Source organism: Patiria miniata, unplaced genomic scaffold (assembly GCF_015706575.1).
Source record: "Patiria miniata isolate m_02_andy unplaced genomic scaffold, ASM1570657v1 HiC_scaffold_22, whole genome shotgun sequence".
Lineage (NCBI taxonomy): Eukaryota > Metazoa > Echinodermata > Asteroidea > Valvatida > Asterinidae > Patiria > Patiria miniata.
Window position 1 is genome coordinate 4696474 of NW_024037061.1, and position 68738 is coordinate 4765211.

Here is a 68738-nt window from a genome sequence, read left to right on the forward strand (position 1 = left end):
AAAACCCAAGGTAGGCTTTACGTCTTGTGAGAAGTGTTCCTTCCTCACTTAAATGTAAACTGAGAAGAAGTGAAAAACGCTCACTGGGGTTCGAACTCGGATCACCTAATTAGAAGTCAGGACTACTTCAAACCAGTCCACGAATCATCTGTCAATGGTTGGTGATTTGAACACCATTATTCCTTGTTATATAACGTTTCTTTAAAGCCCTCGACATCACGAATATAACGCAGAGAGAGAGAGAGAGCGCCCTCTTGTGATATTAGCGGATGTCGTCTGGGAAAAAAAATAATTCGCAGCAGAGACGGGGCTTAACCCTGCCACAACTACCGTGGTGTGAATTGTCTCTTGTTAGATAATAGCTTATATCTTGTTAAAGGTAGGGTAGATCATTTTCAGCTATCCAAAAAGTAACTGACGAAATTATTGTTGTAACGCTTACTTCGGGTTAAAGATGGTAATGGCATTAAACTTTCTGGGAAATTATTCTTTCAGGTATGCTGTCATTTTGAATAAAATAATACAAGAAGGCCATTTCCAAAGATGCGTCAAGTGAAGCATTTTGTGGACAAATGAATTCCTTGACCAGTTGGTTTGTCATTCCGTATTAAGGCGACATATAACTGTCGCCCTTTTGTGGTTAGGATCACCATCTGGATCGATTTCTCGTGCTCCAATTGGTAAAAATACAGAAAGGATAAGGTTAACTTGTGTTAGGTGTCAGTTTAGGTTTGTGCATAAGTCTATGGCAAAGTCGCCCTATTGTAGCAAAAATTATTATTAGTATTGTAATTGGATTGGACATTTGGGAGACATCCCCATTGACTTGTGCACAACATTTTTCAAACTTCAATGTGACCTTACCCAATATTCCCTTGTCCCTTTTCCACGAATTTCGGTATGTTTACTAATTAGACCAAGAGCAACAAATATAACCTAATTGTGGCGATACAATTTTGTCTCTAAAGGGGGGCTGTGACATAAGGGAGACATGAACATGTCTCTCTAATGACAGATGTCTCCCATCGTGCGTAGAAATTACGATACCGTGTCTCCTTAAAGGTACATTACACGTATAATAATATTACTAATCATTATTATTAATCTGAGTTGTGCATTATGGGAAGTAGTTGGATCTTCGCTTATTATATTCTTCTTCGTTTTTAGATTTTTAAGTTATAGCTGTGTAATTTAACGATTTTGAAAAATATCACACGATAGACGGTGGCGGCACACTTGCGTACAGGCACACAATTTTGCCGAAGGAACGACGATTTTGCTCAACTAAAATTGGTCATTATTGGGGGCGCTAGTGAAAAAGGGCATATCAATGGAAAAGGGTAGTCTTTGCACAATTTGGGGGTCCCCTTAACCCAAACAATCCCCTCCTCCCCCCCCCCCCCCGCTGGCTACGCCTATTGGGAGAGAGAAGTTTTGAGATTACAGCACCAAAGTTCTGGAATACCCTACCAGAAGCTGTAAACTTTCAAATTCAGTCTGTACTACCCTGGGCGGAGTGACCTGATGCCCCTGGGGCATCAACAAACCCATTTTTTTGAATTTTTTTTTTTTAGGGCCAATAACGTTCACCTTCTAACTAATCCCCATTCAACCCTTGCCAAATCAGCTGGTTCAATGAACTTTGCAGCAAGGGCTACACCCAGGCCGTGTCAACAAACTTTCGACCAGGCGTCCTGCCAAGTCTCATTGAAACATCACCAAAGACCTGTAACTTGACACAGCCATTTTCCTTCATACATGGAACCAGACTGTCTCGATCTTTCCTTGAGACAGAGGCCTCTAACCCTACCTGCGAATTTATTAGGCATCTAGCTACCCGGCACCATGATGCTAGAAATAAGGACTAAGACGCATTAAAACCCTTGAAAATACATTAATTTACAAATGCTACATTAAAAAGAAAGGTTTTAACTTATACATTTAAACGAGGCAAGTCTGGGTTCACTGTACGTATGTGCCATGACAAAGCATTCCATAGCATAGTGGCTGCCATTGCAAAGGCCCTATCACCGAGTGTGGGTAAAGTTTTGCCGCTAGGATAATCCAAAAAGGGTCCGTTGTTCGCTGACCGGAGATGGTGTCTGGATTCTTTCCTAGCAGTTACGAGATCCTGTAAGTATCTTGGAGAAAGGCCGTGAATGGCTTTGAATGTTGATAAAATGATTTTAAAATTAATCCTGAATAAAACAGGTAACCTGTGCAGTTGACGCAATATTGGTGTTATGTGTTCGAACCTGTTTGTGTTGGTAATTAGTCTAGCTGCAGCATTCTGGACCCTTTGTAATCTTGTTGCCTGTGCCATTGGCAGACCGTACAATAGACTGTTACAAATAGTCAAAACGGCTGGTCACAAATGCGTGGATTATTTTCTTTGTCACCTGGCAATTGCTTTTTTTCAACAGCGGTGTAGTGTTACAGTGACCACGTAATCGAATTCGTCCATATTATTGCCAACGTATTCATGCAGAGGTAGATTTCAACGCTTGATTGCCACCTGTGAATATTTCACTTATGTAAAATACCCAGAGCTTTAATGACCCGAATGCAAAGGAGTGTCGAGGCCTTCAGAATTAGTTCCATCCAGTGTGGTAAGTGATTCACAGTCACGGAGAAAATGGCAGAGGATTTCGCAAATGTACAGGTTAGTACTTTTGCTTTGGGGGAATTTTATTCAGCAAACTGTTTGCAAACGGTTATTTTCGAATTGATTTTGAACTAATTTAATGACTGTACTGTAGTTCACTTTGAAACAACTTTGTTCTCCAAAACGTGAACTTTAAAGACGATCCCGGGCCGTTAGCCCATAAATGTGTATACTGGACTTCCACCCTGTGTAGAGCCACAGCGATATGTATGCTAAATTTCCTGAAAAGGTGTTTCCTGAATTAGATAACTATGCTGGGTTTTTTTTCCTGTTGATATTCCATACGAAAGCTACTTACCTGGTGAAAAAGTAGGAAAACTCACAAGACGTAAGGCGTTCACTTATGTGACGAACGCAGGGTGATGGGGCGCGATAATATAGCATTTGGTTGCATGTTTCATTTCAGATACGAGTGTTAATGTAAGAATCATGGCGGGAAGATGAATCTCTAATTGAACAGTTTAAGCAATTATGATATTTTTGACAGTGAAAGGAACCTCATTGTCTCCGAATTTTTCGAAAGTGTATATCTTTGTACTGATTGGCATTTAACTTAATTGGTTTGATGACGTCACAGCATTCCGATAACTGTTTGACGTGCATATTTTTTAGCATGTAGGTTTATTGCCCATATGAATTTCGTCACCGACACCACGAACTGACACCCGGTGGTCAGCGTTGCAGAAATACAAATCGGAGAAAAACGCTTTTAAAGGTTTGACAAGAATTTACTCAGTAAAATAATCCATCTATCTTAGAGGTTTTAGTATCACTTAACGTGAAAATGCTTTAACTACTCAATTATAAACGTTAAATTGTGAAAATATGCTTATTTAATTAGCAATTAAATGATTAAGATGGGTGTCAGTTCGTGAAAACGAAAATTTATGTGTTTTGGGAGAGTGCGCGCATGCAATAGCGTTAGAGAGTGTAAAAATGACGTAATTTGGGAGAGTGCGCGCACACACTTCGCATGCGTGCGCGCACTCTCCAAAAGCACGTCAATTTTCGTTTTCACGAACTGACACTCTCTAACGCTATTGCATGCGCACACTCTCCGGAAACACGCAAATTTTTGTTTTCACGAACTGACACCCTGTGCAGAGTCACTTCGTGGTAACAAAAAACACAAGAATTGACCAATTTCTTGAAAATTCATTATTACAATTTGCTTATTTTAGATGATTTTAGCAATTTTAACTTCGTCATGTTAAACTTCATGATACAAACTGCTAATATCGGCAAAAAAGAAAATTTGAATTTTTAATTTTTTTGGTCCACATGTGATGCAGAGGGTGTCAGTTCGTGGTGTCGGTGACGATTTGTACAAAATAATGCATGACCCGAGTCATATTTTTATGTGTACACAAAACTAGTGGGCTCAGAAAAACGACACCTCACAAACAGCGGCGAATGGTATAGCTTACAAACTCATGAAATGATCGATCATGGACCATCTGTTGTTTGGAAGTGTAATAATTGATGAAATGAAATACCCCTCATGGTACTCAGCTCACAAAGTAAATTGACTTAAGACTATTCCAAAAGTACCGTGGTATCTAAAAACATTCAGAAAACGTTTCCACAGCATTTGATAATTAACTAATTACAGATGGACTAACAGTAACTCTCAGTGATCTCATTATTTATTATAATACCATAATCATCCGAGGATTGGTTACATTTTGACGATCTTAATGCAAATGCAATATAGACTTTCGTAAAATTGACGACAGCAGAGAGCAAGCCAGCCTGTCAGGCATTAAGTTACAATACCTTGCGACCCAAAAAATGCAACCCTAAAACATCTGCCTTTAAAAAAAAAGATCGGTGGATGGTTATGTTATGGGTTTTAGATTAAAGCGGAGAGCTTTTTTTCTTTCAAATACTGAAAACAATCATGAAAAGATGTTTGTGCAAGTAAAGGCATAAACCTATTTGTACAAGCCACGATAAAAGCAAAACAACCGAGCCAACAATTGTATCAATGTGAGTACGTCTGGAAATGGATACAAGGCGCGGGATGTGCGCCTGTCAGGAAATGTAGCAATTTAGGAATGCGCACTCCTTGTGAGCGTGGGAACGTGCGCCGGCTAGCCCACAATTGTCACGTGACAAGCGGGTGAACAACCGCTAGTAAACAATCGGCCACTTGCTCCAAGAAGTTTCTCCCTGTTCGGACGCTCTGCAATTTGACACGTCTGGAAATAGATATATCTTTATTAAAAAAATAGAGATACATGTAGTATGATTAGATAATTTTATTTCGGGGATTGCATTTTACATTTGCGCGTCATCATGTCAAGATGAATCACTTTTACCCACGAACCATGGGGAAAACAAGTGGGTAGAAACAAGGGGCGGACACGCAATTCCGGCAATTTGGGTGATTCACAATGTAGTGCGCCACCAATAGTTTGCCATGGCGAGTCCATTTTCAAGTTTACGTTCGACAAAACATGGCCCATTTGAACGAGTGTCAGTAGACAACTTCAGCTAATTTGTTATAGATTTGGGCATAGCGTTCAGCCGCCTTTACAAAGAACACCATATTGATAAAAAGAAAAGAAAAGGGCAAACAAATAATCAAATCATACGCAATACGAAACTACTAACCAGTAAAACTAACAGTTTCAAATGTGCCACGCTGCGAATTTGTCCACCATTTCCCACAATGTATTGAGAAAATGTAACTTTCTTTCGCAAACTTTTGGTGGCGCACTGCATTGTGAATCGCCGGAATTGACGTTCGCTCGTACCCCTCGCCCTGCAAAAAGGACGCCGGGATACGCTGATGAATTCACGCTCTGTTCGGTTGGATTTTGCGTGACCTGTGACCTGCGCGTCATCACGGTCATGACTGTGCAAGGTCTGAAACGGCCGTTTAAACTGATTCATTACTCATTTATTCTAGTTTAGAGATGTTTTTTTCCGTTGAAAAGCGTAATGATGTAGGAAAATCTGTAAAACTTATCTGTGTTGTAAATTTACAATTCCCGTCACTTGCTCAGGCTCCGTTTCGAATCACGAAAAGTCGGATTGCATTATGCGACGCTCAAAGTTTTGTCCACATGGTCCGCAGTGAACCAGAAATCACATCCGGTATGGAACGTGTGCATTTCTATGGGAAGTTTTCGGATAGCATTTGCGCTCATTGTTTAACTGCGGTCTTGAACAGCTGCAGCCAGATACTTTATACATAAGTCAAAGGCCACTTCCTTCACAAGATTCTGTGAAGCTCATCAGCGTATCCCAGCGTCCTGTTTGCAGGGCGGGGGGTACGAGCGAAGAATTGACGGAGATCAATGCCTATCGCCGTTTGCAAGTTAGCCACGCCCCTTAGACAACCCTATGGAATTTTGTACGTTAACTTTTGTTTGTCTCAGATTCTGCGCTTTCCGAGTCCATTTGTATATCGTTGTAATTGGACAGTATTTCACGAGCTGCGTTGACGCGATTCTACTGCGATAGGTCAATTAGCACAAAGGGGACATTTTAAGAATTGTTCACGGTAATTTTACTCGCAGTTACAATTCAAAGATAATTTAATAATGTCAGTACACAACCTAATGAATCCGGCGTAATCGACCATATAAATACAACATAGGTCTGACGTATCCCATTGTCGGACACAATGGGTCGGACATCATCGTCGTCGGACATAATGGGTGGGGCATAATCGGCTGTCGGACAAGGGTCGGACAAAATGGGTCGAACATAATGGGTCGGACATAATCAGCCGTCGGACACAATATTGGGTCGGACATAATCGGCCATTGCTCGTCAAAATCTGTTGTCGGACGTAATCGACCAAACGGACATAATGGTCGTGAACATAGGTATAATACGCGTGTTGTACAATGTACATATATTGTTTTTTCTCATTGTTATACGGCACTGACGTGGAACACGTGCTAAAGTTAACTAAGTGGAAAGATGTTAACTAAGTGATTTTTGTGATTCTTTTTTTAAGATACCGACTTAAAGCCATTTCGACTTGAGTCAAGTCTAAATGAAATGGTGTATTCGCAGAATATAATGATAATTCCGCGGAATGAAATGATGACTTCGCTGTTTTTGCCAAATGAAATGGCGAACTCAAATGAAAAAATGAACATGTGTTGGCAGAGTGAAATTATGAGTTCACAGAATGAGGCGATAAAATTTGCGCAGGGAGTAAAACAAAGCTCTGGAATCTTACCTCTTACCTATCCTCTTCGTGCCGGCTGGCACATAAGGCCTCCACACTCTTCTTCCACTGTCTCCTGTCTTTTGCTTTATTCCGTGCCTCATTCCATGACTTCCATCCAAGATCTTCCCTTTCCTTTTCCACTGTTCTACGCCATGTTGTTTTTGGCCTGCCAACTTTTCGTTTGCCATCTGGATGCCATGTCAGAGCAGTTCTGCAATGGTGTTCCTTCTCTTTTCGCAGTATATGACCTATCCAGTTCCATCTCCTTCTTTTCACTTCCAGACTAATTTTATTTACTTCTGTCATGTTGTTGAGTTCCTCCATTGAGATGATGTTGGGCCAAAATATTTGCATAATTTTCTTCAGGCATTGATATTGGAACGAGTCCAGTTTCTTTTCGTCACTTTTGTTCATTGAAACTGTGAAACTTTCAAATTCAATTAGTACTTTCAAAAAAAGTTTGAAAACCTCCATATGTGTTAATTACAATATTGCTTGTATAGTGCGGCTTATCTTAGTTCAGAATGTGACTTTCAGAAAGTTTTCTGTATATGATTTCGTTCTTACATTGGTTGTTTTGCATTGAAGCGCCATGAGCGTCGATTGAGGCGGATACCAGCGCTTTCTGTTATTATTATCTCGAAGGCCCCTTGAATGGTGAAAGCATTGTGCTGGCTTTTACTCAGAATAATGCCTCACGCGGCAATTGCTTTTCACAACAGCGGTGTTGTGTACAGTAGCCCCTTACCGAGTTCGTCCATAATTGCCAACGTATTCACACAAAGGCTATGCTTGAATGCCATCTGTGAATACTTCTCTTTCGTAAATTACTGGGAGTTCAATAGACCCGAATGCAAAGGAGTGTGTCCAAGGCCTTCCAAATTAGTTCCATCCAGTGCGGTTAGTGGTTCACAGTCGCTGATAAAATGGCAGAGGATTTCGCAAATGGACAGGTAAGTCATTTTGCTTTGGGGGAATTGTGTTGAGCAATATGTTTGCAAACTGTTATTTTCGAATTGCTTTTGAACTGACTGTACTGTAGTTCACTTTGAAATAACCTTATTCTCCAAAACGTGAACTATAAAGACGATTTCAGGCCGTTAGCCCCATAAAAGTGGACCTCCACCCTGTGTAGAGCCACAGCAATATGTATGCAAAATTTCCTGAGAAGTTGTTTCCTGAATTAGATAACTATTCTGTTTTTCTTTTTCCTTTCGGTATTCGATACGAAAGCTACTAACTGGTGAAAAAGTAGGAAAACTCACAAACCGTAAGACGTTCACTTGTGTGACGAACACAGGGTGATGGGGCGCGGTACTATAGCATTCGGTTGCATGTTTCATTTCAGATACGAGTGTCAATGTAAGAATTATGGCGGGAAGATGAATCTCTAATTGATCAGTTTAAGCAGTTATGATATTCTTGACAGTGAAAGGAACCTTTTTTATCCTAATTTTTCGAAAGTTTATATCTTTGTATTGATTGGCATTTAACTTAATTGGTTTGATGACGTCACAGATAACTGTTTGACGTGCATATTTCTTAGCATGTAGGTTTATTGCCCATATGAATGTGTACAAATTAATGCATGACCCTAGTCATATTTTTATGTGTACACAAAACTAGTGGGCTCAGAAAAACGACAGCAAACAAACAGTGGCGAATGGTATATCTTACAAACTCATAAAATGATCGATCATGGACCATCCGTTGTTTTGAAGTTTAATAATGGATCAAATTGATTACCCCTCATGGTTACAGCTCACAAAGTTAATTGGTAAATTTGTTTTTATTAATATGAAATTGACTTAAGACTGTGCCAAACGTACTGTGATATCTAAAAATATTCACAAAACGTTTCCACAGCGTTTGATAATTAACTGATTACAGATGGACTAACACTAACTCCCAGTGACATCTTTAATTATACTAATAACTTAATCATCCGAGGGTTGGTTACATTTTGACGATCTTAATGCAGATGCAATATTGACCCTCGTATAATTGACGACAGCAGAGCGCGATCCCACCTGTCAGGCATAAAGTTACGTATACAGTTACACTTTAATTAAAAGCAAAGACGGAACATAAGTTACGAGACAAAACTACATGTATACGAAAAAGTACACCCAATATTTCAATTAATACAAAGTTCATACGATCTACCCGACCGACTGACTTTCAACCTGTACGTACATAACAACAGGAAAATAGAGTTCTTTTAGCTTGAACCTGCTGGAAAGTATCTGTACTAAAATACAAAAGTTAATTATTCGGAATTATATATTTCCTGTTTTGGTGAAAAGTCGGATATTGAATGTGACACACAATGATTGTCAGGTTCTTGAGGCAGGGGCGATTTTTCTTGGTTGTCATCCTTTGCCACATTGTGGATATTCAGGAAAACTGTTGTAACTGCTTGCACATGTACCTAGGTGCGCATAATGGTTCAGTTTAACTGACAGCATAGGATTGTACTGAACCTCACACTGACCTTGTCCATCCTCGACAGCCAGGCCAGTCTTACTCACATCCGTTGTAAGGCGATGCCCCATTCAAGAGGCGATGAATTAAAATGTATCCTCTGGTCAAGCTATAGGCTATATATACTCCGAAATAAGGTCAACATGTCGGCGATCGGCATACTTTTATTTGCCTTAAAAATTTGCAAACGGCCCATGTAACGTACGTACTCTCGTATAAGCTAACAGGCTCCAGCAAATTTAATGACCTCCGGTCAAAAATATGATATTCAGTGCGTGGGGAACTGTCACTCCGATTTTCTGACGACCAATGTCGAAATACATGTAGTGCTCTTTCGTTTTAGATAACCCACAAAATGAAGCGGATTAAGAGGGCTCATATAACAATGACGGGCCAATGAAATGCTGCATTCGTAACTCAACTTTCTGTGACTTGGAGTTTCGACCGAACCTCGAGCATTGAACGAATTGCCAACAAAGGCCCTCGCTAAGCATCCCAAACAAGGGCTCAATGTAAAGCAATTAACTGGCTTGAGGTAGCTTTTGTTCTAGTTTGCTTATTGTAGGGATGTTCCACACGATTGCAAAGATGACACTGTCCTCAACAATTTTTCTAAATTGTAGAATCGCATATTAAGCAAACGGTGTGCATGCGCACACCGCCGGGCAAAACAGCCGCGCAGGGGCGTAACTACGGGGGGGGGGGGGAGACGGGGGAGGGGACCACGGGGGCATGTGACCCCCCCCCCCCCCCCCCCCCCCAGCGGAGGTACGTGCCCAGCGAAGTGTCTTCAAGGGTGCCCCCCTCTGTTGTGTTTATGGGTCCTTTCAAACCAGTAAATAATGGAACGAACTCACCGAGTCTTCACACGAACTTGTGGCATGGGCGCCGCCATTTTAATACACACTGTAACTCCATCCCCCCCTCCATTTAAAAAACTTGAATTGCACACAAACAAAATGTACGTTGCCCTCAGTGCCCCCTTGAAAAATGGATGCACCCAAAGTGCCCTAGCAGCTTAACCCTAGTCACGCCGCTGCAGCCCGACTTCCCTGCCTCGTTTTGTTTATCATAGTACACTGAAAAGCATAACTTAAACATTTCATAAACCAATAATTCAAGTGATAAACAGATCGGTTTGCATTTGTCAGGAGAAAGTTGGCGTCACGTGACCAAAACATGCGATATTGTAAACTCGGATTACATCTTCTATTGACGGAAGGGGACGTTCACCCCATTGTCTTGTATTCCTTGGTATAGCCATCTTTTCTCCCTTTCTCTGACGTACACACAAAGGCATTTCATATAATCGATACGTAGGCTTTTCAAACATTATTGCAGATTTCTTTTAATCTTATAAAATTGGCCACGTGACGGGCTCTCGATCAATAGGAATGGGTAAACTGTCTTAGGTATTAACGAATGTTAATTTTTATGAATGTTTAGCATTAGGAACTGCCGAAAGGATCATAAAACGTTTTTTTCCACATAAATTCGTATATAAACGTTTATAAACAGCGTTTCCAAGCGTCCTCCTCAACCTTTCGAGTGATTTTACCCCTTAAAAAACAAAACAAATCCTGTCGACGCCCATGGTAACCGGCTAAATTTTACTGACCTATCAATCAATCTGACCGTTATCTGTTTGATTGTTTTCTATAGCAAGTGCCTTCATTGAAAATTGTGTTCTTTCTATAAGAGGAGGGCATGGCAAAAGACGAATGGAAGGAATGGAAAATAATTTATATTGAATTAGGTTTTTGGGGAATATGGTCACTATAACTGTAGAACATTATTTTATCTTTTCCCTAAACAAACATACAAGCTATGGAAGCGTAGAAGGGCCACGATAAATACAAAATTCGACTAACTATCTCGCCGCGGCGACTTAAAGGAAATGTACAACATTTGCTTTTGCTGAAAGTTTCAGAAACAAATGGATTTGGAGTATTAGTATCTTATAGCAAATATTGTTACACTGACTTATTTCACGTTTTGGGTTCGTAGATGCTGGAGAAACCAAGAAAACCAATCATATTTTTGTAGTTTGGTTCCCTGACCCCACTTAAGATGAAACAGCGCAATTTATAGACTTTGGGGATTTTTAAGATCAGAGAATCAGCCTAGCAGGCTTGTAGTCTTGACAGGTGTGTAATCAATTGCAAAGAAAATGCAGACGAACTAAATATGAAAAATTAGGAGCACTTTTTGAAAAAAGCCAGTTTTTTCCAACGCTGGTCGGCCGACCAGCGTTGGAAAAATACAGGTTTTTCTTGAAAATGTCAGCACACCAGGAGCCACAATTTTACAGGATTCTTTAGAATCATTCTTTAACAATCCAGTAAGATATTTCGTGATACATGTAATATGATCATTTCGTTTTTTGATGTTTGCAAATGTTGTATCTTCCTTTAAATATCTCGCCGCAGCGACTCCACATCTCGCAGCGGCGACTTACTATCTCGCCGCGGCGACTGACTCACTATTTAGCATCGGTGAGCGTCGGGCACGACGAATCGCGATCCCTCCGGGTCGTATGGAACGCCAAAGAGGCACTTAATGACATCATCGAATCGGTGGTGCACTTTCACAATCGGTAATGCATCTGTTGTAATCATGCACTTTCACGAACGGCGATCAACTTTCACAAACGGCAATGGACTTTCACGATCCGTGATAGGCTTTTGCAATCGATGTTGGACTATCGCAATCGGTGATGGATTTTCACGATGCAGAAACGTCAATACTCGTCATCGGTTTAGCTGACCTAAAAGTCGTGGGGAAAATTGTTTTAAAGGTTTCCCAATCTTTTTACTTATCTCAGTTTCTATGAATCCTTACAAGTTGTTATTTCACGAGTAGTTGAACACTAATATTTTTCTCAGAATATTCCGAATTTAAGCTTAATTAATCTGTTGCAGCTGTTGCTCGGATTTTCGCCCAGCAAAGCAAAACATATGGTCAACCGGTACGCTCTACCACGGCCGGTTTGCGTTGACGCATGACGTGCGCGTTATTAGCGTGACTCTGCGTGACTTCGCGTGGGCCTCGGTATCGAACAATCGAAACCATCCAAAAAGGTTAACATTTTATTGATGAATAATTAACTCGTGAAGAAGGGGGCCGTACACATTGTAACTGCACTCCATATGGATAGCACCTTATTAATATTCGTGAGGCTTGAAATATTAATATATATTACAAATTGACGTACTCAAAGCCTATTTTTAAAATTGTAATGAAAAATACTGAACAAATGGAAACGATTTTTAGCACATGGTTGGATCATTATACGGGAAACAAACTCTGAAGGTGTCTCGAGAACACCGTCTTCAAAACGGGAGAAATTGATGTTCAAAGATTTTTCCCGCCAACATCAAAATGTCTGTGTAATGGTAATTTGAACCCGGATCCTACACACAAGGATTAACGACCATAGTATTGTTCTGAGCTCTCGTACAAAATTTACTGAGCAGACTTGCCTTAATAATTGGTTGAACGCGTGATAACGGGCATTAATACCCGTTGGCATGTTAATCGCGAATGTACCATGTGTGCCATTGTGTTGGTTTTTCTTTTTTCTTTTTTCTTTTTTTCCAAGGTGGGTTGATCTGTCGCAAATGGAAGAGTTTTAGAAAAGAGATATTGAGTCCGAATTTCAGCCCAGGAAATTAACTATCATATGGTTAAAATAAGAGCATTTTGATATAAGTGTGCGACGTTGCAAAATTTTCGTACACGAGAACAAAAGAAGTACCCCACTTCTATGCCTATGTAAGCGTGTGTGCGTGGGTGTGTGTGTGTGTGTCCGGATAAATCTTGTCAGCGCGATAACTTGAGAAATAATTAACATATGAACTTCAAATTTGGTTTGTGGATTGTCCTTGGCAATCCTAAGAAGCCTATTGCATTTTGGGCCGAGAGGTTAAGGGTCAAGGTCACAGTGGCTAAAACAAAGAAATGTTGTCAGCACGATAACTTGAGAAATACTCTACATGTGAACTTCAAATTTGGTTTGTGGATTGTCCTTGGCAATCCTAAGAAGCCTATTGCATTTGGGGCTGAAAAGTCAAGGGTCAAGGTCACAGTGGGATAACTCAAGAAATACTTTACATGTGAACTTCAAATTTGGTTTGTGGATTGTCCTTGGCAATCCTAAGAAGCCTATTGCATTTGGGGCTAAAAGGTCAAGGGTCAAGGTCACAGTGGGATAACTCAAGAAATACTTTACATGTGAACTTCAAATTTGGTTTGTGGATTGTCCTTGGCAATCCTAAGAAGCCTATTGCATTTGGAGCGAAAGGTCAAGGGTCAAGGTCACAGTGGCTGACACAAAAGAAATTTTGTCAGCGCGATAACTTGAGAAACACTTTACATATGAACTTCAAATTTGGTTTGTATATTGTTCTTGGTATTCCTAAGAAGCCTTTTGTATCTGGGGCCGAAAGGTCAAGGGTCAAGGTCACAGTAGCTAAAAGAATAGAAATCTTGTGAGCGCGATAACTTGAGAAATACTTTACAGGTCAACTTCAAATTTGGTTTGTTAATTGACCTTGGCAATCCTAAGAAGCCTACTGCATTTGGGGCCGAAAAAGTCAAGGGTCAAGGTCGCAGTTGCTAAAACAAAAGACATTTTGTCAGCGCGATAACTTGAGAAATAATTAACATATGAACTTCAAATTTGGTTTGTGGATTGTCCTTGGCAATCCTAAGAAGCCTATTGCATTTTGGGCCGAAAGATAAGGGTCAAGGTCACAGTGGCTAAAACAAAGAAATGTTGTCAGCGCGATAACTTGAGAAATACTCTACATGTGAACTTCAAATTTGGTTTGTGGATTGTCCTTGGTAATCCGAAGAATCCTATTGCATTGGGGGTCGAAAGGTCAAGGGTCAAGGTGACAGTGGTTAAAACAATAGAAGTCTTGTATTTATTCTAAGATCAAAGGGTTTAAATCATATAAACATACAGAAAACACTAATGCTGTCAATGAACGTTCCATGTGACTAAGGTACATGTAAGTTGATGTTAAAAGAGTGGTGTTATGTCATGGGAACTGTCACGGTTGCGGGGCATTTGTGTTTGTAAACACACCTGACTTGTTATGTAATGAAATTGAAAGTCATGGATAGACCGAAGACGTGACCGGTTAACTTAAGCATGCATTCTATCTTGCACCTTTCTGAAGTGTATTTCGCATCTTCGAATAGGGCCGGAGGCACACGAAGGGGAAAGATGCCGCCCCTCTTGAACGACGGCCGTCATCAGATCCAATGAGTAAAGATGAGGAAGTTGCAGATACTGTCCAGTTGAAAAGGGAGATGGGTTTGATCCGAGCGGTAGCAATCATCGTCAGTGCAATGATTGGTTCAGGGATCTTCATCTCACCACAGGGGATCTTACGAGGAGCCAACAGCGTAGGAATGAGTCTCATCATCTGGATTGTATGTGGTGGTGTTTCCTTTTTGGGTGAGAGTTTAAACATTTTATACTTTCATTTTAAATCCTCTTCATTGACTGTAAATGGGCCATTCTCCGCTAAAGTGTTCAAATGTGCCATTTTTGTGTCGCTCGTGTTTCTAAGAAGTATGGAGTGTGTTCGATAATGATTAATTTTAATTTTCTTCGAGACTAAGTTTTGTTTCATAAACCCATGTAGTAAGAATGTAACAAAAATCAAGAAAATCTTAGAATTGTGACGGTGAGGTGGTATTTGTTGCGGTTTTCTCATGTCGCCATTCAAGGTGCCTTTTTTGAAAGTCTCCCATTCGTCTTCCATCTGTGCATATTAATGATTACCCTTTTATATTATTAGTCCATAGTATGCCCTAAATATACAATGACAAATCGAAAAAGATTGGCTCATTAATTTTACTTGAGCGCCTTCAGAGCGCATGTCGCCAATTTCATAACCAGATACGTTACTATTTTTTGAAACGATAAGACAGACTTAAAATTTCAGGGATATGCACATTGAAGTTGCTCACAGACTAGACCAAACTGGGTAATATATTGTACATATGGCATGAATCTAATAAGTGTTGAATTTGAATATTTTGTAGAACTGTCAACGAAAACAATCCATGTGTTACGTATGTGTAGCGCCAGATACGTTACCTATTTTTGCCTTTCCTTTCGAGACACGTGAAGGAAGCTGACCTCGAACACCATACCAGTCAACAGTGTGTTGGGTGATGACTGATCAAGTGCCGGACGAAGTAGTTAAGGTCACACAGTTTGTCAAGGGAAGCCTATTTCAACATGAGCGTGCCAGATACGTTACACCAGATACGTTACACCAGATACGTTACTGATTATGAATTCATCATGCAAATGTTATGCTGACGTCAACAAACATGGGCTACGTCATCGATTCCCACACTGTCTACACGTTTTAAAGTTTCTGAACACAAGTGTGATTCATAGAGCGCATGCTTGCCGAGAATGATTGTAATGTTGTGCTGCATTTCTGTCGAATATTCTTAAAGTTTAGAGTAGCATCATACAATGTTTTTTTATTGGTAAAATATGTAACTTGTAGAATCTGTAGATAAACATTTTAGGAAGTGAGGGGTTGTAATTGCACAAAAACTTGATAACATGAAACCATTGTTGGTTTACATAGAATATCTTAGTTTATTATGGTAACGTATCTGATCAGCCTGGTAACGTATCTGATCAGCTCGGTAACGTATCTGTTCAAATATCAATCTTTAATTTGCGAGCGTAGCTAAGATGATACAATTAAATGTATTGTTCAGACATTATCTCTAAGCAACAGGGACACTTAAATGATGGTTTCGAGGGTTCGGGTGGTAGTGTAGGTGGGTTGGTTGGGGTGAACGTAGGGGTGGGAGGTGGGGCAGCTCAACACACTTCGGAAATGGAAATTCTGACCTCCATCCTGTATGCCTGAATTCAATTCTAAATCATTTGGTCATAGTTGATCAGGATTGTTTGCCAGGGGGTGCACTAGTTGCATTTTAGTAAAGTCATTAACAGTGATATGCATGCGCAAAACATATCACGCGAACAAAACGTCACATGATTATTCCGTATAATTTATATTCCCCTGCTCTGACCGCCCAAAAATGAAATAAAATAAAATAAAAAATTATAACCTTAATAATAGAACAAGATGATATTCTAAACGCAGGCGCGGATCCAAACCCACGGTCTCGATCCCCCCGTCATGCTCTGACCCCCCCCCGAAAAAATCGCAACATTGGGATACAAAAAATGTATCTGAAAGGCCGACCCCCCCCCCCCCTGCAAAAAAATCCTGGATCCGCCCTGCATTATGGTCCTTGAATTATAATTCTTTGTTTTTTTTAACAATTAATGATGATTTTTTTTGTTGACAAACAGAATCAACGAAACCTTTTATTTCAGTCTGTCTGTCACAATGTGTACCAATGAAATTCACATCTACTTAAAATATCTACAGAATCTTATTTAAAGACATGAATTTATTGAAGTGGACTTGCGGTAACGTATCTGGTAGATCGTTACACGACGTTAAGAAGACTTCTCTTCAAGTATTTATTTTCCCCAAAAAATAAAAAAACATTTGGTAAAAATCGCCTTTGTTTTATTCCATGTGTTCATAAAATGCACATTATGACGTAGAGTGACGAAATTGTGTTCATTTCTGCTGTGTGAAACACTGAAACTCGACCTTTATTGACTGTTTTTTAATTGTCGGGTTCTGACTTTGTTCGTTTGTACACATTTTTATATTTTGACAACAACTTTGGTGTATGAAGCGCGTGGCGTTTTAAATAACATCATTACATGTATAATATGATTGATTACAGCAGCTGCTATAAAGTTTTGTGTAAGCGCTGCTTACTGCGTCATCCCGTATATGGTGTTTTAATTATAAATCTGACCTGCCAGATGTTACCAAAGCAGCTTGGCATTGTGGATCTCACTATCTCAATCTTATGGAAATTATTTGTATAATTACCTGTTCAGCGAAATGATAATGACTAATTATTAGTTTATGGCAAATAAATGCGAAATTGCAACATGCAAAGTGATAGATGTAGCAACTAAAATTATATGCATATCAAATCGAGACAGACAATTTATGTGCCTTGTTTTCACAATCTAGAAAAAAACACGATGTTTTCCAATGTACCTGTCAAATACTGTCACTCAAATCCCTCTATTTTTAGTCTGTCTTTCACAATGTGTAGCTCCGAAATTCATATTGACTTAAGCCTCCCCAGTTTTGTTTCAAAGACAACTTTTCTATAAATACAATAGTGGTAACGTATCTGTTAAGTTGTTAAAACACGTTTTAGAAGGTTTAATTTCAAGTATTTATGTCAAAAAATATGGTTAGTTAAAACTCAGGACTGTTTTGTTCTATGTCCTGGAGCTATTAAACTTTACGATTTTGAGCAGATTTCATATATTCATTGTAGTTGATATTTTGTAAAGTCCTAGTTCCAACTTGAACACTTTAACGAAGAATGAGCCAAATGTGCGCTTTACACGTACACCCATACCAATCGATAACCGCCCCAATGCTCCACGATTCTACAAACGTTTACACTATCGTGTTGAGCAACTCAGGAGTATTGTTATTGTCTCCGGAAACCGATCCAAAAAAGAGGGATGTGACCAAAAATCCTAAAATTGCGCGGCCGTGAAAATTCGAAAGCGGATGGGTGTGAGTGTTTGTGGTTGTGTGTGTGTGGTGGGGGGTGGGGGTGGGGGGTGGGGGGGGCTGGCAACCACATGACACTGGGGGGCGCTATTCAAGATACAGATGTACATCTTATTCAAAGTTGTGTGCTTACAACCTTTCATGAAAACGGTGCATTTGAAGCTTCTTTGCTGTATGGTCTCCGTTTATCAAAACTATTTTAAACACTTGGACTGTTGGTAAGCTGACAGAAACCCACCAAATCTATAGTTTGGTTTCTCAACAAAAACATCGGGGGGGGGGGCATGATCTAATGACCCATCCCCATGGTCAAAAAGTGCGGGGGTTGATATATCCTCCCCACCCCACCCCCGAATTTACGGCCTTTGCATTCGCACAACTAACGATCACGTACTTCTATCCGTTGAAAGGGTTTAAAACTATACCATCAAACAATCCTTTTTTTATCTTTTCTGATACCAGGTGCCTTGTGCTACGTTGAGCTGGGAACAGTCCTCCCTCGAGCTGGTGGTACTTATCAGTACATCTTGCACGCCTACGGTGACCTAGCTGGATTTGTGGTGTCTTGGGCTTACGTAGTTATCCTGAAGCCAGCTAGCGCTGCCCTGGTTTCAATCACTCTTGGTACCTATATATCCGATTACGTCATCCCTGGTGACTGCGCACCTCCAAACGAAGCCATCCAGCTCTTTGCTATCCTGTCTGTCAGTGAGTACATGTATACACATTAACATTCCCCCTGAAATGTTTTTACATACCGCGTGACATCGTTTTTTCGTAATATACATTCGTCGTACATAGATTACTGAATGGTGCATCGTTATGCATGTATGTAAAGCTTGTAGAAGCCATACACGATCATCGCCTATTCTCATTTGAATATATACGGTGGCCCACAACTGTCACGGCAAGCGCAAAAGCGCCGCGGCAAGCGCAAAAGCGCCACGGCAAAAGCAAATGCACCACGGCAAGCGCAAAAGCGCCACGGCAAGCGCAAAAGCGCCGCGGCAAAAGCAAAAGCGCCACGGCAAGCGCAAAAACGCCACGGCAAGCGCAAAAGCGCCCTCGAAAGCGCAAAAGCGCCGCGGCAAGCGCAAACTTAGCGCCGCAGCAAAAGCAAAAGCGCCGCGGCAAGCGCAAAAGCGCCGCGGCAAGCGCAAAAGCGACACGGCGAAAGCAAAAGCGCCACGGGTTTATTGGGAATGGGCGTAATCATACATGCCGCTACTACATCAAAAAAAAAATGGGAAAGAGAATGGCCGCCACCAAGAATTCTTATTAAGCACAGAATTTAATTCTTTGAGAAGTGATTTTATGGCTGAGAAAATAGCAAGGAAAACCGGTCAGTGAAGCAACGTTCAGGGACTGATACATCGTCGATATTAATTTGTTCTAAAATGATTCCAAGATTATTCCAAGAGAGTTCCTGCCGTGAATCAGAGTTTATAAAGGAGAGGGAAAGTAGGACTCGCTATATCAGCACCATCAGGGCCTTTCCTCATTTCTTTACATTTCGTGGGATGCAAACAATTACGAGGACGGGAGGCTCTGTGAGCTGATGCATTTTTGAAGACATTTTTTTCCCCTTCCGACTAGCATGCAGAGAAGAGTTCCGTTAATTTGAGCCTTTTTTCACAGGTGTGTATACCAGTGTAGGCACACAAGTGAGCTGCCCAGAGTGTATGAGTTAAGTTTGTTTTTCTTTTTCAGTATATCATACACATCTAGGAAGTCGATTAAAGCCCGAGTCCATCATTTGCAGCTATCAAAAAAAGTAACTGGCGTAATTATTGTTGAAAAACATACTGGTTGAAAGATAGTAGGGCCTAAGGGGACTAAACTCCCTGTGAAATTATCCTTTCTGGCAAGCTCTCATTTTGAAGAAATCAACGAAAGAAGGCATTTCCAACGGTGCTTCTTAAGAAGCACCGTAGGAAAATTTAAATTAGTTGTTGTTTTGTTATTCGGCGCAGCGCGCACAAGCATTGGAAAGACGCACAGGCGCGCGCGGTTGCTATAATTCGTCGGATCAGTGCGCGACATCGCTTAAAGCTGCAATTCAAAACAATTCGAAACATGATTTAGCAACTTTTGATTTTAAATTAAGATCCTAGAATGCTGTTTTTCTCGGAATATAAAGCTGAAGCTGAGCTGAAACTTCATCAAGTAAGTTGTTTAGTATCCTTCATTAGATTTTGAACACTTTTGTTGCTTCAAACGAACAAAATGCACTAATTACAAATGATGGACTTTGGTTTAAGCCTCTCCTGCAGGGCTGCGGCAGTGGGTGGGTAAGGCTTGTCAACACGTAACTCGCCCGCGGGCCCATTAGGTTAGAAATTCCCAGAGAGCGGGAATTTCAAAACTCTTCCCTGAACGTTGCTTGCACTGACCGGTTTTCCTTGCTATTTTCTCAGCCATAAAATCACTTCACAAAGAATTAAAGTCTGTGGTTAAAAGAATTCATGGTGGCGGCCATACTCCTTTCCATTTAATTTTTAGATGTAGTGGAGGCATGTATGATTACGCCCCTTCCCAATAAACACGACTGAGTTGAAGAACGTAACACAGGCGAAGACTTTGGATATAGAATAAGAAATAAATAAACTAGAAATGTGTTTGTGGACAAACACAAGCTGTTTCGGATATTTGAAATACTCTGTGCATGTGACGAACAATCAGTGACGTCACTGTAAATGTCATCTATATAACAGCACATTATAATACGTACATGTCAAGTTAAACCAAATCCAACATTATAGTTCTGTAGATATATAGGCCTATAAAAGAATAAAATGCCCCTTTAAGGGACGTCATATGACATTTGATGATGACGTCACTTCAATTTTCATCTATAAACAATCCCTGTGAATGTGCATACCAAGTTTTAATCCAATCGGACTTGTACTTTCGAAGTTAAAGCGATTCGACGGAATGCTCATTTAATGTTACGTAACGTGACACATGATGACGTCATCGTTATGAACTCACTGGGGACCACCTCAGGCTGCTGGTCTAACTTGTGTCTGACAAGTGGAAAGTCAATCAGACATACATGTATAGAAGTGAAAAAGTGTATCAGTTTGAAGAAAAATGTGAACAAAACCAATAGGGAAACAATGCATCTTTTATGTGATGTAACCTGACACCTCATGACGCCACGATGACGATTTTCTTCTAAGACCATCTGTGGGTGGTAGTCTAGGTGTGTTCCAAGTCTAACATGGATCGCATTTACGAAAGTGCCGAAGTAGAGTGTTTTAAAACGTGTACAAACCCTATGGGGAAAATGCATCTTTAATGTGACGTAACCTGAAACCTGATGACGTCACGATGACGAATTTCTTCTATGACCATTTATGGGTAGTGGTCTAAGTGTGTACCAAGTATAAAGTCGATCAAATTACGAAAGTGCCAAAGTGGAGCGTTTTAAATCATGTACAAAACCAGAGGGGACAATGTGCATCTTTAATGTAAAGTAACGTGACACCTGATGACGTCACGATCACGAATTTCTTCTAGGACCATCTGTGGATAGTGGTCTAAGTGTGTACTAAGTGTAACGTCGATTGGATGTACGAAAGTGCCAAACTGGAGTGTTTTAAAACGTGTACAAAACCTATGGGGAAAATGTGCATCTTTAATGTGAAGTAACCTGACACCTGATGACGTCACAATCACGAATTTCGTTTAGGACAACATGTGGGTGGTGGTCTAAGTAAAAATTAAGTTTCAAGTCGATCGGATTTACGAAGATGCCAAACTGGAGTGTTTTAAAACGTGTACAAAACCTATGGGGAAAATGTGCATCTTTAATGTGAAGTAACCTGACACCTGATGACGTCACAATCACGAATTTCGTTTAGGACAACATGTGGGTGGTGGTCTAAGTATGAATTAAGTCTAAAGTCGATCGGATTTACGAAGATGCCAAACTGGAGTGTTTTAAAACGTGTACAAAACATATGGGGAAAAATGCATCTTTAATGTGACGTAACCCGACACCTGATGACGTCACGATCACAAATTTCTTCTAGGACCATCTGTGGGTGGTGGTCTAAGTGTGTGCCAAGTCTGAAGTCGATGGCATTTACGAAAATGCCAAAGTGTATGGGTAGAAGAAAAGCGTGTACAAAACATATGACAAAAAGTGGACAAATAAGAAAAAAAAACTAGAGCTGTATGTCTGTTTGCAAACAGAACACAGGGCTTTTTCGCATTTTACAAATATTTGTTTCGTTTGTCCTTTTGCAGTCACTTTTCAGAGTACTTCATGCAGTGAAAGGTTGTTCAAAACGCTTAGAATAATTCCTAAAGTATAATTTTATCAAATGATGTCACTTGCCCTGCAATGACGTCATCCTTAAGACCCTTCTCAATGCACATTTTGTCATTGTGATTTTGGTTTGAACCAAGTTTAATGTCAATCCGATGAAAGAAAGTGCAATTTGTGGAAGTAGAATAAAATTATAAATATCTAAAAATTATAAAAACCAAACGATGACGTCATCGTGACGTCACTTTAAACTTTGTATACTAGTACCATTATTTACCTACCCACTAAGTTTCATGACAGCCAGACCTTTCCTTATATGTATTTTGAAAAATCGCATTTTTATGACGTCATAATGATGTCAGATATTGTTTTCAAAATTTTGTGCAAATACCTTTTACCAAATACTTTTTTTTTTTACCTATAACACATCCCGGTCTAGCCACATACCAAGTTTCAACCCAATCAGACTTACAGTTCTGTAGATATAGGACTTCATAATATGCACGTAAATTTTCAAAAATCAATAAAAAAATAATAAGGTGATGACGTCATCATGACGTCATAGTCTAGGCATAATTTTTGTATGAGGGTCTTCCTTGGCTGTAACATTGATGACGATTCCAGAAGCAAGTTAAAGAAATGGTGGCTTGAAAACGTGTACAAAGTCAATGGGCTAACACGTGTACAACGTTAACGGGCTAAAAAAAATCCCATGCAGAGAAATTGCACCTTTAAATTTGTAATTTGCCTTTGAACTGAAACATTTTTATGAAATATTACTTGATATTCTGACCCTTAGGAATATGTTCAATTGAATGACAGCCCGAAAAAAAAACACGATTTCTCTTTCCTTCTCATAGTAATTCTCGGCTGAAGTTCAGAACTACTCAGTAAGATATCAGTGTTGTATAGGAAAAGACTTGTGGAAAATCCCACTGCAGAAAAACTGCACCTTTAAATACGTAACGTAGGGCTTTTCGGCATGATGATTTTTTATTATACGTCCCTGACTATGCGCATGCATGAACATAAAATCTGTCAAAGTTAGCTGAAAATCGGCTAAAACGGTCACTGTGATGTGGACAGGATTTGACCTCGGCAACACGTGCTCTGCAGGCTGACTGACATACGATGTACATGTATGTGCGTAACGTACGTGTATGTACATATAGGCGTTCTGTGCATGTTTTAGAGCAGAGGTATTGTCAACCTGATCAAAGTTTTAAGCGTGCGCAGGGCATGTTCGAGTTCGCTTATTGCCTCGAAGCCTTGAAATGTTTTAGACCTACCCTTAAATCGACAATTAAAGTAAAAACTAACATAAAAACTGCCATGGTTGATTTTTCAGGAATTTTCAAGTGAAAAAGGGTCTTTTTATTATAACTTCCGGTCTGATGACGTCATTCGCCTAAAACTTCGCACACACCTTTAGTGGGTCAAGGTCATCATATACACTAATATTTAGGCGATTCCAACAAACTTCGCCACAGACATCTATTCAAAATACATTTTTGCTAATTTTCAACCTGTCGCTAGAGGGTACTCGAAGATTGCATGACGTCATTGGTAGATGATTTGAAGAAAACTTTTAGCCAAGAGACTCACACCGTTAAAAGCAAGTTCATATCTATTACCATTTTTAAATAAAAGGCCACTTCCGGTTTTGGCCTTTTTCGACCGGAAGCAAGGGTCACGTGATTTCACGCACACTGAATGAAATAAAGACCTTAACCTACTCTAACACTTGCCGGTAACAGAATGCTGCGGACGCGTACGGTTGATTTCTTATGCATTTTTAAATATTAAAAGTGTCACAATTTAATTGCCTATAAATAGACACCGGATGACGTAATCATGACGTCATCATTACACAATATTGTTTGAATTAGGGTCTTTGCTTGGACAAAGATTGGTGCAAATGAATTACTGGCAAAGAGTCAAAAATGCCCTTTGAAAATCGACAATTTTTTCTAAATTTCTGTGTACAAAGTCTATGGGAGAAATTAAATATTCAAAAATCTATAATAAATTAGTCGATGACGTCACCATGACGTCAATCTTCGGGACACATCTTTGCTATTGTGACTATGCTTATGCAAACTTAGAATGATGTATGACAAAGATTAATGCCAAAAGTGGAGGCCAGAAAAAACGTACACAAAGTCTATGGGGTTTAGGCGACAAAAAGAAGAAAGAAGATGATGAAAAAAAAAAAAAAAAAAAATGAGAACAAAAAGAAAGGCTTTTTCGCAAATTTTGCGAAAAAGCCAAAAAAAAGAAAAAAAAATCTTAACGAAAACAAGAGCTGTTTCGGTGTGTACACCGAAACAGCTAATTAACTTTAAAAAGGGGGGGGGGTAAGGGAGAGACACTAAACAAAGGAGAAGTGTTATCGTTCAGATGCACAGTTTTAAGCTCTTCTATGAAAATTTGGTGGCTCTGAAAAGAGCCGTTTGCTTTGTTTCGAGTGAATACGGAACTATTTGATGCCGGAAACAAGACCTCTTTCTGCCCTGCAGGCTGATTCGATCAGACTGTCCACAGGGCAACTCATCATCGCTATCGCTGAGCATCATGAGGTCTTGTTCGGCTTCTTGGTTTCTGGAGCCGGGGGTGGGTGGGCAAATGAGTTCTAGGTTCTAAGTTAATTTCTTTCTTTCTTATTCTATATCCAAACTCTAGGCAGCTCAATTGTGTGCCTACACTGGTATACACACCGGTGAACTCATGGGCGTCGTCAGGATTTTGTCTAGAGGGGGCAAAACATATTTTCCCCAAAAAATTCTTGTATTTCTGAACAAATTCTCGATTTCTCAGTTTTAGACGGGGGCAGGGACATTTTGCCCCCCACCCAACTTATTCAATTTACACCACTATGACTTCGCGCCTTTTTTTCTTTTCTTTTTTTCTCTTTTTTTCCCCTTCCTTTTTTGTGTGCTATTCCAGGGGGGGGGGGGGAAGCGCCCCCTTGCTCCCCTCGCGACGCCCATGGGTGGACTAAGTCTCAAATTAACGGAACTCTTCTCTGCATGCTAGTCGGAAGGAAAAAAATCTTTAAAAAATGCATCAGCTCACAGAGCCTCCCGTCCTCCCTAATTGTTTGCATCCCACGAAATGTAAAGAAATGAGGAACGGCCCTGATGGTGCTGATAGTGAGTCCCACTCCTTTATAAACTCTGATTCCCGGCAGCAACTCCCTTGGAATAATAATTATCCTACAACAAATTAATATCGACGATTTATTTCCTGAACGTTGCTTGCACTGACCGGTTTTCCTTGGCCTTGCTATTTTCTCAGCCATAAAATCACTTCTCAAAGAATTAAATTCTGTGCTTAAAGGGAAAATACAACATTTGCAAACATCAAAAAATAAAACTACCAAATCATTTTGAAATACCTTGCTGGACTGTTAGTGAATGACAGTGTAAAGCATCCTGTAAAATCATGGCACCTGGTATACTGTCATTTTCAAGAAAAGTGGTATTTTTGTATCAATTTCCAACGCTGATCGGCCGACCAGCGTTGGAAAAAAACTGGCTTTTTTTCAAATACTGGCCCCAGTTGACCATCACACTTGTTTGCAATCGATTACACACCTATGAACGGGTACAAACCAGCTAGACTGGTTCCCTGACCTTACAATTCCCCAATGTATGTAAACTGCTCTGTTTCTTCTTAAATGGAGTCAGGGAGCCAGACTACAGGAAAATGATTGTTTTTCTTGGTTTTTATAGCTTTTTCGAACCCAAAACCTCAAAAAAGTCAGTGTAACTATATTTGCTATATATTTCCAACCCCCCAATTCCATCCATTTCTGAAAATTACAGCAAAAGCAAATGATGTATATTCCCTTTAATAAGAATTCCTGGTGGCGGCCATTCTCCTTCCCATTTTATTTATTGATATAGTAGCGGAATGTATGATTACGCCCCTTCCCAATAAACCCGTGGCGCTTTTGCTTTCGCCGTGGTGCTTTTGCGCTTGCCGTGGCGCTTTTGCGCTTGCCGTGGCGCTTTTTCTTTTGCCGCGGCGCTTTTTGTTTTGCCGTGGCGCTTTTTCTTTTGCCGCGGCGCCTTTTCTTTTGCCGCGGCGCTTTTTCTTTTGCCGCGGCGCTTTTTCTTTTGCCGTGGCGCTTTTTCTTTTGCCGCGGCGCTTTTTCTTTTGCCGCGGCGCTTTTTCTTTTGCCGTGGCGCTTTTGCGCTTGCCGTGGCGCTGTTGCACTTGCCGTGGCGCTGTTGCGCTTGCCGCGGCGCTATTGCGCTTGCCGTGGCGCTTTTGCTTTTGCCGTGACAGTTGTGGGCCACCGTAAATATACGCTTTGAAGTTCACATCATGTGTCACTACTATCCAGTAAACTCTTTGTACGTCCACCTCTTAACACGGCTATCATCACTCCAACATCGACATCATGGTCAACTCTCAGCCATCTCTGCCAATGCACCAACAAATTATATGGTGACAGTGATTATAACCACTCAAGTGTCATCCTTGTCCTTCTTATGAGTCGGCAGCCTGGACCCTCCTCTAATCCGATTGAAATAGGCCCGAGGTATTACATCAAAGGTTTCAGAGATCCACCCCTTGCATTCGCTAGTCTGTCTTTGTCAGTAATAACGACGTCAATCGCAGGACACACCTGCCAACAGTATTAATAAAGTAGACCTTGAATTGAACAACTGAGAACCAAGTGCAGTCGAGAGTAGGCGCGGTTCTACGGGGGCCGGGGGGGGGGAGGGCTGTAGCCCCCCCCCCCCCCCCCCGAATTTTGTCTAGCCCCCCCCAAAAATAAATTCCTTAAAAATAATTGCATTAGCAAAAAGAAGAATTGTGATGTGTATGCGAACGGCCTCCCCCTAAAGAAGAAATAGCCGTGACAAGGGTGCATTAGTTAATATAGTGTGAAGGTTTTTAGGATTTTATCGGCGCTCCCCATTGAAAATTTGGCAAGAGCCCCCCCCCCCCCCCCCCCCTTGGATTTTCGGAGGCCTAAGTGTCTGGAAAAAATAACCGCCTTCCTGAAAAAATTCTGGATCCACCGTGCGAGCCCCCCCCCCCCAAAAAAATATTGGTTCTAGAACCGCGCCTGGTTGAGAGCATGTTGAATCAACATGTTCGACGTAAGCATAGGAGATCGGCGCGACTGACCAATTTACTCCAGTCTACTTTGCCCAACTTTGGCTACTCGTATTGGGTAGGTATTATTAATTTGACGTCTGTTCATTTGATAACGTTTATCTATAAATCGGAATAGACCTACATTAGTTCCGTTTTCACTGATGCTCGTTGTTTTGATCCTCTCAACAGCGGTCATGATGTTCGTCAACTGTGTCAGTGTTCGTTACTCCAGTGGAGGAGTCGTTATTTTGACCATTTCCAAAGTCGTAGCTTTGCTGATAATAATTGCTGCAGGCATTGTGCAGTTATTTAAAGGTAAATTTAAAAAAAACCTGTTTCATATACCGAGGCGGTGTAAGTAGTTAGTGTTTAAAATAGTGTAAATTTTCGGGTAACACCATGTGGAAAGAAATCTCTTCTTGGAAGAAGTGGTGTGGTTCTGAATAGAACCGGTTGGTTGAGTGTATAACTCGACGTTTCGGACAGTGTGTTCTGTCCGTCCTCAGGACGGACAGCCAACCAGTTCCTTTCAGAACCACATTTCTTCCAAGAAGAGATTTCTTTCCACATGATGTTACCGAAAATTTCCTCTCAGTTTTATTTCATCCGCCATGCAAAGCTTCAAGTCATATATAGTAAGTGTTTAATGAAACTCAGGTTCAGCTTATCATTTCTATCCATAAATTTTAAAATCATTTAAAAGCGAGAATTTTTCGTGGGGGGGGGGAGGGAGTTACTCGTTTTTTCCCCCTGAAATTTCGAAAACCAGGGGGAAAATGGGATTAAACACTAACCAACGATTGGTAGCGCTGATTATGTACAATGGGTGTATAACCGCGCAGCCGCAATTAAGTCCCTTCCAGGCAGGTGCCATAATACCTGTATTAAAAGATTAAATGCATTTTGGATGCTCGCTTTTTTACGTTTTTCTTTTCCTTTTCCCCATTTTTCTTCATTGGAGGAGGATCGAAACCTCGACTCCCCTTGATTTACAACTGGTTCGAAATCAAGTCTTTTTTCGAATCATTGTATAGGCCTAATAAAAACGTACAGTTGTTTGTACTACGAGTGTGCACTTTTTTATTTTTCAGGGCGAACACAGTATCTGAATCCAGAAGTATCATTCCAAGGATCTACCACGCAGATCCTAGGTTACGGTACGGCACTGTACTATGGGTTTTGGGCCTACTCTGGTTGGTGAGTACGAGAGAACATGTTCGCTTCCAAAGTGACTTTATAAATTCGTGCCAGTGCTGTAGGACTCAAGTCCAGCTGCTTTGGCTGGGACTCGAATCCGTCTCGAGTCGAAATTGTGTTAACTCGAACTCGACTCGAGTCACATCGGCAAAAGACTCGGAGTGGGTCTCGGACACAAAACATTAGGCCTCGTAATTCACGCTAATGAACCGTGACTCGTGATTCACGTATTTTGTTTAACTCCAAAAATACCTTTGAAAAACATAATTCAGATATTTTTTTCCGAAAGTAACGTAAAAGCAAAACTGAAGAACGTTAATCACATCGACTGTACCGCACATGTCCATGTAGTGTTGCAAATAATAATGTTTGTCATGTATATGCGCCCTTCCATATTTCCCATGACAGTGCATCATTTACATATTCTCCATTTACATACTTGCATCAAAATGGCTCGTGACTCGGACTCGGCAGCCTCATAAATGTGGCTTAAATAATGGACTCTTTCTCAATATTAGTAAGACACACAACCGGTTTTACCAACATTTGTGAAAAGGTCTGTTGCAAGGGTAGCAGAATATCAAATAAAAATTTTGTCACTATATAGGCCTCATCACCAAAACCAATACTGAACTGCTTATTAGCAAACATACCTTCAGAGGTCTAGTTTTTTTGTAATTTCTGGTAAATTTCGGACGGCATTCGGGCAGAATGGAAGCACGTAGCGTCATATTCCAGTAATCTGCTTGAGGTCATGGGTCGTGATACTCATGTTTTCCACTGCGCGTGCATTTTAGACCGATGATTACTGAATGACAGGTAACAGCCACCGATGCACGTTGCTATAAAAGTTGACGCACGCGCAGTGGAAACCACGAGTATCATAACCCATGGTCTCAAGCAGAGGAAGTCCAGCATTTAAGTAGCCTTGGTCGAGGGGTCGAGGGACCTCATGCGGCCGATATTTTATGCAAATCATTTAGATCCAGACGAACGCCTTGGTCCAATCGTCCATGTGAGGTTTTGGGGGAAGTGCTTATTATGCTAATAGCCTAAGCTGAACTTAAAAGTTGTTTTCTTATTGGTCGATCGTTACGTGGAAATTTGCATAGCGGTGACAGTTCATTATAGCGATAACGTGTGACATGTACTGTATACACACACGTTGTATGTCTTATTACTCACAGCACCATTGCACAAAAAAATGTGGTTTCTGACACGTCGGCAAAATGCGAATAGCTGCAAAAATTGATGACGTCGGGATTTACCAAGGTGTGATTGGACACTCCACATATTAGCCCCGCCTTCACTTATCTGTATTTGCATATGAGGTCGTGCGCTAGAAATCTAGCACAAATAAAGAGAAACAAAAGCTTTCGCGGACGATTGGACCGAGGCGTTCGATCGGATCCAACTGATTTGCATAAAATAGTGGCCGCATGAGGTTGCTGTCCGCGCTGTATTTTTTTATGAACTGCATGCATAGCGAGGATATGCTGCCGATCATTTTACCGCGTATGGACGAATAATGACGAACGCCTTGACCAAGGCTCGCATTTAAGCCACATTTGTGGGGCTAGGACTAGACTCGGCCAGAACCAATTGACTCAAGACTCGGACTTGAACTCGCCCGCAACGAGTCGAGACTCGGGATTTGGCTTGACTCAGACAAGTGAGTCCATTACAACACTGGTTCATACACGATACTCATTAGGCCAAAAAAAATGTCTCGGTTTCTGGTATGCGCGCACGTCGCCGTAGCCATGCGCGTCGGCAAAATTAAAAGTTTTTTTTCAATGTAAGATGAGGTTTCAAAACCACAGAACTCACTGGTTTGACTGGAATCCTGCTGCTGCAAATTTTTAACGTGTTTCTAGATGGGTTTACGATCGAGTATAAGCTTTATGTAGCCTCTCTGGACTCCCATAATATTTGCACTAAATTTAGTCGGGCACTATTTGCAGTCATCAGCCAACATTTAAAGAAAAAAATGGTAAAAAAAAAGCCGCGTCGCCGCACAACTTTTGGGGCAAGCTCCATACCAGAAACCGAAGACTTTTTTTGGCCTTAGCTGTATCATGGAATGTTGCTGATTCCACAAAAAAAACTAAAGGCATTGTGAATTAGTCAGTCAATTTGAATCGTTTGTTACTTTTGTTTCAAATAGGGACTATGTCAACAATTTGATGGAGGAGTTGAAGAATCCTGCAAGGTTGGTTTGTATTCCTGTTTGTTCATAATTTTTTATATGGTACCGAAAAGGAAGCTGTAGGATGTTTATTTTATAATTCGGTTTTTTTTTGCCAAAAACATTAATATGAATATAGTGGCCCAGCCAAACCGTTCAAATTAGACATAATTGCTTGATTGCTAACACGGTTGAATTGTATTCATGTCAACATTACAGCATCATCTATTTCTGTGGACATAGAAGTTGCACAAACAGCCTGATAATGAGCTCCTGAAGTACACAACATAAATCATTTGCCTAGAAAAATAATAACACTGGCCAAGGCTATCGTCAATATCCATCCGTATGTATTCGGCGGCATATCCTCGCTATGAAGTGCATGAAAAATACAGTGCGAACAGCGACCTCATGCAGCCACTTATTTACATGTGCAAATAAGTCTAGATCCAAATGATTTGCATATAAATAGTGGCCGCATGAGGTGGCTGTTCGCGCTGTAATTTATATGCACTGCTGCATGCAACAACATAGCGATCAGCAGCGCACGGTGAGGATATGTCGCCGAACACTGACAGATAATGACGAATGCCTTGACTAAGGCTAGCACAATAATTGCTGAAATGTCTCTCAAACGTCTAGGTCATATGTCTAAATTAGATAAAATAAAACGAAGTATTAACCTTAGCAAAGGTAACAGTATACAGTTGCCACACTATGGCTGCCGTTTTGCCATTACGGTACACACGTGCACAAGTTCACTACAAATACTTGGCAGGTGAGCCACACCTAAACAAACCAATAGCGAGCACAAGGACAATCCAGCCAGGTGCTCAGCTATTCAGAATTTCGAGCATACAGGTAAGTACCTAATTTGCCCAACCTCGTCCCCAGGGTGTCGAGCAGAACGCGCCCACCACTACCTGCTGTCTCACCCTGGTATTTGATCATCTGCATGAAAAAATACGTATGCCAATGTGGAATAGTCTGGTGCCCTTCTGTGCGTTACATTAGCGTTTGTTTTTGTATGCGGTGTCTGGGATAAAAATATAATCAATTCGAACGTACGCCCTTAGTTACGAAAACACGATTGTTTTCGAAGTTAAAATGACATAATCTTGTCCCGCCAATATGCAGTATCACATTTCATATTAATATCAGCAAATTGGAAAGGAAATGAGTATTTTTGAGAAGGCGTGAACGTGAAAATTACAATGATCTTGAAAACACGTACTGCACGTTGTAAATAATGACACCAAGTACACGATATAAATCTATTACTAGCCAATTGTGGTGTCAAATCAGGACACAGGAAGAAAGTTTCCTATCCAGTGCTGACTATTTGAAACGAGGTTAGAAATAAAGTAAGCACTCGGGACGAGTTTGCTAAGTTGCAGAAAGAAGTCTGCAGATGTGTCCATTACATTGCTACTAATCTGGGTCTTGATCTTGCATTTGGTCTTTACAAGGATAGCAGTTATAAACTTGTTCAACAACAATTTGAAATGACTATCAGAGGATTCAACTTTACATAAAATATAGCATCAAAATGTCCTACCCCGACGTCAGGCATTATTGCAGTGTCCAATTTAATCATTGTCATTTCCAGAGACCTGCCGTTGTCAATCGCCATTGCCGTACCGATTGTGACCGCCATTTACCTGCTGACTAATATCGCATATTTCACCGTACTCTCACCCAATGAGCTGCTTGCTTCCAGTGCAGTCGCAGTGGTACGATATTGAATTTTTATAGTAAATAACTGTTTCCATCAACCGACATTTGCTATTTGACTGACACTAATCCTCCAGTGTTGATGCAAAAATGCATTATCACGATCATAATTGTCATTTATCATAAGTTTTTTTTTCGGCTGGGGTTTCTTTATCAATTGCAAATACATTAACTGATAATAGATTAGGTAGAATTTTACAGGTCTTTTTTATACCGTTCTTTGATTAGACGTTTGCGGAGCGAACCCTTGGAATCATGGCTTGGCTGGTCCCGTTGGGAGTGTGTATCTCCACTGCGGGCACCCTATTGGGCAGTTTCTTGTCCGGACCAAGGTAAAGACAAATTACACATCAAATACGCCCTCTGCTGATGTGGGTTTGAGGCCATCCTATGAGGGTGTGGCACGTGTATACTCGGTTGAGGACTATGAGGGCGCTGTAAAGTACGCGATTTTTCCTGTAAAAAACTTCATATTTGACAAGTTCCTCATTCAAACATAGCCAGATAAAGTGGTGTGAGCCCCTTTAACTACAGTTAAACTATTAAGGGCAAATATGATTGATAACGCAGGGCTAACGTGTACTTCAAACTTCATTACGGTCCTGAAGCTGATTTCATGACACGTTACACAATGGCGTAAATCGACAATATTACGTACGTCGCGCAAAAGTTCACGTTGCGCAACATTTCAGTTATGACAGTTTCACAAAAGTGTAATAGTACCAAAATCCACGACTTTAACAACAAATTAAAGCGTAACTTAAAGCTACAGTCCATCATTTGTAATTTGTGCATTTTGTTCGTTTGAAGCAACAAAAGAGTTCAAAATCTAATGAAGGATACTGAGCAACTAACCTGATGAAGTGTCAGCTAAGCTTCAGCTGTACGTTCCGAGAAAAAACAGCATGCTAAGATCTCAATTTAAAATCAAAAGTTACTGAATCATGTTTTGAATTGTTTTGAATTGCAGCTATACGCAACGTCGCGCACTGATCCAACGAATTATAACAACCGCGCGCGCGTGTGCGTCGTTCCAATACTTGTGCGCGCTGCGCTGAATAACAAAACGAACTACTAATTTAAATTTTCATACGGTGCTTCTTAAGTTGATTACTTCAAAATGACAGCTTCCCAGAAAGAATAATTTCACAGGGAGTTTAGTTCCCTTACTATCTTTCAACAAAGTTTGATTTTCAAAAATAATTACGCCGGTTACTTTTCGGATGGCTGCAAATGATGGACTCTAGCTTTAAGCACTCCTTTTAGGTAGCGTACGTTGGCGTAGCGACTGAAAATGATCTATTTTACCTGTAGCATATCGTCAGCGCTGTGCCTAGTTATTGTGTTTGAAGTAAATTAATTGCCATTTTGCGTGTAACAGAGCTTTTACAGTTGCCGCACGATTCCGAAAAAAGTCAGACGAAACTATTTTCAAATTGGCGAACGGAGGTGATTCAGCGAATGTTGCATGAATGAACAAAATAATACACAAACAGCCGTTTGTTTCTTTACGTTGTTTGCATTATTATATTATTCACCATCAGGACTGCATTTGCTGCAGGACGAGAAGGCCATATGTTATCGATCCTATCTATGGTCAGTGTCAAGTATCATACCCCACTGCCTGCTATTCTTTTACAGGTAAATGAATAAATACTTTTAAATACTTGTATTTCTTAACGGCTTGTCGTACCCCGTATGAGGTAGGCCTACCAGCAAATACCTTTGAAAGCAATTACGATAACTGTATTAATCACAGCTCCACACAATTTAGGTATATAGAAAGCCCTTATTCTTGTTTAAAAACAATTTATATTAACGAGAATCTCTATGAACGGGAATCTTGAGTTCTTTCCAATGGCCTACAAGATTTACAATTATATTTTTACAATGTCATAATAAGGCGTGTAATTAGGCCTGTGATAATAACGAGGCATCATGAGTTTTTCTGCATATTCTAATTCTAGGGACTCGTTGCGATCGTACTGATCCTGATGGGTGACTTCAATTCCATCATCGTGTACGGTAGCATCGTTCAGTGGATTCTCTTTCTGGCTGCATTTGCGGCAGTATTTGTGCTGCGACGCAAATATCCAGATACACCCAGACCTTTTAAGGTATGTCGAATAACTCTTAAATGTATGACAAACTTTTAAGATCATTCACAGATCAGTGTAGTCCATCTTAATCAGTTTTCTTTCCACCCAGCCATCTTCTATTTTTATTGTTGCTGAAAGAGGGTGAAGAAAACTGTAGAAATAAACGTCTTAAGTTGTTAAACACAATGACATATTTAAAATCATTACGGTGTTGAAACTTACACACTGTAAAAGCTGTGTTAAGACTTGAAAATCAGATATGGTACATGGCGAAAGCCTGTTTAACGATCAAGTGTAAATTTGACTTATCGGGTACAAGTCGAATTACAGGCTGTAAAATACAAACTTTTATCACCCTTTTTCACCTGTTTCAGGAAAACAAACTTTAAAACATATGTTTGACTTTTTTAAAAGTTAGTGATGGCACTAACATGCTTTCATATGGTATCGAAAATCTTAACATGTCTTAAACTTACCGAGTATAAAGTTGGTACAATAAAGGGTTAAAACTCTAAGCACCATGTTTACCAATGTGGATTATGACAACAGATTGAAGAAATGGAGATTTCGATGAAGTCCTCTTACAGTAAAAAATAAGTCAAAAGTAACCTAAAGTTATATTTAATTATTAGTATTATTATTATTCAAAACAATTATTTCTGGTCCTGAAACCAAGGATTCCTCAAACGTGCCCTAGGCACTGTAGCTCAAAAGCCTGAAGAAACGTGCAGAGAATTAGACAACTGAGAACAAAATTACAGTTTTAGAGGTAGGAGGAAAACGCCAGAAGAATATTTTGGGGAAAACCCACGGAATCAGGCAGGGACTAAAACCCCAATCAACATTATTGGCCCAGGCGGGATTCGAAGGCGAGGAAAGTACCGCTACGCCAACTTGACTCCCCTAAGGTTATTTAGGTTATAAGACTACATACAGATTTGTAGTCTTATTCCTAACCTACTTAACTTTCTGATTAACAGTCTGGTTCCATATCCTCTTTTTTGTTCATGCAGGTTAATAGTCTGGTTCCCATCCTTGCAATCATTGCCTCTATCTTTATGGTTCTGGCACCAATTATCTCCGATCCCAAGCTAGAGTACCTGTACGCATTCGTGTTACTTGCATTGGGCCTCCTGGTCTACATCGTGTTCGTACGAGGAAAACGACAGCTTCCTTTCATGGGTACGTACTAGACTTGTTCCCCCCCCCTCCTGTTAAATTTGATTTGCCTAAAATGTTTACACAGGCATTAAAATGAAGAAGTTGTGATTCAGGACTGCAGTCTGACAATATAAACGGGGAGAATATTTATCATGATTTAAAATTTGACCTATCTTATATTTTGAGGCCAATGAATTTCCTGTTTGTGACAGAATCGAATATTTTCTCCATGTTTCTTTGCAGATCAAATGACTGTATTTTGTCAGAAGTTGTTTCTCGTCGGCCCATCACGTGCTTAAGATGCTGCCTGGCAGTGTTGTAGTCGAGTCACCAATGCTTAGTCTGACTCCGAGTCCTGAGTCACAAGCTTAGTCTCGAGTTCGAGTCTGAGTCACGATTCACTTGTTTTTTTAGACTGTTGTTCGCCAAACTAATCATTTTTTAAAAATATTTTTCAATTATCCAGTCTGTCTTTTAAGTAAATCCCAGTGTATATAGTTTACCTTGTGTGTATACATGTTGTTTAGACCCAAAATGTGTTTTCCTTTTTAATACTGGACACTTTTTAGCATACGACACCGGGCCCTGGTGCTCGTCGAGCAGGCGCCAGGCGTGCGTGCGCGGCCCCTGGATACGATTTACCGCAGCGCCGTGTTTTGTCCATGGAGTCAAAAAGAATGCTACGGTCGTCTCCCAAATACGTAACGTTACGTTTGTTTCTTTTTGATGAAAATACGTGACTCGAGTCACGAGTCACCAAGCTCGAGTCCGAGTCATCATGGTCGAGTCCGTGTCTGAGTCATTTTCCAATGTGACTCAAGTCGAGTCCGAGTCGCAAAAAATGTGACTCGAGTCCGACTCGAGTTCGAGTCCTGGACTCGAGTCCTACAACACTGCTGCCTGGACTGGTCATGTGCAGCCACGCCTATTTTCCCGAGAAGGGCCTACAGCCTGCTGCAACTACTGTGGTGGAGATTTTGCCGTGAAGGATGGTAGAATGGCTTGCACAAATCAAGTGATATTTACTTATTCAGGTTATGGATGGGTTTTCTCTTTCTTGACGGCTGATCTAAAATATACTTTCAGTACAAATTTCAATTTAACTGGGGTAATGTTGTTTATAAACTTCACGCAAACAGTGAACAGATTTGTTTGAATATAAATATTGGTTTAAAAGGTATCTAACTGATGTAAAGATGATAGTCGATTCAGAGTTTTCTCCGCAACATTTTCTTGTACATATAAATGGATGTGTGCATCACGAGAAGTGGTATGATCTTCACTAACAAATAATTATTTTCGGGTTTAACTTGTTTCTAATATAGTTTATGGTGAGATTATTGAATTATATTAATGATATAATGGTCCAGGGGTACAACAGGCGCCGCTACGCCCCAGCCCCATATCCCGTATGGTGCTATAGCCTGTCACAGTTGCTGTGGTGGATGTTGTCCCTTGTAGGATAATATAATAGCACATAGCCCGTAAAAATTAAGTAACATTTGCTTTAGGCCAAGAAAAAAAAGTCTCCGGTTTCTGTTATGGAGTTTGCCCAAACAGTGGTGCGGCGACGAGGCTTTTTTTTTTTTTTACAGTTTTTTTTCTTCTTCAAATGTCGGCTGATGACTGCAACTGGTGCCCGACTAAACTAAGTGCAAATATATGGGAGTCCAGAGAGGCCAAATAAAGCTCATTCTCGGCCGTAACCCCATGTAAAAAACACGTTAAAATTGTGCAGCAGCAGGATTCCAGTCAAACCAGTGTCTTTAGCGGTTTTGAGACATCATCTTTCATTGGAAAAACAACTTTTTCATTTTGCCGACGCGCATGGCTACGGCGACGCGCGCGCATACCAGAAACCAGAGACTTTTTTTGGCTTAATATATTAGGTTGTAGCCTTGTTTTTTTGTCTCGACAGCTGATCTAAAAGAATGAGTACACATTTTTATTTTTCCTATAATGTAATTTTTTTAATTTTGAGGAATCAGTGAAAAGTGTAAAGTTATGTTGCTGAAGTATTTGTATTGCAATTCAATAAAACGAATGCAATTCAAACGCTTTAAAAATGTAAATAGAATTGTTATTTACTTTTACTTTCATTTTCGTGACAATATTTTATTATTTCAATAAAATGTGGTTTAAAAGTAACTGGACGTAAAGTAACGATGAATGCTGAATTCCCTAATTTTATGGCTCTCAGAACTCTCTAATATAGAATATTTTGAGTTTATAACTTTTATTCATGAGCTGGGCGGATAGGCCTATTTACCGGTGTGCACCCCTGAATGATAATGTTTTTTGTGTGCAAAAAGGAACCAGACTATTTGCTAAGCTTCCATCCTCGCTTGAAACAGTTGAAACAGTGATTTTGAAATTAATCAAAGGTTGACCATCGTCGTTGGTTGTCGTACTACTTTTACGGTTTGTCTGCACATCATTTTACATCATAGGTTAAATTACAGCTAGGCCGCATACATTGCCCAATTATTGGCAGGGACCGCGAAAAGGTTGCCATCTTGAAAAACGATCCCTCCACAACATGGCAAAATAGCGCCACTTTTGAGCCCAATTGCTTCCAAAATGCTCAGAATTGGAAGCCTCAGGTCCGGGTCAGAGGTTCATTGCCATATCTCTTCAATTCCCCAATTTTATGGCTCTCCGAACTCTCTAATATAGACTATTTTGAGTTTATAACTTTTATTCACGAGCTGGGCGAATAGGCATATTTACCGGTGTGCACCCCTGATTGATGATGTTTTTTGTGCAAAAAGGAACCAGACTGTTTGCTAAGCTTCCATCCTCGCTTTGGTTGCGTTGATTTTGTTTGGGAAAAAATCAAGACGCAACATGATAATGGTCTATTGATCTTCTGCGTCTTCACTTTAGAAATAATTATATATAATACGCTTCGCAGTAAATCTGCCCCTGTGGCAGGATTATTGTTTGTTGTGGTAGGGTGCATGACCTTTCCACGTTACCGTTCCGAGTTTACCCAACCCACCTCGTACTTTGATCCAATTGTTCGGCAATCGAGTACTGAATAACAAACAGAAGAATGAATACCTACCTGCAGGGTTCCCACAAACGCTTGCTTCACTCCGTGATCTTACGCTTTGATTGCATGGGCGAGCCGGTACAATGTAGTTCTTTAGAATAATCCGTGCACAAAGTGCAGCATCGACATCATAGCTGTGCTGACTACCTCGGATCACAACCACCATGACAGCTGATGTAAGTTTATCCGTGTTTTAACTTTTATTACAGAATTGTTCTTTAACAAGGCGATATTATTTACCGTTATGTTGTGTGAATATTTCGAAAAATGGAGATATAGAACACGTAGGTCTTTAAAATGAAAAAAAGAAATGCAACCTGTCATAATTTGTAACGTGCATTACGCGCTCGTATAGTAACACAAGCGCCAACAAGAGTGCGCGTTTTGACCTCTTTTGAGAGCTCCGTGGAGGGACACACAGCAGGCGCGTACTGTACTGTACTGGTTTGCAAGCGAAGTACGCACGACCTCCTAAATGTGCGAAAGTACATACGTCCGAATTCAACTTGCGATGGTCTCTGAGACTATCCCCGCCTCCAATAACTTTGGATACTTTCAAAATACGCAGTGAATGGATCAGGAACCAGTCTGGGTCACCCACAATTCTCCTTTTCTGGCCGTTGATGGGGTACTTGTGCACAGAGCCCATAATGCGCTGTAAGTTAACACAAAGATTTAGATGAGCACACCTCACCCGAACCGTGCTCATCTGGTATTTGTTGTCGGTAAAGTTTATCAAATGCATTAGGCTAAATATTTGGTTTTGATTTTTCTTTCAATACTACTCAATTGATGCTTTTACAGGCCATGAATGAGAAGAAAGGGTCGGGAGAGCCCAGAAATAGAGGGAGTTTGGAGTCGTCGAATACCTGCGATGAGAATGAAAACATGGACAGCACTGTCAAGCTGAAAAGGGAGATTGGATTAGTCCGAGCGGTGTCTCTGATCATAGGAGCGATGATTGGATCTGGGATCTTCATCTCACCGAAAGGTGTCCTACTTGCAACTAACAGTGTGGGCATGAGTCTGGTTGTATGGTTCATCTGCGCTGTGGTTTCGTCCTTAGGTAGCTTTCAAATCCGATATATTTTGTGAATTGGCCATAGTTTGAAAGAATAAGGTAGCTGAATTGACGCCATGCATATTCTTGGTACATACATTAAAAACAAATCTCGTTTATTGAAGCACTTTGGTGTTTTACTTCGAAATTGACGTCAAGCTTCTAAGACTAACGCCGTTCCCGCCCGCGTCATCAAAGCGCCCCATTCTTTCACAAACTATGTCTTCTTTCACAAACTATTTTATAATACTCAGAGCTGGAATTTCTCGTTGTGGAAATATATTGTGTTTTTACCAGCCAACTTTGAGGTCTCGATTCAATTTTTAAAAGGAGACTTTTCTTTAGCATTTGGCACCTGAGGGTGAAGCCAAATTATTATAATTTGGATAAGTGCATGTCAAACGTTTCGCAAAGATTGACCCTTCGGTAGTCTCGTTGCATGACTATCGATAATGTGTACAAACAGAGCTAGGTATATCAGACACAGTTGATTGATACGTGTGGTCTAGCGGTGGAGCACAAGATTAATGATCATGAGGCTGTGGGTTCGAGCCCCGTCGTGGCCATGCGTGTTGTGCCCTTGAGTAAGGCACTTTACCTTAATTACTCCTCTCAACCCAGGTGTTAAATGTCCCGGCATTGTTCAGTGCTGTGAAGGTATTGACTTGCGGTGGAGGAGTTGTGGCGAGTCTGGCCCAATCGCTAACAAAAGAGAGATCGGCACTCCGGGTTCGTCCCCATAACATTACCATTGATTGATACAGGACTAAAGGGTTGTTGGACCGTTTGTTTGATGTGCCGGTCTATTTTCTTGTATTGCATGTTTTCAATGCCTTGAGATTGAGGAGGCATATATACACAGTAATTGAGAGTCCCAACTTTTCGGACTAGGTCACTCCCACTGTTATTACCTCTCATTTAAAAAAAAGTTTCGTTTCGCATCTGAACTCATTAAAATAATTGTTTCCTTGTAACTCTATCCCCACCACCGCCATTTTGACGTTTGAATGTATTTAGACTTAACCGTTCTGATATTGTGAACGTACAGCAAATAACCCAAATAGTTGCCCATTGACAGACTGTCGATGTCGCTAGGGCACGGGGGAATCTCCATTTTCCACTCGAAGAATGCCCCTCTCCTCTTCCAATTATAGTTTAGGTGAAGACAGATATTATATTTAATGTTTAAGCTCATCCCCTCTGTCAGCCCTTCAATTGAATCTAATTGTCTCTACTAAATGTGAAAACTAGAAATTAACCTCCTATGAAGAAACATTGTAGACATTGCTTGCATAAGATGAAAATGCGTCGGGGTGATGTAAATCAACATTAGCTTTTGCCCTTCACCGACGTAGATATTTATTATTATTATTTTTTTTTTACAGGTGCGATGTGTTTTGCTGAACTAGGCGCAGTGGTACCACTAGCTGGAGGTCCATACCAGTACGCGCTTCATGCCTATGGTAATCTACCCGGCTTCATGGTTGCATGGTCTCTGGTAGTTATTATGATGCCAGCTGGTGTTGCCATGACAGCTATCACCTTGGGAACCTATACATCTGATTACGTCATTCCTGGCGATTGCGCCCCTCCTAGGGAAGCGATCCAACTCTTTGCTATTCTCTCAGTCAGTAAGTATTGTTATATAATATGGCTATATTGGGCTATATGATTGAGCAAGATGGTTCTAGACCGATGGATGATGAGGTGAGGTCATTGAGGACCTCAACACCTTGAAGCAACTGATGCGCCATCTTGGATCCCCAAAAGTCATCTCCGAAAGTACATATTTATCATTCTGCAATTGCTTTTTCCCCTAATAATCTTTGGGTATTGGCCAGTCTAGGGAGTAGGATGTTTTAAATTTCAAAAACTAGTCAGAAAATACCATTTCTGTTTTTGCCGCCTTGACCTGAAGAAGAAACCAATATACAAACAACATGTTAAAAAAATCGCGTCACAGTTCACCCAAGATGGAGGACGGCTGGTTCAATCCCTGGGCATAAATAGTCAGATATACATGTACATGCATGTTTTGATTGATTTAGAGAATTCCTAGGAGATCAATGATGATGACATTTACCTAGTCCTCACAAGGACGCTTGTCACCCCGACAAGACATTTAAAAAAAAATACGATGTGAATCTAAGCGTGGCGGACTTCTTATATGGATTTCTTGCCGTTTTGCGATTATCAGATCAAGTCTTAGTTTTTTTGTGCCATAGTGTTGATTGTATTCATCAACTGTGTGAGTGTTCGCGTTGCCAGTGGATTGTCTGTGGTCTTCTCGGGAGCAAAAGTCATTGCCCTCATGGTTATCATCATCGCTGGTCTCGTCAAAGTATTCCAAGGTAAGAGCAAAGAGGTTTTGATGGAGTATGTGTATATCTTACTTTTCCCAACAAACTCCATACTGGTATTTACCTAGAAGGGCATATTAGTCTTCAGTCAAAATGTATTGTCTTTACAGACAAAAAAATAGCCGTACCTGAACTCAGTACGTTAAGGACGTACAACGAAAATTATGTCTTTCACTTAGAAACCAAATGTGTTTCTGGAGGGATCAGTGGGTTCTATTTCTTTGTATTCATGGATGCTGGTTCAAAATTACAAGTGATTCTCTTGCTTAAGAACTGAACTTAAAACGCAAAGAGTTTTAGAAATAAATCAGGCTCAAACATCTATGTTTTGATGAGTTCATAGAGTTCCATTCAGTTTCTTAATTAAGAAGCTTGGGATTTGCATTCAAAATGAGCAGTGAGTCCCCAGGAAATGTCTTATCTAATATCCTCTTGCCCAGCAAGAGTCTATATCGACGGTGTTTTCACGACGTGACAAAAACCTCAATATCATGCAAAAAGGTCATTCCGAGATAATCGCCTTTGAAGTTAAACATTTTTCGAAACACCTTTTTGACTAGTTTTTAGTTATGGATTGAGGAAATTCTTGCATTGTCAAGTAACGTATGATTTGTTCTTTGCTAATTCAAAGTTGTTTATTAGAAGTTTCTCATAATTAAACTGTTATTCATTAATAAAGATCAATAAAAATATTGTTCTTGACCTGAAGATTCTGACCATTCAGTGGGTGCCTTCTATCTATTGGGACTTCGTAACCCGTTGTTGTATTACGAAAACATATGGCAGCCAAATTGACCAATCAACAGCTTAGTCCACATTTCTGATCGAAACTGACGTCACAATTTCTGACTCCGATTGGCTAGCGCGCAGGGTCGCATAAAATATGCATAGCTCACATAATATCAGACGTTGGGTTATGGAGAGGGCTCCGTTGGACAACGGGTGATTCTCAAACTAGGAAAAGTCTCTATCCGCTTTGATACCCGCTTTAATTATGTCCCCAGGTCACACGGAGTATTTAGACCCCTCGGTGTCATTTGAAGGTTCAACTACGCAGTTCCTAGGTTATGGATTAGCTTTCTACAATGGTTTGTGGGCCTATGCCGGTTGGTGAGTAAAATGCATTGGTTAATTCGGTAAGCAAAAGGCAGCGTTACGTTAACTGTAGTTTTATCTTTCATTGAAGTTTTACCAAATGTAACACATAATATTCTACACTAGAATGCTAAGGGAGTGATGCCATTATTTTGTTTTATTGGTTTATAGAACTAATGCTTGAAATTTTCCTGTTTCCTGTCTTTACTCAAAAGGGAAATACTGAACAGTGTCACGGAGGAGCTGAAAAATCCAGGCAGGTTGGTCATAAAAATATATTCTCTTTATTTGCAATACTTTCATCATTAAACCCCAATTAGTGTGAACAACAACCTTAAAAGTAAGCAATAGAAAAAGTGCAGCATCAGTAGTAGTAGCAACATGCCAGCAACACCAACAGCAACAGCATCATGCATCCGATAGTTGTCATTGTCATCATTTGTAATTCAGACTTGAAGTTGCCCCCGTCATCGTCACAAATGTTTGACATAGTTAGGACAACCATAAAGTAAGAACACTGACTGCATGTTCCACAATGATGCGCAAAATACATAACTCATAATACACGAACCCATGCAACCTTGTAGCGTGAAATTAATGCACCTGATCATCAGCGCAGTGGTATAAGTGGCGCCTCAAAGTGTTGCATTTGTTCACCCCGTCCATAACCATACTCCAAATCAATTCAAATAACTTTCTCTAGTCTTACGATTCCAAAATGTCTAAACAATACCCCAATTCAAACATGTGTCTGTTTCGATTTGTCAATTTCAGGAATATTCCGTTGGCTATTGGTATCGCTATACCTGCTGTGACCATCATTTACCTATTAACCAACATTGCATATTTCACCACACTCTCTCCGACTGAGCTACTGGCTTCAAGCGCCGTCGCAGTGGTAATTGCATCATTGAAAATCAAATAAATCTACGTAGCTTTCCCTTTAAATGATTTAAAAGTTTGGCAAATAGGATGCAACGGAAGCGTATTGCTGCCAAACGAAAACAAAAATAAAATAATGAAACGAAAAACAAACCCCCAAAAATTTATGCAAAATAAACCCCCAAAAATATTAACGAAAAAATACAACGAAAAATGAACAGAAAAAAATGTAATGGAAAATGATCTAATATGGTGTTTCAAATCTGCCATCTTGCGTCTCGCATCTCGCATCTCGCATCCAGTGTTGTGACTCGACCATTGTGTCGCATTTGTAATATAACAAATATCAACTCATTTACAAATTGCATACAAAAGTGCGAGACGTGATGACGTCATCCAGTATTAAATTACAGTGATTTTAGTTTCAAAAGTGAATGATTTGTTTGGATCATAGCTCATGAACAAATTGAACATTGACATTTCTGTTCTTTTTTTGTTTTTCTTTCTGGGGGGGGGGGGAGGGTGGTTCCTTTTTCGTTGAATTAATATTTTTTAGAGGTTCGTTTTTTGATTAATTTTTTTCGGTCCGTTTTTCGTTTAAATATTAACTGGGGGGTGTTTTTCATTTATTTTTGTTTGGGTTTCGGTTTTTTTTGTAAATGTTTCTTTTTGTTGGCAGCAATACGCTTCCGTAGTGAAACACTCTTTGAGTTCACTCCCCTCATAATACGAATGGCGTGTCCCAATTCTTTTTTTGTTTATGATATTAGCGCCCTCTTGTTTCCAATGCAGACATTTGCCGAGAGAACACTTGGTCCCATGGCTTGGGTTATTCCTGTGGGTGTGTGCATCTCTACGTTTGGTAATCTACTCGGTAACATCCTTGCCTCCCCAAGGTAAAACGGTAACGTTCTGAACGATTAAGCAATGATGAAAGTTTGGTAAAGAACGTTGCAGCAAATTTCTTGTTTTAACTTTTACCGACAGCGATTTATGTATTTATTAATCAATCACTTTTTCTTTTACATTTAGGATAGCATTTGCAGCCGGAAGAGAAGGTCATATGTTGAAGGTTTTGTCAATGATCAATGTGAAGCGGTTGACCCCACTGCCGGCGATAGTCTTGCAGGTCGTATATGTTTATTAAACATTGACTTCATTTTCCTTTTGCATCATGTTTATTTTCTTGTTTCTTGTGGATTTTTTTAAGCGCTTTTTTCGCGGACTTTTTCATCTTTTGTTAGTCTAAAGTCCGTAAAATTTCAGAAATCCTGGGAAATTTTTCTAAACTAATCTTTATTAGAAAGAAAAAAAAATCACTTTTGAGGTGTAATACGAGTTGCCATTTGTGTGTGATTATGGCTTTAGCTATAGCTCGGGATGTTATATCTTATGAGTTGTCATTTTTTATGTTTACATTAACCTGTGATTTTCTTTTTCAGGCAATTATAGCGATTATTCTCATTCTGCTTGGGGACTTCAACTCTATTCTCAAATTTGCTAGCTTCGTCTCCTACATATTTCACGGGGCTGCGTTTATGGCCGTTCTGATTTTACGACGGAAGTACCCGGATAAACCAAGACCATTCAGGGCAAGTAAAGCCTTAAACTAAGCAGTGTTCTCAGGTTTAAGAAAATGAGTAATGTATTATATCGCACTCGTGGTCCGTGCTCCTGGCCTGTTTGGGGGTCTACACAAACTGAGGTTAATTAAAGGTAATTGTTTTTGGGGGCCTGATAATTTTTAAAGAAATCAAACATTTCTACACGTATTACGGAACTTGTGATTTTTGCAGTGGATTTTGTTATGTGTTTACTAAATTGGCAGGATAATACAATGTGGAATTGGAGAGTTCGCGAACGGAGACTTTAAAGTTAATAGACCCACCTGCCATGCGTTGTGGATAAAAGTCCAAGGAGGGTTTTAAAAACTGACTGAAATTGAATCTCGTGATTAAAAGAACATTCATTACTGTGCTCTTTCAATGGAAGCGATCCTTTGCTTGGTTTATTCGTGTTGATGTGTACATGTCAGTGTTTGGTAAACTGTACTTCCGAACTTATGTAAATAATCGATTATCAAATTGTGTTTTTTTCCCCATTTCCTATGCCAGGTGAATGTCTTGATACCTATCTTCGCGACTGCCGTCTGCGTGTTTATGATCTTGGCGCCATTAATTGCCGCTCCTACCTTGGAGTACTTGTACGCCCTGGTATTACTGGCCATAGGCCTCGTAGTTTACCTTGTGTTCGTCTGGGGGAAAAGACAGCTACCATTCATGAGTCAGTACATAAATACATGCATATACATTTCACAATTATAATAATGTTCGCCTGTTCTTTGAAACGTTTCTACAGAGAAGATTTGCCTTTTTTACCTCCCCAGATCAAATGACTCTGTTCTACCAGAAGTTGTTTCTCGTCAGTCCATCTCGTTATTAACTAACTGCACCAACCGCCACGAAGTCTTCACGTCATATGCAGCCAAAATGAAGTACTTTTTGGTGATGAAATGCCTACACTGTATATCCTGTACGGAGAGACAACGCGAGTACTCAGCATCATTGCAACAGTTGTGTACTCCACAAATCTAGCCTCTACAGTATTTTGAACATGAAATGGTATTGCAAACTGTATTAATTGGAGTACTCGGAATAAAATATGAAATCGTTACGGATTTAGACGGAGCAGTATCATTAAGAATCTGCAGAATATAAATATTCGTATTGCACCTTTTTATTTACGCGTCTTTGCATGTGCATTGTTCACTGCCCAGAGTGAATCACAGTCCTCGAGCGAGGGGTCAAAGTTAATGCTAGTCTGGTTCCCTATACCTGACAATTATTCCCGACGCTCACGTCTAAATTGTAGGTCAGGCAGCCTCCGTGGCTAAAAATAAACATGACGACATTGACGGCCCTTTTTCAAAGCTCGGCTTCGTTTCCTATTTCGCTTTATCACTTATAGCTTTAAATTTTCAGATCAAATTTGTAAATAAATCACTTGCTTTGTAATGTCATACAGTTATGATAATACAGTTTGATATTTCTGTAAGATAACATTGACTAATGTTGATCTGGAATCTTCAAAATTAGGCACCCAAATAGTACTGTTAGCAGGCGGAGCCGATTGAAGACAGAGTTTTGGAAAATCATGGTTACGGTCGTCAAATTCAAAATGGTACATGACGCAGCAAAAAGTTCGCCCATACGATCCGAGTATACTTGATGCTCAAGATCGTCGTTGAATTTCAAGTTTTCTTAATGAAAGCAATGAATATTAGTTATCAGCTCATTTAAAAAAGGTTGTTAATAAGCAATTAGCAGTTAATGAAACCTATATTATACTAGGAAATGCTCGGGCGCTATCCGATTGTCGACGAATTGAACTCGGCAAACTTCGGAAATTTTCGGAAAAAGGAGGAATTCTTCCCGTTTTAGTCACGTGACGTAAAATGTAATACAATGTATTACCAGAGGCTACCTGACCTAAGATTCATCAGGAATAGTCAGAATATTTTGGTCTGGGAACCAGACTAGGTTAATGCCTGGGTCGTTTGGTATGCCATCATAATGTTTTTCCAATTCGAAAAACAATAATTGTCTAATATTTTCTTATGTATTATTTGGTTATATATTTCATTATAATTTTATACCATTAGGTTTAATATTCCAAATCTTACTAGACTTAAAATCAAGTCGGCAATTGGCCGGGTTTAGTCCGCCTGTGCCGCCGCGTACCGCACCGTACCACCGGCGTTGCCTAACGCATACCGTCCCGGGGTTACGTGAAGCGCGCAGTGTATAATAACACGCATGTACGTGTTCATCTTTTCAAACCGTGGACGAAAAAAATACCAGAGAACAAAAGAGAACAATATCGTCCACGATTTCCTTGCATACGTCCGCGATTGGGGTAGTGTACAAAACCTATGGGAGTCTTCTTAAAAAGTTGGAGTACAAATAAAAGAGGGACAATATGACGTCCACGATCGACGGTGAACACACGTTTGTGTGCGTGGTGATGCATGCCTCACCGGCACCGTGCAACTTGTACAGCCTGGAGCAAATCGATTGCTTGAGGGGTCGAAGCTAATTCCTGGGCCGTCTGGAATACATCATCATATTCGTATTCGAAAAACAAGATTTGGACATTACATTTCCTATTTTAACATTAAATATTTAATTAAATATTTTTATATTTAAGAATTAAAAACAGTGATAGTTTAGTATTATTTTTTTAACGTTTTTAATTACATCCAACATTGTAAAACCTTAATCTTAATATTATTGTAATTGTGTTTTTGTGATAGCACTGTAATTTTTTAGTGTTTTTGTGAAATTGTATAACTTTAATTGTATAATACTAATTCTTTTTTATTGTACCGGTGAGCAAATGTAATTTCCTTGATAGACTAATAAAGTATTTTCTATTTTATTCTATTACATCACTAAGTGTAATATTTTAACGATTATCCGCTGGACAAAGAGAAAGAGAGAAAGAAAAGCGCGCATTGATGAAGCATGCTTCGAACTGTATCCCCACTCTCATAATGGATGCTTCCCAGCGATACAGCCGGTTTATCATTGGCCCTCCCTATGGAAACGTAATGCATATGTATTTCGCTTGGCGCATAAATGAATAACCATCCAAATTCATACTTGTCCAATCGTTAGACCTGTCGGATGCATGCCCAACGTAAACATGACACACAGCGCTAGCGAAGGCGGTGCTAGTAAATATTGGGGGCCTCGTCAGGCACAACACGACATCGACTTCTCATCATGTCTACATTCTTACTAGAAAAACAGAGAGAACATGTTAGAAATTTTTTTTTTTGATAACGTCATCCCTACGTCACTACAGATTTAAAATACCATTATTAAATACCACCTGCCCACCAAGTTTAATAACGATCAGGCATTTCCTTACACTTACACTTAAGATTTGCAGGCGCGGATCCAGAGGGGCGTTTGAGGGGTCAAACCCCCCCCCCCCCAGCTCTGTCAACAAAAAAAATATCATACAAATTCCTAAAAAATAAGTCGAACCCCCCCTACCCCTGTGACACCCCCAAAAAATTGTACTGGTATAATGTCCGCCTGTTCAAAATATGGTACACCATTCTGTAATCTAGTGTTAATAATCGTCGAATTTGAACAGCGCCCCCTATTGAAATATGGTAACAGCCCCCCCCCCCCGCCCCCAGTTTTTTATTTTACGGAGGCCAAGTTTCCGGAACAGATTTTTTTGCTGATGAAACCCACACCCCCCTGCGAAAATTCCTGGATCCGCCCCTGATTTGATAGGACTATCAATTATAGGCTTGAGCCTTTTAAGACCCCTTATCCAGATTCTTTCAAGAACCTTTCAAAGGTATTCTTGAACTGATTGACATTCATGATTTTTACGACGTATGCTGAGAGGTTGCTCCAGTTGTCTATTAACCGTTGGGAGAAGAAATGATTCCTCAATTGGAGACCTTTTGCATTCCCTTCTTGAACAACTTCAAACTGTGACCCCGGGTACTCGTACTTGACTTGGTGAAGAACTTTTCTGAATAATCCGAGTACATGTTGATCAGATCAACTAGTCTTCATCCAGGCTCTTAGTGACATTATCCTGGGTGTCAAGAAGGTTTTTCATGCATGACCTACCCGAGGTAAACCCATGTTGGTCTTTGGATATGAGCTCGTACTTGGAGATATGGCTAAGAATGGAGTCCCTGACTAAAGACTTCATCACTTTGCATGGAACGCTGGTATGACTGGGCGGTAGTTTCCAGCTTTGGCTCTTGGATCCTTTCTTAGAGATAGGAACAATCTTCGCACGTCTCCAGTCTTCTGGGATGGTTTCTTCTGCGATCGACTTCTCAAAGATCAGATACAGAATCACTGCCATTTTCATACTGCACTCTCTTAAGGCTTGTGGGTGGATCTTGTCAATTCCTGGCGAAGATAAAGCACGACGGTTAAAATGTTGAACTATGCATGACGTGTGAAAAGTTTAACCACAACATGTGATAGTCGATGCACGCCGCTTGCCTGTCCATTTTAGAGCACCATAAGAATATGATTGAGGGTCTCTTCTCCTTACAGAGACTACGCTTTATGTAAACAACCTTGCTAACGACTGAGATTAGCCTTTGTAGGCAGTGTGTCTAGAAAGGTATTGAGATAAATTTCATCCCACCTTTTGGCAAATTAAAAATATAAGATTTTCACCAGGGATCTGATCCTTCAAACTCGGAGATATTAACCAAATTACCCTGAATTGTCAGAGTTTTAAAATGGTTCATCCACTTGCCATTCATTTCACATGGCTTTGCAGGGCAGTCTTATTATTGTTATACCTCACCGAGTAGTATTGTAAATGTATCAACCAACCATTAAGTGTGCTGGATAGTGGACAATTTCAGAGTCAAGACTAAATCTCTCTCCAGTTCGGAGTCCATAAAGGTTGCAGGCCAGTAAATCGGTCCAAAATTGCCTACGCCGGCCAAATCACGATTTGCATGCCCTCAAATTCTTGAGTATATTTTAGGGCATGAACTTGAGGGTTTGTAAAAAATATGGGTTGAAGCCGTGCACAGGGCTGTGAGCTTGTAGTTCTGTGCAATTTGGATGAAATTAAGCGCCGCAGTTTGCAATGGAGTGTAGGCATCGTTTTTCAAAATGGCGAAGGGCTTCAGGACTATTTTAGGGGTTTATCTTCTTCGGATGGAAATTCCTCCTAAAAGTCATCAGTTAACCCCCTCCCAAAATTTAAAAGAAAATGAAAGATATTGAAATAAGCTTTAATTTGATGTGTGTCTCGAACACCTTGAAGAGTTGTGAGTATTTTTCCTGAATTTCTGAAGTGGGGGCATTTATCGTTGGGGTCTATGGCATTTTTTTACTGGTCTGCAACCATAAGTGCATTGTTGACTTTAGCATTCCTCTTTAGTCTTGACTAGTGCAGTGCCCGTTGAAAATGTGCCTGTTCGCAAGGAGCAACTAAATTGCTTGGCCGCTGGTATTGGTTACTTTTGCAGCGTTTTCTGAGAACATGCTCATGCAAACAATTGACGCACACGATTCAATGGTGTTGTTTTCACAGGTTGAGCGCACTCACAGGTTGACAGCACATTAAATGTTTACATGTGGACAGACAAACAGAGATTCCCCGAATGATATAGTAAGAAAACATGAGGAAGAAAAGTGTGTCATTGTTTATTTACCATTGTTGATAATGGTGCAGCCTCCTCCCCCGCCCCCCCCCCCCCGTGAAGTACATTTTATTGATAATAGAATATCCCCCAGTGAAGCACGTATTGTTGATAATGGAATAGCCCCCAGTAAATGTCAGCGACAATCCCGGCCGAAATGGTTGCACGTTCACACAAGAGCATCCTCTCCTGGTGGCTCGCTCCCCTGGTCAATGTTGTCATCAAGCGCTTGAGCAGGGGAAACTTTGGCCAGGGGCCAGGGTGGGGCCCAACTAGTTTTAGCCGGGATCGTAGCTCTTTGCACACACAGGGTAAATCTAGAGAACCGCTCATCCAAACAACTTCATACTTGACACTTCACATTCTGGGGTGCCGAGCAATACACCCACCGATTTTCAACTTTTATCCATTTTGAATTATTCGGCTTATAGGAGAAAGTCACGTATAGACTCGCTTAGTCGGCCGCCGGCATCAGCACTCTATAAACGTCTATAAACAAAGTGTCAAGTGATCATGTATGCTAGTTGTCAGTGTGTTTCGATATTGCAACTGTGTGTGCGTTGTGAAACAGTCGTTAAACTCCGTCATCGACATGATATGCATAATTACAATTATCCAAAGTACAATGCAAATGCAATTATCCACAGAAAGACCGTGGAGCAGGGAACGTGCAGAATCAATTGACCATGAAATATATTGACGTTGTGCAATAGGAACAAAGGAAGCCAGCTGTTCTCTGAACGGACTACACAAAAGCGAGAGTAGATATACTTGATAGTATTGCTGAATTCCATCTATCGACTTGCACTTTTGCCCAAGCAATCATAGGTAATGTAGAGAAGAGGATGATGGATTTTTGTCGGTTTAAAATTTTTTAGGTCGTTGTGTTGCATTGGTTTTGATATTTAAAGTAATAAACGAACAACCAGCAGATGGTACGTTATGAAATTAACAAAGCGTTTTCAAGGTCATGAAATTTCTGTTGCAGGAAACTTTATGTTTATCGTTCAACTGCGAAAATTATCAAATGAAGTATCCTTGAGGTAGAAAGCAATTTGCATAATTTGTTGACGTCATAACGAACATGTGTTACATACGGTGGTGCAAATGAATTATCATCTCTGCTTGTATAATGCACGGCATTGTGCTGGTATGTAATTACTGTGACAAGCATTGGCAGCGTGGTGCGGTGAGAATCTATCAACCTATTGTGGATATTGAAGTTCAGAACATGGCTGTGTAATACTAAGACCAACTTGAAGCAACAATACCAACCCGTGGTTTAACAGACTGACCTGGTACCATGCTGAGGAATATTTTCAAGGTAAGTATGTAGGGGTTTCCACCATTTTACTTTATTTTTTATCAAGTTGTCACCGCTGCAGGAATATTCTACACTTCTGCTGATTAAAAGCTTTATCAACATTCAAATAATGCAATCCAGAGGACTACACAGTAATATGGCGGAAATATTATTGTTTCATAAATTGTAAAGAAGGAAAGGGCTTTATCTATCTGAGGCTTTAAGTGTGGATAAATGGAGAAATTAACAAATTGATGTATTTCTGAGACGATATTTTGTCGTAGTTGGTATTAATCTGACATTTACTTCATGTAGGGTCGGTTTAAGAGAAAGCACAACGAGGCCACCCCTCTGAAAACCTTGGAGTTGCCCCACCCCTCCTACGACAACAATAAAGAAAGAGGAACCGTCCACTTGAAGAGGGAGGTTGGCCTAGTGCGAGGGGTGTCTCTGATCGTAGGGGCGATGATTGGATCAGGGATCTTCATCTCACCCAAAGGAGTCCTCGTCGGAGCTCACAGTGTGGGAATGAGTCTGATTATCTGGGTCGTCTGCGGCGTCGTATCAATTTTGGGTGAGACGCAATCGTTCAATTTCTTCTTAGTCCTTCCAATTCGTCCACATCCACCCCTTGTCTGTCATAGATATGTTATCTACTCCTTACTGTTAGTTACTATACGCAAGATGGATATTTCTTCTTGACTTTTTCCTGGTTTCATTTTGCTCAAGACTAGCAATCCGTCTGTCCGTCGTGATGTTTATTTTGTTCGTTGGTCTGTCTCCACTCTACGTTTCACATACAATGAGGTGGAGTGAGAGGGCAATATTTTTGTGTTGCTGGGATATGCCATAATTAACTTTAAACTATTAAAATAATTAACTATACACCCTCTGAAATACTTGCAACGCATAAGGGTCTATTACAATTGATCGTTTCAAATAACACCATTCATAGTCCGCTGACAATGTGTGCGCTATAGGGGTATCACATCTGATTGGAGATCCATGCATGCAGGAGTTTTTTAGGGGACACGACTAGGCCCTATTGTGTTGTCTGCTGTCATCAACGATGCCTGTCAAAATTCCAATGACCAAATACACCACTGGAAATACGTAGACGATTTGAGCTTGGTTGAAACTCGCCTCGCCCATGAACAACCCAGTCTTCAAGAGACCGTTTATACCCTGAGACCGTAGGCCAGAAATCCTATCTTGCCTAGAAAATTAAGTCCGTTCAAGATTTTTTGTGGCAACAAAAAAATGCTTGTTCGTTGTCAATTCGAGGGTGCTGAATTCAATTCTTTCTGTTGCCAAGCTATCAGGTGGCAGGTTTAAGCACAGTCTTCGTTGGAAGTGTTATACCAAAAAATCCTCTTTTGGGGGCCTCTGACAATACATTCCCTTAAGGATCTCGGCAATGGCCCCTCCGATTTCAATGCAGATTGTCACCAACTTGGAATACTTAATGATAAATAACTGTCAAAATTGTACGCTCATAGCCAAAGGGATTTCATAATAACAATACTAATGCAAAACAAATGCTTTGACATACTGTGTATCTGTGTGCAATGTTTTATTACATGTACATGTACCACCTGTTTTTTTTAGGCATTACTGATTTTATATCCATAAGGAATACCACACTGTATCCATGAATGTAAATGACTGAATTACATGTCACTAAATAGTCTTTGATGCAAAAAAATTCATAATTAAAGTTTATTGTTGTTTTGTTAATTAAGTAGGAAATTATTCAGCAAATACATGCAACGCTTTGGTCATATTCAGTACGTGTTGTATGCTTACACAGTATTTTTCCAAAGTATCACTGAAATGTTCCATGTGATGCTGAAAGATAACTTAATTATGTCGTCTATCCAAACTAGAGATTTGCGTTTGTTATTACAAACGCAGAGTGGTCGGGTAGAAAATTATTTTATGAAACACTGTCCACTTAAGTCATGAATATTTTTGTGTAAGAGCTAAGGATCTGGAAATTAATTCCTTTCCAGGACAATCAATTATTTTGTTTAAAAAAGGCATCTTTAAAGGTGTAATACATTTCAGTAAACATTCCTTAGTGCACATACAAGTTATTTCTGGCTTGATAACGTCATTAGTCAAAAGCGGGAATTGAATACTGATTTAGTTCGGAGTGGATGTTCAATGTGAAGTTAAATAACGTATGAAAACTTGGAAAATATAAGTGTATATATTCATAACACCGAACTTCCGGTTTAATGACGTCACAGTATTTGGAAGCAAAATGAGAACATTGTAATGGTATCGTTATTTGGGCTAAGATATACGACATGGATCAAATGATAAAATTGAATTTAAAATATGATTGTTGGCAAATTGTCATAGAAGTAACTTCCGGTCTGATAACGTCATGAAATTGAAACCTTCCCATGTTATCTGTGGTTAATCAAAGAATATCAAGGGGCGATTTGGTAAAATTTGAACTTTAGGTTTTAAAATTAAAGAAAGCAAACACTATTCTATGTGCCGCTAGGGGGCGCCCTTTCCGATGATGACGTCATCACACTGTTTGTGTGTCTAGCATTCCTCACTAAACACTTTCATAATATATATGTCTGTAGAAAATGCTTCCGCTTTTGAGTTATATTCAGTTTTTATTGCACTTCCGGTAATACCGGAAGTAAAGGTCAGGCGGTTTTGTGTCTGGGAACACGAAATGTTTCTCATGAATACAATCAATAATACAGTCTCATGAAAAAACGAACACGATATTCTATTTAGTTCAAAAGGTATAACGCAAACTATGTTGTCAAACTTTGCCCTTAAATCGCTCGTATTTTATATCTGATGACGTCATGATGACGAAATAAAATTTACAACATCTTCGAAACATGTATAAGCTCACACAAGGTTTTGTGATCATACCGTAAACCATTCGGAAGAAATTGTGCTTCGTTTTGATTTCAGGCTAACGCCTTCATTTTAAATTCACCTAACTTTGACCTTCCGGTAGACCCGGAAGTAAAGGTCAAGCGAGTTTACGTACACGACAAAAAATGTTTATCAGTTAATGGTCTATCTGATTAGAAGGTGGGAACATAATTGATTACTTTCTTCAAGAGTTATAGGTGAAAGAAGATCGTCAGTTTTTTAACAAAAATCGCTTGTAATTTGACATCCGATGACGTCATAATGACGTCAGAGTAATATGCACCACTTAGGATGAGGGTCGATATATATTGAAAGTTTCAAGTTCCTATCATAAACCGTTTGGAGAAAACCCCCGGAAACGTGCCGTACGGAAAAAAAAAGAAAGAAAGATTAATCGTAACAGTTCCAAAGAGTGGTCGGGTTGTGCCCGACCACTCAATAAAAACAAACTGTCTAAAACTTGAATTCCAAAGATTGTTTATCGATGGGAAATAATTACAAATGTATGTAATAATACAACATTTTTTCTAGTCATTATTATTCTCAAATGCAGAGCTAAAAATGCTCTTTGTAGATGACCGAATTACATCATTAACCCAACATGAAGTATTTTGATGCCAAAAGTTTCATAATTGTAAGGGTTTCACGGTATATAAAGCATCAAATTATGCAAAATTTAACGCTTTGGCTATATTATGCATTGTTTATATGCGGACAAGTTGGTTTTTCAAGTCATCACTGAACTTCCTACTAATTAATGTGAATCTGAAAGACTATTGCAGATTACTAAATTACATCGTTAACCTAAAATGAACCGAAAGATTTCATGGTAATTAATTAAGCAGGTATGCAATGCTTTTTCAAGACATTATTTAGTTTTTTCTCTTACATTTTGAGCCAGACAAACTATTTGTAGATGATTGGATTGCCATTAGCCTAAAATAAACTCTTTAAAACTGGAACTTGGGTGACCAATACCAATCGACGGATGAAATAGCCTTCATGAAAGTCATGATTACAGTTCACATTTCTACCATCTTGACCAAGCTGATTAAATACTAATACATGTTGCCGTGCATGTAGTTACAGGTGGTGTTAGCCAACTAATAGAAAAACATGGCTGATCATTGCTGACAAATACATGTATATGTATACCTTTGATACATGCTTATAGACAGGAGCATAAGACAGTGTCTTTTAAAGATAAATGTCACTTTCATCACCATCGCTGGGCAGGCATCCAAAGTCTGAGAAGTGGTGTTCCCGCAATCAGATCAAGGCAAGGCAATTCCCTAGCCAGACAGGAGCAATTTCGTGAGGTGCAGTTCCTTTATATACTTGCAGCAAATATTCTGGAGGACACAAGGAGGAGCCACACGCAATGATCATCCACTGGAATATATGGTTTCTCCTCCCATCTGCCAACCATGTTCAACTGAACCGGGAGTCACATTGCAGAACCTGATGAGATGAGGAAGAGAAAGTTGAAATATTCTGTAATTAATTGGAGGACTGGATTTAGGACAATAAAAATGAAACAAATTTAATGTTGAGTGTGGGACTTGTACTTGGGTCAGTGGAAATGGAGGCCAGCGTTTTCCCTTGGAGCTACTCATTTGCTCGGTTTAAAACATAAATTGATAATCTTGAGTGACAAAGACACTCATGCGCATACATTTGCATGTTAAGAGAGATTACCGGCACAACAGCGGAAACTTTGAGGGACCATAAGATCCTCAACCAGCCGAACTCCAACGCTAGGGTTTGTTGGAATCTGTTAGGATGAGTACTGCACTTGTAAACAGATTGTGCTTTACTTTAAATATGGCGTATCTCAAATACCAACTGTTTATCTGCACAGATTGCCATATTATTATTATTAATGGTTTATTCTATTAAACTTTCACGGCCATAAGGCCGAATTGCAGTTTAATTTACACACATTAAAAATCGTTATATATTAAAATTACAGGGAATTACATCGTGTAAAAGATACATTAAAAAGGTAAATCACAACAAAATACACACAAGTAATACACATTAAAATCATTCAAATCCGACTGCGTAAAATACGCAGTCGCAGTCCCCCCACAGAGATGGCCGTCATTGAGTGAGCTCTATACGTTTATAAATACCCAACTTACTTCATGTAATAAGTTAACCAGAAACTGTGACCAACAACGAGTTCCTTCATCAACTCAGGAAAAAGAGGTCACATATCTTTGTTAATCAGATCAGTTAAGTAGGGAATAGAGCTACATTTGTACCTGTTAGTCCTACAGCGTATTGTGCTGAGCTGATCATTGTTCCTTAACCCATTGTTCCTAATCGGGGGCAGCCAGTCTCTGAATTTGTGGGAAGTGAGTAGTGATTTGCCAAACACGGAACACAATTGTTCTCTGCGGCGGGAAAGTGGGAGAACATTGAGTTGGGAACATATTTCACTGTATGATCTAATGAGACAATATTCATAAGACAAAATGATACGAAAAGCCCTGCGTTGTAATTTTTCTAGACATTCCTCTTGCTTTTTTGATAAACATGAGTGCCAGACATGGTGATGGGATTTGCAAGGATGAGGAAATCAGCCATCATTCTGACCTTTTAATGTCTTTCAGCTATCAAAATTTTGAGTAAGAGTTAAAACATAAGTAATCACTCAGTTTTTGACCCAGTTTCCATTTAAAAGAACAGTCATGTTTAGAGACTGTTATGCCTATAGCAGGATCAATCTAGCTGGAGTTACCTCAGCCCTATATATTTTATCATTGGGTTGCAGCCCTATATATATTATCAATGGGTTGTCATCACCCAATGATAAAACATTAATATAGGGCTGATATAACTCCAGCTAGGATCAATCACCTTTTTGGTTTGGAATCGTAGAGACATGACAGATAGTTCCCTAATTATAAAATGCCATGTTGCTTAATTTTGTGGAAAGAGAGCATGGTTTTGAATTAGCTTGAGTAACTCCAGCTGACATGCTGATGAGCATGTAAGCAGGAGTTACTCAAGCTATAGTTTTGAATTATGAATGACATTGTACGGACTTGTATTTGTAAAACAAAAACATGATTGATATTTATTAGAGGTGTCTTAAATTTAACTACACAATGCCAAAAAGTACTCGCCTACCCATCCTACTAATAGCAAAAACAATATTTTTCTTAGCCAAAGTCATAAAACCGCCTTTACAATCTATATTTTACGACATGAAAACCCATCTGGCCTGTGGTCTGGTACTGGCATGACTGGTTCTACTACTAGACGGTAGACTTGTAAACATGGTGGTTTTTAACCGCCCGTATTTACGGGCATGACGGGCCTAGGCCTGGGCATACTCGGCCTTGTTTTCTTGGACAATCTCTCTCTCCTTTCGAACCAACTCTTCAAAAGGTTCGTCTCTGTAAACGGTTAAGTTACACCGGTTTCTTCACAAACTCGGCTCGTCCTGTTCACGGGCGCCGCCATGTTCCGTCCTTGCCCTTCTCGTACCCCGGTGAAACAACACGATTTCCTAAATCGGCTACGAAGAGCTGATTCGAGGTTGCAACTACTGCCCTCTATCGGCGGTTCAACGAAACCGTTACAGATGCGACGGGAAATGTGCAATTTTCAACCTTGATTATCACATTAACCTGCCGGGTTTTCTGCTGGCAACATCCAAAATATTAATCCGTGGCACAAAAGGAGTTCATTAGGAAAGAAAGTAAGTTGCCACCAAAAACTCCGAACGATTCTGCACACTACGATTTCTGGTCCACGGTCTACCTAGTTCAGTGGTCACAAAACAGCAATATGTCTCACAACCCTACAAAATGCACCACTATGGAAATCAATTTCATGAAGAGCCCCCCAGCATCGCCTGTTATTTACATCAACGATGACGTCCTTGAACAATCACAAACTCTCAAACTGCTAGGGTTACACATCCAGCAACACCTTAAATGGGACACTCACATTAATCAAACACTTCAACGCGCCAATGGCCGTTTTCACATGTTGCGTGCCGTAAAAGGTCACGGTCTGCCAATTGAAGATTTAATTACTGTCTATAAAGGGTACATCCGCCCCCATGCAGTTCCTGTCTGGAATGGTGCAATTTCAAATCACCAACAAAACCAACTGGAAAAAATACAAAAGCGTGTCCTCAAATTAACTCTAGGTGCCGAATACAATGATTACATTAGTGCACTTATTCAGTTAAATTAGAAACATTGACTGACCGTCGTAGATCACTGTGCCTTGGATTTGCTAGAAACTTGATGTGTAATGAGAACATGGCGCATCTTATCCCACAACCTCAAACGAGTAAAGTGTTACGCCGGTCCAAACTAGTGTCTGAACCAAGATGCAAAACAAATAGATTCAGAAATAGTGCAATCCCGTACTTAATCCGATTAATTAATTCCATGACTTAATTGTGCTTTGGTAAAAATAACTTTTGACAGCAGCTCATGTTTTGAGATTTTTATTTATTGTACACGGTGTCTGAGATTTTTAAATGTTAAAGGATAATTTGGATTTTTAAAGTTCCTCATCCTAATATCCCAAATTATATTTCAAATTTTACTGTGGATTCCCATTCCCTTCCCGAATAATATAGCCTTTCCCTTCCCACCATATGTCCTTTTCCCTTACCACTCACCCAATTTCTTACTGCATCTTAATGTGTTAAACAAATAATTGTTGATTTGCTATTTTATCAATTATGGGGTCCTTAAATTTAGCTTTATCATTTCTTAATAGTATAATTGTAATGATTACTTTTTGGTATTTTTAAATTAATGCATTCTTTATATATATTGTTAAAGCTTCACACAATTCCGCTACAGGTGGCGAGAAAGCTGATTTAATAGACCATTTAGCTATCTATCTATCTATATATCTATCTATCAAAGACGAATATTCCAAACCTATATACTGGAGTTTCAGTTCTGTGGCTATAACACTTTCGAGAAAACTGGGACAAACCAGGCACAACCTTTGGATCGCAAATTCGAAACTAGAAGTGTCAGTAGAACTCTCTTTTAAAGAATCAGTCAATATTGACTGATCCTTGAAAATCATCTAGATGATTTCTTCTATGGCAGCAAACTAGACGGAATCATTTTGCGGGCCGTTTAGTAAGCTTTTTGATAATAATAAGGTTAGTTTCTTTTGGGATAAATGCAAATGCTCCTATATGCCCTTATTACAATTAAAAGTCAAGGTCAAGATAAATATTAAGAGCATTGTCATTGAAAGACAAGTCTCTTTTTTTCTGTACATAGCGGCAATGTGCTACGCCGAGTTAGGCACATTCGTCCCTAAATCCGGCGGTACTTACCAATACGTCTTACTCGCCTATGGTGATCTAGCTGGCTTCGTGGTTTCTTGGTTCCTCGTTATCCTAAGTCCGAGTTCTACCGCCCTAGCTGCCTTGACACTTGGTACCTATATATCTGATTACGTCATCGCAGGAGACTGCCCTTCCAGGGAAGCAGTCCAGCTCTTTGCGATACTGACTACATGTGAGTTTTATTTTAGAAAATCATTTAACAGATGATATAAAAGTGGGTCGAATCACGGATCCTGTCAGAGAGTGACTCTTACCCTCAAATTATTTTATACCTCAGAGTACCGATTTAATAATAATAATACCATTCTGCGTTTCAAACCAAGCACTGTTTCAAAATCAGTTTTCCCTAGGGACTATTCTGATTTTGTTAGCTTCTTGATTTGTGTTGATTTTGTTTTAATGGAGAAGATAGAGTTGATACATTGCAGCAACCCCTGAGGTGCGCAGATGTACAGTGTACTAATGTTCCACTATGACTCGCACGAGTAGATGTCTTAGGCATTCCTTGTAACAGAATAAATTGAAATAACAAACGTGACAAGGCATTCCTGGTTAAAATGATCCCAGAGAGCACATATTTTATTCACTTGATTAAGATTGACTACTAAATGGAAACTAGGGTAGGTTCGCGGTGACACCATGTGGAATATCTCTTTTGGGAAGATATGTGGTTCTGAAAAGAGCTGGTTGGTTCTGAAAAGAGCTGGTTTGTTTGTTGCCAAAAACCTTTATTAGTTTACACTACACCATGCAAAGTTTCAAAACTAATTATTCAATGAAAGTCTTTTCTTTTAAGCCTATCTGGTCTACACAATCTGCCGGATTTTGTCCATTCAATGGTGTTATATTATATGCAGGGTATTCCTATTGCACTAACTCTGCAAAGTTATTAAGTTACATTTAGTCAGTGAGTACAATTAGTCAGTGAGTCAGTTAGTGAGTCGATCGGTCAATGAGACAGGAGCAATGACCTAGGATCAGTGAAAACACCTTAAAGATGCTTGATTACTAAAAGCGAAGAGTACTTTTATGCAAGTAACGACCCATTGGTGTAATCTGACTAACGTCTAATTATTTTGATTGCTTCTTAGTGCTCATGTTATTTATCAACTGTATCAGTGTTCGTTACGCAAGTGGACTGGCTGTGGTCTTCTCCAGTGGAAAGGTCATCGCCCTTGTTATTATCATTGTGACAGGGATCTTCAAATTATGCAAAGGTATACTGTTTTTGCCAGGGGTGTCAATCGCTTCTCAAAAGTGTGTGTGGGGGGGGGGGGGGGACATACCTTGATCAGAAATAATGCAAGCGCGAAGTGCGAAGCCCCTACAGCGTGGGGTTCGTTTCAGAATAAACCAAATGCTCTATGGTGCGATATGATTCAATTTCTGACCACTTTAACCAATATTTTCTTAGCAAAAGATGCATTGTAGTACATAATAGAGCCCTGAAAATGAGGCACGAGTTCAAAAATCTGGGGGGGGGGGTACATTTGATATTATGTCCCCCACCCTTCAAAAAGTGGGGGGGGGGGGGAACATGTCTCCCCCCCCCCCCGGATTGACGCCCATGGTTTTTGCCACTATTTGAAGGTATGAAAACACCACCTGATTCTGTTTCGATGTATGTTTTTTTAACTTGTTGTAGCATTGACATTTCAAGTGGCTTCAACTTAGCACACGATTTTGTAAAATATGACCACTGCTATACTGGAACGTGGTGAACCTTTTAACCACACTTGTAAGGTAAACATGTGAATTTCTATTTCAGGTCAAACACAATATCTAGATCCTTCCACATCCTTCGCTGGCTCCAACACGCATCTTGAGGGATATGGCATTGCGCTGTATTATGGTTTCTACGCTTATGGCGGTTGGTAAGTAGACATATGTTGTGAATATAATAGAAACCATTACGTCCCGGGAATCAATTACGCCTTTATAACTTTAATCTTGATTTAACATAAGTTCTCTGTGCTCGATGGCTCCTCATGTGTCATTATTGTGATGTTCTATAGGACTGGACCTGACATTATCCATAGAACCTCTTTCTGTTAGACGTTCTGTTGCTTATCTTAGCCTGTTGATATATATATTATCATGGCATGTGCTGAGAAGGTCTCTCACTTGTTGTTAGATGTACGATCATGTTTGCACATTCTGTCAATATGACATATTTCATTTTAACCCATTAACAGGGACATTCTCAACAATCTCTCAGAGGAAATCGAGAATCCCGCAAGGTAGGGGCCAATATACCTGTTCTGTGTTGTACCAGTACATAATATGCACCCTATGGTCACCGTCCTCTTTGTTGTTGTGTTTGCGTTTTTGTTTGCTTGTTGGGTTGTTTATTTGTTTGTTTGGTTTTGGGTGTTTTTTTGTCGGCTGGAATTGCATATAATTATGCTGTCGCCTTGGAAACCAAATTAATTCACATCAATTATTGTCTGGTCATCTCCAATCTTTCCAGGAATCTACCCCTGTCCATTTGCATTGCTGTGCCCAGCGTAGTCGTCATATACTTGCTTACCAACATCGCTTACTTCACTACACTCTCACCAGATGAAGTATTGGCATCAAGTGCGGTGGCAGTGGTAGGTTTATAGCATTAGTGGCTCTCAGCAAGTAAAATGCTTGAGAGCATTCTTTTGTACCATAAGCTGCCGGTCTTAGTTTAACTGTGACGCCTCTAATGTGATAGGGACAATTATTAATAGTTTGTGAAAGAGTAACAAGTTTATCAACATACATGTAATCACGTTTCGGAATAAACCGTCCTCAGATCTGACAGCGGGTGTAAACCGTGTCTCCGATACGTTTTAAATTATATAGACCTATATGCATTTTTGTGTGAACATTACATTTTGCACCTTTTTCTTTGTTGTAGAGTTTTGCAGAGCGAACCTTGGGACCCATGTCATGGGTCATTCCTGTAGGAGTATGTATATCTACAGCTGGTAATATCCTTGGAGGTTTCCTTGCATCTTCAAGGTACTACAGCACATTCTCTTACAGGGTGAGTCAAAAAAGTGGAACCCAAACCATAAAAATACTTTTTCATATTTAAAAAAAAATATGTAGCACCAAAAATAATAATGACCGGAAAGCCAATTTCATAAGCTACTTTAAGATGAACAAATTACTGAAATTGCTTAATCCGTTCAAAGAATATAACCATTTCGACAAAAACATACGATTTCAAGACTCGTCGTCACAATTGTGTTCATACATCACCAGCGATAAAACCTCAGTTTTAAAGTTAAAAATATTCAACAAAGTCCTTTTGGAAGGCCCGTCTTTAAAAAAAAGGTGTATTTTATAAATCATATTGTTGGCCTAATCAGGGTTGTTAAAAAGATATTGTGTACTACAGTTGTTGACAGTAGTATTCTGTGTCATTTTCTTTGTTGTTCCAAATAGTCAGAATACACACTTTTTGTTTGGACGAAACAGGTCATGCAATTGCAATTAAATGGTGATATTGTTTTGAACGGATTGAGCAATTTCAGTAATTTGTTCACATTAAAGTAGCTCATGAAATTGGCTTTCCAGTCATTGTTTTTAGTACTACATGTTTCTTTTTAAAATGATTTTTTTTGGGGGGGGGGGGTTGGGTTCCGCTTTCTTTGACTCATCGTGTATTCAGAGAGGCGTTATACTCTTTACAAGACTATCCTAAACAATGTAAGAAAACGGAATGTTTATACGATAAAACCGTCGGCACTTTACTTAGTTATGCATGACTGTCCTGAAACTCTTTCTTCCCGGCCCCCAAGAAGGTTTTGAAGTTAGAGTTGAAGATCTTCATCCCATTCCTCCAATACGTTTCATTCAGAATAACATATGCTGCTGGAAGGGAAGGTCATATGTTGAAGGTTCTGTCCATGATAAATGTGAAGCTACTGACCCCACTACCTGCAGTTATTCTTAAGGTGAGTAGTTTTACTAGCTCCCCAGTTTCAGTAAAGTTTCATGGTATATTTGTTAACCTTTTACTTTCTGAGTGTCAATCAAACGAGCGTGAAAAAAACCTCTGTAGCTACAGTATTAGAGGTGTATCATGTCACAGTGTGCATTTTTCATCCGCATGAAGAAGTTAGAAATAAGTAGGCACTATAGACCTACATTAATGAGGAAACAGATAACTCTTATTCGCATCTTCTGGGATCTTGCAACTGGATTTAGTTGCTAACGAACGTAAAAAAGGTGTGCGGCGGGCACGCTATATTGAAACAACCTCCGATTTCAGTTTTACTTCCAAACGATACCATTTCCGGCGGAATAATCTCACATAGTATTTGTCCTATCTTCACTGTGAGCTAGGTTTCTATCAAATGGTAGATACTTTTCCGAGTAATTGCAAATGATTTACGTGGCATAAATAGTATAAGACTTGAATCAAATACGCCTAAGTAATAATTTACCAGCGGGATGCTTAGCTGGGTGTCTCACCAAATGATCAGTGCGCCCTCAATTGACGTAATTTTTTTGTCCGGTTTCGAAATGCATATTCATATTGTACGAATTCGTACGATTGACGGTTAAAAGGTCATTTTGGCACATTTTTCATCATCAACGTTGTATGTTTTGCCTAACAGCGATACATTGTGGAATATTTTTCATATAGATAATGTCGTAGTATATTAAACTATTCAAAGTCTGTAAGAAACAAATTTGCACAAAAAAGCAGAATGAAACAAATCGTTGTTTTTTTTCACGTGCGAGGCTTGACTTCAGAGGTTAAGACAGTGAAATCGGGGAATATATACAACCATGGCGCTTTATGATAGCGAAGTCTCTTCCTAAACCCTTGCGTTTTGTGTTTCCACACACGTCTTATATAGGCATTTTACACACACAAAACACGTGACACACAGACATCAGACAACAACAGACAGACAACAGACAGACATCGTAGGTCCTTTTTATATAGGATAGTACTGCAGGAAATTGTTTGGCAGAACAATCTCCGGATCATTTCGTAGGCTATAATTTCATTACCCATCCCTTTTTGTAACACACATCAATCATTTCCCACAGGGCATCTTGGTGATTATATTCATACTCCTAGGAGACTTCGATTCCATCATTGTCTTTAATGGGTTCGTGGCGTGGATTTTCCACCTTGCTGCTTTCACGTCTCTCATCGTGCTGCGATTCAAGTTCCCGGATAAACCCAGTCCATTCAAAGCAAGTGCTCTCATAATTATCGTATCTTTAACTCATAATTATATACATCTAAGGTTTGGTGTCAGAAATGGGATTTTCAAGTTAATATTTTTTTCAAATGAGACAAATGTGATAGAGATTTTTGACTTCCATTTTTTGGGAAGAGAAAAAAATGTGGGGTTGCAGAACAGATATTAAACCTCTACAGCTAAGCCTTCCAATGTCATGAACCTAAGAATGGCTATATTTATCATCTCGGTCATTACTTTCAAGGTCAACATTCTGGTTTCCATTCTTGCCACACTTGCTTCAATCTTCATGGTTCTGGCGCCATTAATTTCCGATCCCTCCTGGGAGTACCTGTACGCCCTGGTAGTACTGGCCATAGGTCTTGTGGTCTACCTCGTGTTCGTCTGGAAGAAAAGACAGCTACCATTCATGGGTAAGAAATGCTGATTATGTGGCTTCGAAACAATATAAACATAAATAACATTTTAGCATTGAATATGTATTGTCGAAAATTCTTAGAACCATGTCATTTATTTATTTTTAAATACTATATCAAATACTCTTAATTTTACAGTTTGACCAAATAATTACGTTTTTATCATGACACTTTTTTATTCATTCCTTGTTATACCTCTTCTCCCATTGGTCCTGATAAGATTATGATTCGCTTTCTATTCTCAGATCACATGACACTGTTTCTGCAGAAGCTCCTTCTGGTCACGCCGTGCACTGAGGATTCTAGCATTCACGAATAAATGAAAACATCATCGGGTCATTTAACAGAAATTGTCATTTTTACAAAGAAGCTTGTCAATACTTTACAATATTTGCTGTAAAATTAGCAATGCAGACTTACGTGTTCTGTCAGTATAATTGTGGTTTTAACGTCAAACGTACGGAAAGAGTAATTGTGTATAAATTAGTTATCTTCATCTGTCATAACGGATCGTTTCAATTTGTGAGTTAAGGTTCAGCTTGTTATTTTATATAACGCCTTGTGAAACGGTTTTTCGTGTTGTGAACAACATTGGTACGTTAAAGAGCATTAGGCCTACAATGTCTTCGCAAAAGCACACTATTGTAATGCATGATGCTACTGTATATTTCACATATTTATTTACAATACACTTTATTAACAAAGCATTATAATTATTTACAAGAGGTTATAGGCCTAATGACAACAACAGAACATTGAAGTATACACAATAACTCAAAGAACGGGAGGTTAGCATGCAAACCCTTGAGTCTCACAAGGGTACGTGGGGGCCTTCAGCACCCACGGTGCCCCCTGGCCCAAGGATCCACCATTGTAGACTCCGTTTGCCAGGGTCTTACGACGTACGAGTGTAACACTATACCCTGGCTAGCAAGGATGGGGATACCGCACTAAAGTAAAACACCGAGGTGGTGCAGCTTGTCTAGTAAACCCTCTTCCCCGCCCCCAAATTGCAACCAAACCCTAGTGTATGACTGTGTTTGGGTGTGCGCCCTCTCGTGAGCACATTCTTCCACTGTTGCTTTCAATGACACTATTATTATGAAAGCCGTCTATTTGATTGTAATGTAAATAAAAGCAGATATACAACAGACTAATGTGTTTCTCGTTTCTTCGTACAAGTTGCGGTTTTCAGATGTTTATTTCTGCAGCATGTGTTAGTATCGGCAACGATGTAGTAGGGCCCCTCCTATCCGCTCCGTTCACAAGTACCCCCTCACCTGCAAAGAAAGTACAGTTGGGGGTGACCGAACGACGCCATCTTGCCTCACTGCAATATTTTGCCACGAAGCGCTGCCACTGCGTGTACATAGTACAAATCCCTTGGTGTACGTGCGTCACACTCAAGGAATGTTGCGTGCGCGTCAACCAGCGAAATGCATGTGTCCCTTCCCATGGGACGTCGTTGCTTTTGTTGTTGGCGCACGGAGCCCATACGAGAACGGAAATCCACTTTTAGGTTATTTACGTACCAAACTAGTTAGCGATGTTAACAATGCCATGGAAAGCCCGATAAGCGTTCGCGTTGTACATGTACACGGTTGTCGTTACACACAATACTGGAATTTGTATGCTTGTGGAGTAATGTCTTTGTTCTCGTGTACTTGTACTGTCCCGAAGGTGTATCGAACCAAAATTAGCAGGCAGCCAAACACATATCAAAGAACGACAAGGGAGGCAGGAAGTAGCGTCCAAGCTCCAAGTTTAATCGTCAGGTGAAACAGGAGTGAAACTGTGTAACAAGACGTAGAAACATTTTCCGGTGAAAACTGAATTTTCCCATATACGTAGTGTACACAAAGCAGAATTACCATTACCAGAATTACCAGACCTTAGGGGGTGGAATCCGCTCCCCGGCTGTGAGATGGTCAAAATAACCCGGCCCTTTTGGAGTTAAATCTCAAAACATGCAATAATTAATAAAAGGAGTGTAAATATATGTCAATAATTGTATCGATCCTTTGAATCAAACATAATACCAAGCAGTAACAGCACGCGTTACGATATGGCCGAGCGACATCAACGTGTTTGTTTACATAAAATCTGAGTCCAAAAATAG

General features: G+C 39.9%; 3 protein-coding genes across 4 annotated transcripts; all 3 read left to right on the forward strand.

The window, feature by feature from the left end:
* The first annotated feature begins 2472 nt into the window (after positions 1 to 2472).
* LOC119730659 (b(0,+)-type amino acid transporter 1-like) lies at positions 2473 to 37949 on the forward strand. 2 transcript variants are annotated; one of them, XM_038203650.1, is made up of 12 exons: positions 2473 to 2662; positions 14550 to 14808; positions 18479 to 18724; positions 27597 to 27722; positions 28499 to 28604; positions 30772 to 30816; positions 32402 to 32525; positions 32755 to 32858; positions 34071 to 34167; positions 34494 to 34643; positions 35639 to 35807; positions 36030 to 37949. In XM_038203650.1, exons 1-12 carry the CDS (start codon positions 2636 to 2638, stop codon positions 36083 to 36085), a joined length of 1509 nt encoding a protein of 502 aa, XP_038059578.1. In that variant the 5' UTR covers positions 2473 to 2635; the 3' UTR covers positions 36086 to 37949. The 2 variants fall into 2 exon arrangements, with proteins under 2 accessions (XP_038059578.1, XP_038059577.1); XM_038203649.1 differs by lacking the exon at positions 2473 to 2662 and adding an exon at positions 7685 to 7810.
* A 734-nt stretch (positions 37950 to 38683) lies between these two features.
* LOC119730922 (b(0,+)-type amino acid transporter 1-like) lies at positions 38684 to 46956 on the forward strand. Its single transcript, XM_038203988.1, has 12 exons — positions 38684 to 39017; positions 39646 to 39907; positions 41287 to 41532; positions 42127 to 42252; positions 43266 to 43371; positions 43572 to 43616; positions 44131 to 44254; positions 45031 to 45134; positions 45271 to 45367; positions 45681 to 45830; positions 46353 to 46521; positions 46625 to 46956. Exons 1-12 carry the CDS (start codon positions 39006 to 39008, stop codon positions 46678 to 46680), a joined length of 1497 nt encoding a protein of 498 aa, XP_038059916.1. The 5' UTR covers positions 38684 to 39005; the 3' UTR covers positions 46681 to 46956.
* A 5608-nt stretch (positions 46957 to 52564) lies between these two features.
* On the forward strand, positions 52565 to 67751 carry LOC119730903 (b(0,+)-type amino acid transporter 1-like). The gene is made up of 11 exons (XM_038203967.1): positions 52565 to 52769; positions 53064 to 53322; positions 60938 to 61177; positions 62097 to 62222; positions 62774 to 62879; positions 63201 to 63245; positions 63476 to 63599; positions 63893 to 63996; positions 64841 to 64937; positions 66046 to 66616; positions 66865 to 67751. The coding sequence occupies exons 1-10, from the start codon at positions 52749 to 52751 to the stop codon at positions 66370 to 66372; spliced, it is 1449 nt and encodes a 482-aa protein (XP_038059895.1). The 5' UTR covers positions 52565 to 52748; the 3' UTR covers positions 66373 to 66616; positions 66865 to 67751.
* Positions 67752 to 68738: the final 987 nt, after the last annotated feature.

Bases quoted from the DNA above. Each gene is read 5' to 3' on its own strand.
- LOC119730659 (XM_038203650.1), top strand. From the start codon at position 2,636: ATGGCAGAGGATTTCGCAAATGTACAG. The intron at 27,723-28,498 runs GTAAATTTAAAA...TTTATTTTTCAG, and splicing joins CATTGTGCAGTTATTTAAAG to GGCGAACACAGTATCTGAAT. The intron at 32,859-34,070 runs GTAAAGACAAAT...ATTCACCATCAG, and splicing joins AGTTTCTTGTCCGGACCAAG to GACTGCATTTGCTGCAGGAC.
- LOC119730922 (XM_038203988.1), top strand. The intron at 43,617-44,130 runs GTTGGTCATAAA...TGTCAATTTCAG, and splicing joins GAGCTGAAAAATCCAGGCAG to GAATATTCCGTTGGCTATTG. The intron at 44,255-45,030 runs GTAATTGCATCA...TTTCCAATGCAG, and splicing joins CTTCAAGCGCCGTCGCAGTG to ACATTTGCCGAGAGAACACT.
- LOC119730903 (XM_038203967.1), top strand. From the start codon at position 52,749: ATGCTGAGGAATATTTTCAAG. The intron at 62,880-63,200 runs GTAAGTAGACAT...ACCCATTAACAG, and splicing joins TTCTACGCTTATGGCGGTTG to GGACATTCTCAACAATCTCT. The intron at 63,997-64,840 runs GTACTACAGCAC...CGTTTCATTCAG, and splicing joins GGTTTCCTTGCATCTTCAAG to AATAACATATGCTGCTGGAA.